General features: G+C 58.6%; 2 protein-coding genes and 1 long non-coding RNA gene across 5 annotated transcripts; 1 reads left to right on the forward strand and 2 right to left on the reverse strand.

Moving 5' to 3' along the window:
• Window positions 1-11686: 11686 nt before the first annotated feature.
• COL1A1 (collagen type I alpha 1 chain) lies at window positions 11687-28685 on the forward strand. Its single transcript, XM_008153706.3, has 51 exons — window positions 11687-11782; window positions 13307-13501; window positions 13640-13674; window positions 13776-13811; window positions 13901-14002; window positions 14770-14841; window positions 15096-15140; window positions 15291-15344; window positions 15503-15556; window positions 16067-16120; window positions 16238-16291; window positions 16624-16677; window positions 16765-16809; window positions 16920-16973; window positions 17095-17139; window positions 17315-17368; window positions 17628-17726; window positions 17812-17856; window positions 17954-18052; window positions 18174-18227; window positions 18358-18465; window positions 18544-18597; window positions 18925-19023; window positions 19226-19279; window positions 19369-19467; window positions 20048-20101; window positions 20233-20286; window positions 20394-20447; window positions 20558-20611; window positions 20976-21020; window positions 21116-21214; window positions 21464-21571; window positions 21953-22060; window positions 22242-22295; window positions 22516-22569; window positions 22794-22901; window positions 22987-23040; window positions 23155-23208; window positions 23359-23520; window positions 23606-23713; window positions 23874-23981; window positions 24094-24147; window positions 24254-24361; window positions 24780-24833; window positions 24946-25053; window positions 25368-25421; window positions 25748-25855; window positions 25947-26229; window positions 26348-26538; window positions 26852-27094; window positions 27225-28685. The coding sequence occupies exons 1-51, from the start codon at window positions 11692-11694 to the stop codon at window positions 27369-27371; spliced, it is 4383 nt and encodes a 1460-aa protein (XP_008151928.2). The 5' UTR covers window positions 11687-11691; the 3' UTR covers window positions 27372-28685.
• LOC129147355 (uncharacterized) lies at window positions 18092-20282 on the reverse strand. The gene is made up of 4 exons (XR_008554736.1): window positions 20200-20282; window positions 19740-19822; window positions 19342-19447; window positions 18092-18180 (listed from the first exon to the last, which is right to left on the reverse strand). It is a non-coding gene; the product is annotated as an uncharacterized LOC129147355 (long non-coding RNA).
• A 6733-nt stretch (window positions 28686-35418) lies between the features above and the next one.
• SGCA (sarcoglycan alpha) lies at window positions 35419-47117 on the reverse strand. 3 transcript variants are annotated; one of them, XM_054709186.1, is made up of 10 exons: window positions 47060-47117; window positions 46154-46273; window positions 45895-46049; window positions 45670-45742; window positions 45176-45374; window positions 43618-43780; window positions 42563-42771; window positions 42340-42366; window positions 35877-36069; window positions 35419-35605 (listed from the first exon to the last, which is right to left on the reverse strand). In XM_054709186.1, exons 1-9 carry the CDS (start codon window positions 47094-47096, stop codon window positions 35889-35891), a joined length of 1164 nt encoding a protein of 387 aa, XP_054565161.1. In that variant the 5' UTR covers window positions 47097-47117; the 3' UTR covers window positions 35419-35605; window positions 35877-35888. The 3 variants fall into 3 exon arrangements, with proteins under 3 accessions (XP_054565161.1, XP_054565160.1, XP_054565162.1); XM_054709185.1 differs by having other exon boundaries at window positions 42563-42774; XM_054709187.1 differs by lacking the exon at window positions 45895-46049 and having other exon boundaries at window positions 42563-42774; window positions 46158-46273.
• Between the last annotated feature and the right edge of the window lie 13831 nt (window positions 47118-60948).

The following is a 60948-nucleotide window of genomic DNA, read 5'->3' on the forward strand; positions in this document are numbered from 1 at the left end:
CGGTGCTGGGTAGGGGCAGGTGGAGGAGGCAGGGAGGACCTGTGCCTTGTTCACCTCTATGTACCGAGGGCCCGGCACAGTGCTGGGCACAGCAGGGTGTTCGGTAGTGGTTGCCGACGGAGTGACTGAGCAGTACCCCGTCAGATTAGAGAAAGGGCTACAGCATAGTAGTGAGAGCCAGGGTTCAAATCTCAGCTCTGCTACTTCCTAGCTGTGTGACCTTGAGCAAGTTACTTAACCTCTCTGAGCCCCCGTTTCCTCACCTGTAAAATGAGGAGAAGGATATTTACAGAACCTACAACATAGGATTGTTGTACACATTCGGTGTGCTAATGCGTCTGTGGCCCTTAGGTCAGAGCCTGGCACACAGAAAACACCAAGAAACAGCCTGCGTCATGCAGGTGCATGCTGGGTAAAATTTCCCTGTACCTGTTACATTCCTGTGTGCTCAGTGGGGATGGGGCGTGTGAGGGCTGCTTCTGGGCTGGATGACAATGAGGGTGGCAGGTAGTGTCGCGCAGTAAGAAGAACGCTGGCTCTGTGGCCAGGCCAGGCAGGCCCGGGATCTGGTCACAGCTTCACCACTTCCTGGCTGAGGGGATCCCCAGCACAGGGCTTCCCCTCACCTGCAGAATGGGTATAAGACCTTCCTGGGGGGATTGTCCGTGAGGAGGAGCGAAGTGCCATTTGCTACAGGACGGAGGCCTGCATCTTCCCAGGTACACGTGGTCTGTTGTACGTGGCTATGCATGGCTAGTGGTTGCGTGGATTTGTAATTAGGGAGCACACGGGCAATGAGAAGAAGCCCGATCTGGCTGCCGGGTTCTCTCAGCTCTGGGAAGGGGTTCTTAGACGATGTCTTGGCCCTTCTGAGTCCCGGGTCCCCCCTCTGTAAAATAGAGGGATTGAGACTGATCTCCCGCCCTAGCTGGTTTGGCTCAGTGGATAGAGCGTCAGCCTGTGGACTGAAGGGTCCCAGGTTCGATTCTGACGAGGTCCCGCCTCGATCCCCAGTAGGGGGCGTGCAGAAGGCAGCCAATCAGTGATTCTCTTTCATCATTGATGTTTCTATCTCTCTCTCCTCCTATCCCTTCCTCTCTAAAATCAATAAAAATATATTAAAAAAAACAACAACAACGACGGATCTCCCGGAGCTGTTGTGGGGACTAGAGGAGAGGAGATGGCTGTGCGGTGCTGTCAGCTCACCAAAGTTCCTCTGCAGATGGAGGGAGGCGGCGCTTCCGCAGGGCCTCCCAGCTGCAGTGGTGATGCCGGTGGTCCGTTTCCTGCCACGTGACACTGCGCACCTTCCCATCTGTGCACACAGATGGAGTGGCACGTTTGTGTAACGGTTGCGTCTTCAGACTAGGCGGGAGGGCATCCCTCGGCATCCAACCGGGGCGAGAGTAGCGGTTAAGCCTGTGGGGCTGCCTGGGTTTGAATCCCAGCTCAGCCACTTCCTAGCTGTGTGACTCCAAGCAACTGACTTAACCTCTCTGGGCCTCTCTTTCCTCTTCTGAAATCGGAGACAATAACAGCACGCACCTCAGAGGGCTTTGTGTGGAGTGCTACAACACAGCCTGGCACAGATGTTTGTGGTTATTCCTGAGTCAGGCTGGGTCTGAGGGGTGAGCGCCGCTGCCCAGTTCCCACGCCTCTTCTGGCCAACAGATAGCTCATCCCCTGGAACAGGCCTCTCTGAGCTCCGACCAGAGTCCCTTAGGTGGAAGTTCCTAGAAGCGTGCAGCCTGGGGCAACGCCGCCAGGGCAAGCTGCTAACATCATCATACAGAGCAGGCGGCCCGGCATGTCCATGGCACAGAGATGTTTGAACGTGAATGTTCATGAAGCTCAGGAAAGAGAAGTGAGGGGGGTCGCCTGCAGGTCCCCAGCTGGGTGGAGAAGAGCAAGCCTTTCTCTGCCCTCTTCCTCCCCCGCCCCCATCCCTCCCACCCAGAACCTCCGCAAGAGCCAAGTGACCTGAGAGGGGGGTGGGCGGGGTCCTCACAGGGTCAGATGGATGGTACTCTGAAGTTCACCTCCCACATCCCACTCTTCCTTCTTGCCTTTGCCCTGCCGGTGACCTCAGGAGGAGGAGATTAAAGAAGAGGTGAAGGGGAGGAGGTGAGATAGGAATGAGAAAAGAAATGGGGGGGGGGTACGTAGGGGGGTGTCAGAAAGAGAGAAATAGGAAATGTGGCGGCTGCTGCACCCAAAGCAAGCAAGGGGCCACGTGCACGCGCAAGTGAATGTGTGAAAGCGTGTGCACGTGCGTGTGTGCAGGGGTGTGCGCGAGGCAGTATGTGAGTCGGTGGGTATGAGTGTGTGTGTATAAGTGCCTGGATGTCTGTCTGTCTGACTGGGGAGACACAGAATTACAGACCAGCCCCATTAGGAAGGACTTCTTCTGCCCAGACCCCATGTTGCAGGTGAGGAAACAGGCTCTGTAATAGCATGTGAAATGGCCAAAGTCACACAGGCAAGTCGGGGGCTAGATCCTTGGTCTCTAGACAACGAATCCAGGGCTGAGGAGCAGGAACTTGGAGGAGAAGGGGACAAGGGGGCACATTGGGGAGGAGGGCACTGGGGACTTTCCCCAACTCCTGCCCTTCCCCTCAGCCTCCCCTCCATCCTCAGCTGTTTCTTCTGGCTGGAGGAGGAGGAAGAGGAGGAGGAGGAGGAGGAGGAGGAGGAGGAGGAGGAGGGAGAGGAGGAGGAGGAGGGAGAGGAGGGGGAGGAACAGGGCTGCCCAGGAGGAGAGACAGAGAGGAGGAGGGGATGGAGGCAGCCTCACAGCGGGCAGGAGCCTGTGGGAAAGGTCCAGGCCCCCGGCCTCCCCCTTTCCTGCAAACGTGGACTCCCCACCCAGTCAGGACGTGTCATCCTTGGAGTCTGCGGCGAGGCGGTAGCAGTGGCCTCTCTCCAGCTTTCCTGCCAGACCTGGCTTTGAATGTAGGGAGGGCCCTTCAGAAAGAGGCCTGGGCCGGTTCCCAGCCTGGCCACGCCGCTGAGCCCTAAAACAGAGGGAGGAGGAGCCTGAGTCCACCCAAGTTCTGGCTCCTCGGCCTCCCGCCCCCACCTGCCCCTCCTCAGTTTCCCCATCTAGGACAGGAAAAGGGACTGGAAACTCTATCTGTGGCGTCTGGGGGAGTCCTCTAAGTCCCCTCCTCACTGCCCTGGGGGAGCAGGGCCTCCCTGGTCTCGCACATGGCTTCCCTCCCCCTCCTCCAGAGCCCCTGCCTGGGAGGGGCACCCTTGCCCTTCGTTTGGGGGAGGAGGGGAAAGAGGGTCCACAGCCTCTGGAGGGAAGCAGCAGCCAGAGCAGACATTCCCGATGACTCACAGGCCTGGAACGCCTTGCGAGGAGAGGAGAGGCGCGGGGACAGCCCCCTGTTCAGCTGGGGCAGCCGGAGAGAGGACCCAGGGCCTGGGGGGCAGGGAGGCAAGGGGAAGGCGGAAGGTCAAGAGGCAGAGCTGAGGAGAGGCTCTGGCCTGGGAGCAGGATGGAAGGGAAGGTCATAGAGATGCCCAGGGGAAGGGGCATGATGTGCTCCCCCTTCTGTCCCAACGCAGCCGGGGCACGAAGCCCAGATCAGACAGAGGACCCCACACCCCCAGGGAGCTCCCCTCCCTGAGAACTGTTTGAGAAGAGGAAGATGTCCTATCCCAGTGGTCGGCAAACTGCGGCTGGCGAGCCACATGCGGCTCTTTGGCCCCCTGAGTGTGGCTCTTCCACAAAATACCACGGCCTGGGCGAGTCTATGTTGAAGAAGTGGCGTTAGAAGAAGTTTAAGTTTAAAAAACTTGGCTCTCCAAAGAAATTTCAATCGTTGTGCTGTTGGTATTTGGCTCTGTTGACTAATGAGTTTGCTGACCACTGTCCTGTCCGGACCCCTCCGGGCCTGAGAATAACAGGGGGGTGGCTGACATGGCCTCCCAAGAGCCCCCCTTGGTTTTGCCCATGTTCCTCTCATGATCCCACTCCATTCCCTTTATTGGGCTCCCCCTTAGGAGGGGAAACGCGCCTAGAGTGGGCCCAGGGAACACAGCTGCTCCCCCAGGTCTGCCTGGCCTGGCAGGGCTCTGGGCTCAGGGCACCCAAGTGCTGTCTGCTCTTCCTCCCCAAGCAGTGGATGCAGCTAAAGCCCAGTCTACGTGGCAGGCAGAGGGGGGCCTGCAAGGGAGGGGAGCTGGGAATGAGGTCAGCGGGTTGGATGGGCCAGGCCATGGCTGTGAAGGCATCTGGACTGCAGCAGTCTAGAAGGTAGGGGCCTCCGGGTGGCCACTCCCAGCCCCAACCCGCCATCCACCCGCCCACCATGGCCTCTTTCCCGGCTCCTGCTCCTCCCTCCCTGCAGCCCACACTCCGCCCAGGCCAGATGGTTCACATCAAGCCTCTACCATGTGGCAGTTCTACTCTGCCCACCAGGCTCCCTTCCCCCTCTGGCCACATGGCTCAGCTGAGAGTTGAGAGCGGCTCTCACCATATCCCCACAGGCCTGGACTGGTATTCTCTGGGATCCCTGTGTCAGGTCGAGCCCCCACCTCCAGTTGCTCTCCTAACCTCTCTAGCTCCTCAGCCCCTACCACTCAAGATCTTGAAATGAGGCAAGGATTTTACCTCTGACTCTTCCATCTCAAATGTGTAGCTCTAAGTAGGATACCTCCCTTCTCTGAGCCTTCGTTTTCTCCTCTGTGCAAGTTGGGGAGGGCAGGGAAGAATGAACTCAGTGTTTCCTCCCAGGACATCTATTGTTCTCCGATATTCCCACCTTAAGACTGAAGGCTCCAAAATCTAGTAGAAGTTGAAACCCAACTTTGGAGGGGTCATCTGGTCTACCTCTTTGCCTGCTCCCATGCCATGTTTTCTTGTTGATCCGAGATCCACGAATCCCACCCACTCTCCTTGCATCTTCCCTTTCCCTTAAAGGCCACAGCCTTCTAACTTGAGCTCTTCTGCTGTCACCAAGGTGTAGGTTCTCTGGACAAGTCCTTGGCAAAGGTTCACAGCCATACCCTGCTCAAGAGCAGTTACTGGCTCTCTATGGCCACTGAATTGGTTATAAATTCCTCTCCTAGAATTCCAAGCCTCTAAGTTGTCCCAGCCTACCTGTCCAGCCTTATCTTCCATGTTTCCTCTGCCCATGGCCTTCTGTCTTTCCCTCCCCCTTCACCTCAAGAATGTGTGTGTGTGTGTGTGTGTGTGTGTGTGTGTGTTCCCAGGCTTGGCATGCCTTCCCTCCCACCTTCCCATTCCAACCCTACATTCAAACCCTGACACTGGTCCTCCTGGGCCCAACTCAAAAGCAACCTCCCCCATAAAATCTACCTCACCTCTCATTGCCATTCTCATCCCTCTTTGTACCTCCCTGAGGCTTCCATTTACTGAAAATGACACAGGCCAGCAAGGTGGCCTTACTGCTGCTACCCCATTTCACAGATTGGAAGAATGAGGTTCAGGGAGATGAAGCAACTTACTCAAAGTCACACAGCCAGTGCTGCCTGGAGTGAGAGACATTTTTGTGTTTCTTTTATTTCCCTCCCTGACTCTCCACTCTCTGAGGGCAGAGCACTCTTCAGCACAGGCTGACCCCAGGAAGTCTGTGGTAACCATCCACTCAATAGAGTTGACTAGAGTGTCTGCAATAGACACGGAACTCAGGGTCTTCTTCCCCAAACAGGGTCCTTGCTGAGCCTCTTCTCTTCCAGAGCACCACACCTCCTGTCTCTCAGGTCAGAAGACCAGGAGCCATCTGTGCTCCCCACCACCACACTCCAAGTCCAATCCAACCCCGGCGCCTGTCAATTCTGCCTCCCATAGAATCCACCCTCTTCTCTGTTTCCATTCCCTTCAACCTGGTCCAGGCTCTCATCAGCTCTCACCTGGGCGCCCGCAGCAGCCACCTTCCACCACAGCCTTCCTTCAGTATCTACTCCACTGAGTGACCACGATGATCTTTTCAAATGCAGACATGATCGAGACCCTCTCTGCTTCAGACACCTTATGGGGCCCAAAGGCCTCAGGACAAAGACGAACACCCCTAGTGGGCTTCTTGGGCCTGCCTGGCCTTTGCTTCCTGTGCTCCAGCCACACCGGTCTTCTCTGGATTTCGTAGACATCTAGAACTTGTCATGCTCCCTCCTGCCCCAGAGCCTTTGCATATGTGGTACCATCACGCCCACCTCAATCCCCTACCCTGCCATCGACCCCTTACCTAAGTTATCTCTATTCATGTCAACCTATTAGGGAATGCCTTACTGGGTCCCCAGGTCTAAGGTAGACTCCCTGGAATGCCTGCCACTCAGAGCTTTGCGTTCCTTTCCTGTATAAACTTTAGAGTTGCAATTACACATCCAGATACGTCATTTCATTTATGTCTGTCTCTACCACACATAAGCTCCATGAAGGCAGACACTGAATGCAAAGTACCCAGCAAATAATTGTTTCATGAATAATTCTGGATCCTTTCTGCATCCAGATCAGACTATGTCCAAAGGGGTGCTCTGCCCAAGGCTGGCGCAAACCAGCAGGGTGGGATCCCCCGCTCCAGCCCAGCAAGTCCAGAATTCCAGGTTTGCTGGAGGAAGGACTGGTAGCAGGTGGAGAAGTGGGAGACACCAGACATCTGTGGCTGAGGCTTATCTGTGGGGACAATGGGAGTGGGAGTGAACGAAGGAAATCAGGATCTGGACAGGTGCCTCTGCCTCATGCAGGCTGCCCCATTCACTTACATATATTTTTTAAAAATCTAAGCCTCAAAGGAACCTCTCCATCCATATCCGGAACACTTCAACCAGACATTGGGTTGTGACGCAAGCCTCTGACCCGCCCCTCCCAGCTGCGCTCCCTGCTCTCCGCTGTAGCTTGGGCATCAGGAGACAGGGCCCAATGGAGCACCAGAGATGCCGGAAGAGTGTGTGGGTGGAGGAGTGGGACAACCGGCCAGAGGCAGAGGAGAGCGGGAAAAGGAACGAAAAGAACTAAGAAAAGGAAGAAAAATACCCGAAGAGGGAAAAGGTTAAGGGTGGAGGAGATAAAAGAATAGAAAAAAAGGGAAAGCATTGGGGAATGCGATAGAACAAGCACAGTGTTTATTGAACCAAACCAGAAAGGGGTAAATAGCACTTCAATGAGCTCACTCTCTCAAACCTGTGCTGAGAACCTGCTCTGCCTCCAGACACAGTGAGGGGCCAGAGATGCGTAGATGAGGACCCTGACAGGTCCCTGCCCTGCAGCTCACGTTCCAGCAGGGAAGATGGGCGTTGGCCCCTCGCTTGTGATCAGCACAGAGTGGAAGAGAGGACTTGGGCCCCCCCAAGCCTGACAACGTCCCCATCCAGCCCGTTATTCTCAGCTGGGACCGGCTGGGACCTGGTGGGGTGGCTGGAGTTGGGCCTAGGGAGCAGAGTGAGGAGGATGGGCCTAGTGTCCTATGGCCCATGCCCCAGCCCTTTCCTCCCAGCTCATCCCAGTGCGTTTCCTGGTTCTCCTGCCCCCAAACGTTCCCCTCTCAAGCTGCGGGGGGGGGGGGTGGGGGGAACCATAATTGGGGCAGGATGTGCCACAACTAGAAAGGAAGCCTCCTCTCCAAGATCCTGGGCCCAGGGCTTGCTCTACAAGAGAATGAGGTGGAGGCTGGGCCTGGGTGCAGGTATTTGAGGCTCGGGTCACCTGGGAAGAAAAGAAAAGAGGAAGAGCAAGAAAAGGCAACTGGAGTTCATGGAAAAGCTCCAGAGAGTGGAAGGATTTAAAAGAAGCCGAGTCCCACTGAGAGAAAGTGGAGGGAGGCAGAGGACAGAAAGGCAGACAGGAGTGGGAGTGAGAGAGTGAAAGAAAGAAAAAGGGAAGGAGGAAGGGACGGAGAATGAGGTATCTACGCTCCTCCCCTTCACAGCCAAACTCCTCCTCCGGGTTGTCCACTCTGACCCCATTTCCAGGTCTCCCACTCACTCCTCAGCCCACTGCTGTCTGGCTTCCTCGCCCATCAGTCCACCCAAAACAGCTCACATTTAGCTGCCATGTTGCTACATCCAGTGAATGTTTTCCTCATCATAGGAATTCTCTCTGCAGCATATAACTGTTTCTCCTTCTAGAACCATCTTCCCTCTGCCTACGTGACACCCACCACCCCTCTCCTCCTTGCTCTCCTACTTTTCCTATTCTTGTTCAGTTTCCTGGGTGGGTTCCTCCTCCCCTTCCCAACCCTAACACTCAACACGGCCAGACTTAACCCATCATCACCTTCCCTCTGAACCTGGAAAGGATGAGAGTCAGAGGGAAATCTCAGGAGGCCAACGGACTCGGGTGGAGCGGAGGCATAGGAAAGCCGAGCTGTGCCTGGAAGCTAAGGAACTTAGCAGAGGACCAAAGGGCCTGATGGTGCAATGCTGAGGAAGGGAAGGAGGAGAGGAGCCCACCCACCTGGGGTCTGTCCCCAGGCTGCCCCCTGACTCTCTCTCAACAGGACAGGTGCAGAGCTCCATGATGAGGCTGTATGAAGACCAAGGTCTTCACTGTAGTCTCACTCTTAGACCCTCCCCTCCTCTCTCCCCATCCCCTCCCACTCCTAGGGACCCTTTCTCTATCACCAGTGGCGGGGGGGGGGGGGGGGCCGGGAGCATTCTGGAGGGATGCTCAAACAGGGAGGGAGGGCAACAGATCCTCGGGAACCAGAGCAGCTGCAAAGGGCTGCCCACCTGCTCACCAGGTGCACCAACACCTGGGCTGCCTCTTCTCCCTGCCCCACACCACGGAGTCCAAGCTGGGGGCTTGGAGGGCTCCAGAGGGATGGGGAATTGGGGAGCACAGGCCTGCCCCCACCTTGTAGAGAGAGGGCACTTGGGGAAATTTGGAGAGGGAGTGAATTCAGAGCTCAGCATTTTCCTCTTTCTGTTTTTCTTCTTGAGGAATTTTTTTTCCCCCTAAGTGCTGATGACTTTACCATTTCTTGGACGTGGGGGAAGCAGACGTTGGCTTTTGCTCCCCCCACTCCAAATGCCGGACAAAGTCTTACATTCCACAAGAAGCCAGAGCTTCAGAGTTTCCTAAAGATGAGGTGGCGTCTCCTCCCCTCTCCAGCCCCAGTTCCCTCCCCCTTCCCTCTCCCCAGTCTCAAGCCCTCAGTCCTGGCCAAGGAGGCCCAGCCAGGCTGGGAGGAGACCCCAAGCACATTCTTCCTCTCGCTGTCATGCTGCAGAAATTAAAGACACATCTTCGGGCTGGGCACCCGCCAAGCGTTTCAAGTCAGAAAGTGGCAGAGAAGGCCCTGGGCCTCAGCTCTGTGCCACGTGTAAAGGATGCTCAGAAACCCTCTGCCCGGAGCCCCTGGGATGGGAGTCTGACATTGGACCGTGGGGCGGTGGCTGTCACATGCACCCACACCCCCAGGGGCCCCTGAACACTCTTCAGAACTCCAGACCCACGAGGTAGCAACTTCCAAGCCTCATCTCTGAGGCTTCATCTTTTTTTAAAGCCTGGACAGGGAGCACGTGGGGAGGGGGCTGTAGGCACCAGTCCTTCCGGCTGAGAAAACTCAGCAAGCAGGGAGGTGGCCAGGTAACACCAGCTCTCACCCCAAGCCTGTGACACCCTGCCCCAGATGACCAGTCTAAAGGGTTGACCTTTCTGAGGAATGAGACCTTCACGCTCGGTTGGGGGGCACCCCTTGTCCACCTCCCACACTGGAGGTTAAAGGAACTGCCATCTCAGCACCTCGGCCCCCTGGTCCTGCCCTGTAGTCGCTGGCACTAGGCGGGGGCAGATCCTGGGCCACAAGCGGGTGCCACATGGTGGGGATAATTGATGAAGGCCCAGCCCTCCATCGCTGTCTCCAGCCGGCCTCGCTGGAAACTCTATATTTTCCCTTTAATTATAGCCCCTGCAGTCCCTCCACAGCCCCACCCGCACCGCTCATCCTGGCTGCCCACGGCCTACGTGGCTCCCTCCCCTTCTCTTCCCTTGGTCTTTTTTTCCCCTTTGCCTTCGTTGCACAAAACCAGCTGGGGGAGGGCGTGGAAAGGGGCGGGGGGGGGGGGGAAGCAAAGGAATCTTGGATGGTTTGGGGGAGGAGGGACTCCCCGCTTCCACGTTTGCAGCTCTGGAGCGATGGGGGCGGGGAGCTCTGCGGAAAGGATTGGAATTGATGGACATTGCACAGGGACCCCCATTGCCTTCTATTGGGCCCACAGATTTTGGCAGGACCAGGACCTGGATAGGGCTGGGGTTGGGATGGAACACTGTTGGGAGGTTGGGACATGGAGAAGAAAGGACACTGTCTTCCAGAGGTCTCTTCCCCAAATATAGCCTGTTGTTCTTGGGGTCCCCACATCCTCTCGGGGTGCCCAGATGATTCTCTCCTGGTGCGAGAGGCAGAGAGCAATGCCCTAGGGTTTCAGGAAAGAAGTTGAACATGGGAAACCGCCTCTAAAATAAGGTTACTCACCCTCCCCTGCGATTTCATCCCAAACCCCCAAATACAAGTCTCCCCCAGACTCCCAAATTCTCCCATATGCCCCCAGTCCTCAGTCCACGTACAACCAGAGACAGGACTCTGTGCAGCTCCCACAAGGAGCGCCCTGTGTCCAGTGAAGTGGCCTCCCCCCTGCGTTCTCTCCTGCTTCCTGGCCACAGCAGACCCCAACCCAGGACGCTTCTCTAAGCCACCAGTGGTCACAGCCTTCCCCAGTGTAAACTCACCCCCTGGGGTAGAAGGGTCCTAGCAATTGCCCACCCAAACCGTGTTGCCCTATCACTCCACACCAAAGCTTCCTTCTGGAGAGACCACGAAGTCCCATCTCTCACCCAGGGCCTGGGTCTCCCCGCCCCATCTCTCTCAGCCATGCCTGGGGTCTGGGAGCGCGCTTGAGCCTAGGAGCTGCAGGCATGGTAGAAGAATCGACATCCCTGAAAAACCCCTCTCGCCAGCATCCCCCCAAGTATCTGATGCTTCATGTCTATGAAGGCATCTCTAACTTGGTCCCCAAATATTCCTAAGCTCCATCCCCAAGGCACACCAGAAGACACCCCTAAACAGGCACATCTTTTTAATTCTCTGGTTCTCCTGTTTTAGAGGGGTCCCAGCTGGCCTCTTCATACCCATCCCTTCGCTCTGGCCAAGGCTGTCCGGAGGGTGCGTGAGGCATGGCCAGGAGGACCCTCTCCCAATCCCCCCCAAATCCCTCCACCTTTGGAAGGCTCCCCACCCTGCTCTCCAATTCCAGTTCTCCCAGATTGGGGGTCCCAGGAAGGAAGCCGAAGGGGCTCCCCGGCCCACTCTTTAGCCTACACTATATTGAGGACTCAGCCGCACCCCAGCAGTAGCATCTCTGGCCCAGGCTGGCCTGGGGGGCTGGGGAGGCAGAGCTGCGAAGGGGGGAGATGTGCGGTGGACTCCCCTTCTCTTCCCTCCTCCTCCTCCTCCTCCTCCTCTCCGTTCCAACTCCCAAATTGGGGGCCGGGCCAGGCAGCTGTGATTGGCTGGGGGACGGGCGGCCGGCTCCCCCTCTCCTAGGGGCCGGGTTCCTCCCCACTCGCCATCGGGATGGTATAAAAGGGGCCCTGGCCACTGGTCGGAGCAGACGGGAGTTTCTCCTCCGGGTCGGAGCAGGAGGCACGCGGACTGTGAGGCCACGCATGAGCGGACGCTAACCCCCACCCCAGCCGCAAAGAGTCTACATGTCTAGGGTCTAGACATGTTCAGCTTTGTGGACCTCCGGCTCCTGCTCCTCTTAGCGGCCACCGCCCTCCTGACGCACGGCCAAGAGGAGGGCCAAGAAGAAGACAGTAAGTCCCAAGCTTGGGAGGGTTCGGGGCTACTTGGTGTCGCAGTCTGCGCCCGGTCCCGGGAGTCCGCCACTTAAACGGAGACTCGGGGTGCTCCGGGGACTCGGTGATGGGAGGGAGATGCTGGGGGCGCTTCTTTGGCACCCTGGGAGGGGAGGGAACGCACCCTGGGCGGGGAGGGCGGAGATGAACGCCCTCGGGAGCGGGAGTGGAGGATGGAGCGCTGCTTGCGTTGGTGCAGGCGGGGGTCCTGAGCGCGCACGGTGGAGTCCAACCGGGGAAAAGGGGGTCTGGGCGCGGGACGCGGGGAAAGTACGTCGAAGATGGGATGGGGGCGCCGAGCTAGGCTTTTGGAGCCCAAGATGTAAAAACCATCAGGGAGGCTGTGGGATGATTCATAAGGAAAGATTGTTTGCCCTCTGCAGGCTAGACAGTGCTGCTGGGGCAGCGGGGGTGCTGGGCCGAGGGGGGAGGGGGCGCAGGGAGTGGGCGGGTTGGCGGATGAGAAACTTTGGAGAGCACCGGGCAGGGCGGGGGTCCTTGCGCCCTCTGCTGATCAATATTGAGAACCGTTCCCCCCTGTCCCGCGCTTCGCCCCCCCGCGCAGGAGCTGGAGCGGGAAGTGGGGGTTGTTGCGGAGTGCGAACCCCACCTCTAGACCTAGAAAATAAACTGGACGTGGAGTGGCCCCTGACTCCAAAAGAAGTGTCCAACCCAGGGAAATTGGTTAGCGTTGCCCGCCACCTAGTGGCTGTCTGGGTAGACGCCGGTGCGGTGGCCTGGTTAACGGCCTTGCTACTTGCGGACTTTTTGGTTCTTTGGCTACGGAGTGACCCAGAGGCGCTGGCTGGCTCTGGGAAACGGGGGTTGTCCCAGGGAGAAGGGTTTTGATACGTCTGGGCGCTGGAGGTTAGGGCGTATCCAACTTTGGGGGGTATATTTCAAGTCTCTGGGCGGGACCCCACGCAAACCAGCCCCGCCCCCATCCTCGTAGCCCCTCCCACGCCTTCCCACCTGCCTGGGGAATCGGGAGGAATGGGGGCTGGACCCCCCGTCTCTCCTCCCACCCCCTCCTCCTCCGGTCGCCATCCAGACCACTCCCCACAAGCCTCCCCTCTGGATGTGGCCCCTCCGGTTCCCTCTCTCCTCCCCCTCCCCTCGCCGCCCCCCACCCCAAAGGCTTTTTATTTCACTTGGCCTCGGCGCCAATGGGCTGAGGTTGGAGCTGGAAAGCAGCCCCCGCCTAAAGCTTTGTTTAAATTCCTGAGAACTGGAAAGAGTTACAGCCGCGCTGGCGAGGCGCCGCGGCGCTGTCACTGGCGCTGATGAGGAGCAGATGAGCTTATGCGCTTTTAAGGATTTGGGGAGAGGAGGAGGGGGAGGAGGAGGAGGAGGCGGGACACGGAAAATCTAAATATGTCTCTAAGACGGAGGGGACGGCGGCGAGGGCCGGGATCCCCGGAGCTCTGCGGCGGGGGCTCGGGCGCCGCTGACAGCCCCGCGTCCCCCCTCTCGCCGCCGCAGTCCCACCAGTCACCTGCGTACAGAACGGCATCCGGTACCACGACCGGGAAGTATGGAAACCCGAGGTCTGTCAGATCTGCGTCTGCGACAATGGCAACGTGTTGTGCGATGACGTGATCTGCGAGGACACCAAGAACTGCCCCGGCGCCGTAGCCCCCCCGGGCGAGTGCTGCCCGGTCTGCCCCGACGGCGAGGGTACGGCTCCTCCGGGCCTGGGGATGGGGCTGGGGCTGGGGAGGACGGGGGAGCGGCCCCGGCCCGAGCCTGGGAGGGCTTTGCGGCCGGTGCCCCCGAGCAAACCCTGCCTCTAACCCGAGTCTCTTCTCCCCCTAGTGTCGCCTACGGATCTAGAAACCGCAGGAGTCGAGGTAATCCTCTGCCCTCGGCTGGTGCCACCCCTCCCCTGGCTCCCCTCGGCCCTCCCTCCTCTAACCCAGGTCCTTTTGTTTCCTCTCTCCCAACCCCAAAGGGACCCAAAGGAGACACCGGCCCCCGAGGCCCCAGGGTAAGAAGCGGGGCGCTCTGGGCTGCGGAGGGCGGCAGGTGGGCGTGGCTCCTGGCCTGTGCTCACCCGCCTGCCCTCTCCCGCTCCAGGGACCCGCAGGCCCCCCTGGCCGAGATGGCATCCCCGGACAGCCTGGTCTTCCCGGACCCCCCGGACCCCCTGGACCTCCTGGACCCCCTGGCCTCGGAGGAGTAAGTAGCGGGTGCTCCTCTCCTCCCTCCCCACCCCCGGTTTTTGGTTTGGTTTGGTTTGGGCAGATGGCATTCTTTACATTTTTAAATAATTTCGAACTTAAAAGAAAAGCTTCCAGAACAGTGCCAAGACCTCTCATATACCCTTCTCAGCATGTCCCGTTTGCGTTATCAGTCTCTGTCTCTATATCCATATAATTATGGCTCTTTTTCTTTCTGGACCGTTGGCTTGGGAGTAAGTTGCTGGTAGTATGTCCCTAAGACCATTCTCTTAAAGGCCCACTGCACAATGATTACATTTTGGAAATTTAACATTGTCACAATATATACCTAATACACGGTCCCTATTCAAATTTCACCAATGTCCTATTCTATAGCATTTTTTTTTTTCCAATTCCAGGATCCAATCCAGGATCATGAATTGCATTTTATTGCTATGTCTCTTTAGTTTTCCTTTCATCTGGAACATTCCTCAGGCTTTTTTTATTTTTATTTTTTGTCTTTCATGACACTGAGGTTCTTTGAAGAGCCCATTTGTGTGGTAAACTGTCCCTCAGTTTGGGTTGGTCGGCTGTGTCTTCATGACCAGATTCCACGGATGCATTTTTGGCAGGACTATCTCACACGTGATGTTGTCCTGCTTCGTGCGTCCCATGGGGAGGCACATGATGGCCGTTAGTCCCATTATTGGTGCCGTCTCCTGCCTTTCACCTCATTGTCCCGACCCCACTTTCTCATACACTCTCTTGTGTTTTTTTCCCCCCTAGAACTTTGCTCCCCAAATGTCTTACGGCTATGACGAGAAATCTGGTGGAGGAGTTTCCGTGCCCGGTCCCATGGTGAGCCACCAGGGGGCGTAGAGATGACAGAAGAAGAGCCGATGGGGATCCACACAAGATGGGCCAGTGATGGCATAGGGGGGTGGCAGAGATAACCTATGAGGTCAAGATGGCCACTGGGACCTCAGAGTCCAGAGAGGATGCAAGGCAACTGGGTGGTCCCAAGAGGAACCCATGGGAGACAGCAAGACTACACCCTTGTGGCACTTTCCCACAGCGACGTCATTAGGGCCTCCTTTTCTTCTTCTTTATAGGGTCCTTCTGGTCCTCGTGGTCTCCCTGGCCCCCCTGGCTCACCTGTGAGTATCCAGGGTATCTTCATACACCATCTTGAGCTTTGGGCTTCTAGCGGGAGGATTGGGATGAAGGATTGGGATCTCTTGGTGAGATGGGAAAAGGCTGGCTGGGACCTGCCCTTCTAACCCCACCCCTCTCTCCTTGTCCTCCAGGGTCCCCAAGGTTTCCAAGGCCCCCCTGGTGAGCCTGGCGAGCCTGGAGCTTCAGTAAGTGCCCCCTCCCCAACGTGAACTCTGTGTACAAATACACCTCCCTCTGCAAATACATGGATTCTCCACTCCCATCTGGAGTCTTCCTCACCTCCTTTCCCTTCCTTCTTCCTTATCCTGGTAATTCTAATCCCCTCTCCTCCTATCTCATCTAGGGTCCCATGGGTCCCCGTGGTCCTCCTGGCCCCCCTGGCAAGAACGGAGATGATGTAAGTGGCCACCATGAGAAGACACCATCTGACCCTTACTGCCTCTCTGAGCTAGGACCCTGTACCCCCCCCCCCACCCAGTGCCCCACCGCCTTTGGGGGTAATACCCAGAGAAAAGGGGGGAAATTCGCCCGGATGCACAGGACTGCCCTTCAACAGTGATCTTCACCCTTTGTGGGATGTTTCTCCATTCTCTCCACTGTAAGCAAATCCCACCCCTGCCCCCTCAGGGCAAGTGACTTTCTTAAGCTTAATTGCTCTGGGCACCTCAGGTCTGCTTTCCATGTGATGAGATTAAAACGCTGGTGACAGAAATAAACAGAAATTCCTTTGGAGGGAAATAAAATTCACCAGACAAGCGTTTCATGGTAGATTTAAATTGCACTCTACTTTCAAAGATAAGGCTCTGCGCCCCTAAGCCTGACCTTCAACAACCCCAAGAAGAGTCAGACCCTCCACACGTTTCCAGCCCAGGGACGTGGGCATGAAGGCCTTTTCTCTCCCTCTCAGGGTGAAGCTGGAAAGCCTGGTCGTCCTGGCGAGCGTGGGCCTCCTGGACCTCAGGTGAGCAAGACAGAGTGGCCAGCCCCCGGCTCTTCTGTATTTGGGCTTCATCTGGGCTCTGTGTCCAGGGTGATGGTGTCTTCTAACGGCCCTGCCTTTCTTTTCTTTTCCTGCCAGGGTGCTCGGGGATTGCCCGGAACAGCTGGTCTCCCTGGAATGAAGGGACACAGAGTGAGTCCCCTATGAGTCATCTAAGCTCCCAAAGTCCCAGCATCCCACCATTCCAACCCCTTCCCCCAGGGCCCCTGGTGTGTGTCGTGATGGGAGGCAGCTACAGAAGTCCCAAGGGACAGAGAGTAGACATCCAAAAGAACTTACACCCATTGGGAAAGACATTCTGATAAGGGGATTGGATGAGGTCTTGGGCCAGTTGGGTTGAGTCTAGCTCAGAGACAGGGTGATGTCTGTGCCGAGCTCCTGAGGCTCCTTCTCAGGTCTGGGTGGGTGTCACGGTGACCCGCCCCCTCCACAGAGTCTTACCCGCCCCCTCCTCTCTATCTTAGGGTTTCAGTGGTTTGGATGGTGCCAAGGGAGATGCTGGTCCTGCTGGTCCCAAGGTAAGAGGCTGTCTGAGTGTCCTGGTCCTCCACCTCCCGCCCAGTCCCACCCTGAGCAAATGCCTAATTCTGTTCTCTGCTCCATAGGGTGAGCCTGGTAGCCCTGGTGAAAATGGAGTTCCTGGTCAGATGGTGAGTGTGTCCAGTTCTGAGAGGGAGCGGGGTGCATGGGGCACAATGGGAGCTTGAGGGAAATGGGTGTGCCTTCCATCTCACTTGGTTTTTCTTGGTTTTGTTGCCAGGGCCCCCGTGGTCTGCCTGGTGAGAGAGGTCGCCCTGGAGCCCCTGGCCCTGCTGTAAGTACTCCTGGTCCCTTGGGGAGGGGGGGTCCCTGGGCTCTGGAAGGAGTCCCCCAGGAGCTATAAGGACCGGCTAATGCTCAGTGGATGTAACCGAGGCTTCCTCCCTCTCCTACAGGGTGCTCGTGGAAATGATGGTGCTACTGGTGCTGCTGGACCCCCTGTAAGTGTGGCCCCTAGACCTCAATGCCTGGGAGTGGGCAGGGTCTCAGTGTGAGCTCTTGGGGATAGCACTGGAGATGGGCCATGCTGGTCTGGACCCCAAGACCTCTTCTGCCCCAGGGCGTGACTTGCAGCTGCCACTTTCCTTCTTGCTAACATCTCCTTTCCACTCACAGGGTCCCACTGGTCCTGCTGGTCCTCCTGGATTCCCTGGTGCTGTTGGTGCTAAGGTGAGACCCCTGCCCTCCCCTGAGCATAGCTCCCATGGGCCAAGGTGTCTCCTTGCTCCCCAAACCAGAGGGACCCAGCGTGGCAAGAGAGAAGTCCATTCCCCAACACCTTTGTCCTGGGGTCCCTTTCTCTGATCTTGGAGTCCTGACTCTTGGTCTCCTGTCCCTACCCTTAACCCCCCACCCCCCGCCCCCCCCCCTTCCAAAGGTGAGGTTGGGCTGCAGGGTGGCTCCTGACATGTCCTTTCTTCCCATCCAGGGTGAAGCTGGTCCCCAAGGGTCCCGAGGCTCTGAAGGTCCCCAGGGTGTGCGTGGTGAACCCGGCCCCCCTGGCCCTGCTGGTGCTGCTGGCCCTGCTGTAAGTATTGCTTCCTCAGTGCCCCGGGCCCCTCCCCAACGCAGAGTCCTTGACTGTCACTCACCCGCCTCTTTCTGTGCCACAGGGAAACCCTGGTGCTGATGGACAGCCTGGTGCTAAAGGTGCCAACGTAAGTGTCCTGCAGGTTTCAGAGCTGCCCCTGGTGCCCACCCCCCACCTGCCCTGCGCCCTTCACTGGTAGACTCAACTTGTTCTGCCCCCTACAGGGCGCTCCTGGTATTGCTGGTGCTCCTGGCTTCCCTGGTGCCCGAGGCCCCTCTGGACCCCAGGGCCCCAGCGGTGCCCCTGGCCCCAAGGGTAACAGCGTAAGTACTACCCTCTTCCTTCTGCTCCATTCTGCACTGGCTCCGGTGTGACCCTTGTCTGGGGGTCAAGGCCAACTGAGCACCCCAGCTTATGGCTCATCCTCTTCTCTTTCCCACACAGGGTGAACCTGGTGCTCCCGGGAACAAAGGCGACACCGGCGCCAAGGGAGAGCCCGTAAGTCCCCCTGCAGCTCAGCCCGTCCGCCTGGGAGGAGACCCGGGGAGGCCCAGCCTCAGCCAGCTGGGGAGCGGGCACCCGGAGGGCCCCTCACCACAGGCTGTCCCCTCCTCTCTGCTGTCTCCAGGGCCCCACTGGTATTCAAGGACCCCCTGGCCCTGCTGGAGAGGAAGGAAAGCGAGGAGCCCGAGGTGAACCCGGACCTGCCGGCCTGCCCGGACCCCCTGGCGAGCGTGTAAGAGCCCCCTTCTCTGTCCCCAGGGCCGGCCCGGCGCCCCATGTCTGAGCTCACTGACCTCCTCTCCTCCTGCAGGGCGGACCTGGTAGCCGTGGCTTCCCTGGTGCAGATGGCGTTGCTGGTCCCAAGGTAACCTCTCTTCGTGGCCGGAGGCTGACCTTTACTCCCTTTTTCAGATGTAGTCTCCCCCCCCCCAACACACACACACACAAACACACGCACACATGCACGCGCACATACACACACACACACACACACACGCACACACACACGCTGCCCAGCCCTTGTGCCCCATGCTGTGGCTACAGGCTTCTCTCTCCACACTCGGCCTCACCTTGGCCTGCCCGCCTCCAGCAATGCCCCTCAGAGCCCCCACCTCCCTGGGAGGAAGATGCTGGCCCCTGGGAAGGAGGCCTAGGCCTGAGACCCTAACTGTCCCTGTGACCCCCCAACCAGGGCCCCGCTGGTGAACGTGGCTCTCCCGGCCCTGCTGGCCCCAAAGGCTCTCCTGGTGAAGCTGGTCGCCCCGGTGAAGCTGGTCTGCCTGGTGCCAAGGTGAGACCCCTGCCCTCTGCCCAGCTCGGCCCGGACCCTGCCTGTGCCGTGTTGGCTCTGGGAGGAGGTGCTCTGGAGCAGGACCACGGACCTGCCACCTGGAGAGCCCCCCTCCCCAGCCTCCACTGTCCTCCCCCCACCCCCACCCCGCTCCTCCGCCACCCCTCCCCCGCAGCCCTCACACCTCTCTGCTCCCCCTTAGGGTCTGACTGGCAGCCCTGGCAGCCCTGGTCCTGATGGCAAAACTGGCCCCACTGTAAGTATCACTCCCCCGTGGACCCCCTTCCACCCTTATGACCCCCCACCCCCTGTTCTCACCTCGGCTCTTGTGACTTCCACTCCCAGGGTCCCGCTGGTCAAGATGGCCGCCCCGGACCTCCAGGCCCCCCTGGCGCCCGTGGTCAGGCTGGTGTGATGGGATTCCCTGGACCGAAAGGTGCTGCTGTGAGTATTCAGGGAGGAGCACCTCAGAGCCAGGGACAGGCACACAGGGAGGCGAGGGTCCCGGTTTCTGGGCCCAGCTCTGCCGCTGATGTGCTGTGTGGCCTCAGGCCGCTCACTGCCCCTCTCTGGACCTCAGTCTCCCTATTCACAAAATGAAAGGCCTCTCCTGACACCACTACCACGGCTCTATCCCCAGAAATAAATATTGTTGGTATTTGCCCCCCCTCCAATACACACATGGGGAGGGGGTAGTCCCTTTATATAATAGTTACCCCCAAATCTTGGGGGTTCTTTGAGGTTTGAAAGGAGATATCAGAGGAGATGAAAACCGTTGGCAGCTCAGGTCACCACAGGCCTATGATGGGGAGAAGGAAGGGGAGAGGGAGGAGAGATAAGCGGGAAGGGGCATGTGTCTGAGGGAGAGGCTAAGGGACCAGGAAGGCATTTCCCCAGGGCCGGAGCTGGTGGATAAAAAAAGTCCAAAAAGTCCCTTTAAAAATTCCACTCCAAGGGAACAGGAGGGACCTGGGGAGCCCTGCTCTCCCACTGCAGCCCCTCAACCCCGACTCTTTCCCCCCAGGGAGAACCCGGCAAAGCTGGAGAGCGAGGTGTTCCCGGACCCCCCGGCGCTGTGGTGCGTATCTTACCCTGCCTCCTCGCTGCCCATCGCTAGGGCCCCAGGACCCCCAGCCCCAGGCCCGCCACCTGCCCCTCTTCCTCCAGCCACCTCACCACCCTGAGTTCTTCTTTGCTCTCCCCCCACAGGGTCCTGCTGGCAAAGACGGAGAAGCTGGAGCTCAGGGAGCCCCCGGCCCTGCTGTAAGTGTCCCTGCAGGGAGGCCTGGGCGGGGCGCAGGGGAGCAGCAGAGGGGAGACCCCCTGCCGCTCCTCTCCTGGGCCTTTCTGACCACCTTCTCCCCTGACAGGGCCCTGCTGGTGAGAGAGGTGAACAAGGCCCTGCTGGCTCCCCCGGATTCCAGGTGAGGCCTCACAGCAGCCAGGGGGTTGGGAGCGGGCTGGCAGTTCCCCTTTGTTCTCTTCTGAATTCGAATCCCCTTCTCTCCCCCCCTCCCCCACTTCCCACCTCCAGGGTCTCCCTGGCCCCGCTGGTCCTCCTGGTGAAGCAGGCAAACCCGGTGAACAGGTACGAGGTGGCAGCGGCCAGCCAGGCAGGGATGCAGGGAGGACAGAGGGAGGGGCCGGCCTCCTAGCTCACTAGACACCATCAGCTGGAGGGATAATGGTTAGACACCAGGCAGGACTTCCCACCATGACGGGAGCAGCACAGAGGGAAGCAGGGATGCTGGGACACTCTGTGACTTGCCTTCGACCCAAAGTTGGGGGCGTAGAGAGTAGAGGGGTGATCCCGGTTCAGTGCCACAAAGGCGCTGGTCTCTCATCACAGAGCCCGGGCCACCCCCCCCCCCCCGCCCCGGCAGGGGGGCAGGTGCTTTCTAGGGCTGAGGCCCGTGGCCTTTGCTCACTGTCCCTCCCTCCCTCCCCCTCAGGGTGCTCCTGGAGACCTCGGTGCCCCTGGCCCCTCTGGAGCAAGAGTAAGTAGAGCCTCGGCCACTCCCATCCAGATGCCCCCTGCTGGCTGGCTGTCTCTGGAGCCGCCATCATGGTCCCGCCCTTCCTTTCCTCCTAGGGCGAGAGAGGTTTCCCCGGAGAGCGTGGTGTGCAAGGTCCCCCCGGCCCTGCTGGTCCCCGCGGATCCAACGGTGCCCCTGGCAATGATGGTGCTAAGGTAAGGACAGCACAGGGCCCGGGTCTCACCCCTCCTGCGGCAGGGACACCTAGATGGGAGGGAGGGGTGGGGGAACCCTGCTGGGTGGGGTCCAGGTGCAGCCTGAAGTGCTGGCTGTCAGCCTTTACTCTGAGCTGGTGCCTGTCTCTGGCCTCGAAACCAAGCCTGGGAGATATTAAGAGGGGCTCAAGGCTCTGACGTCATCCTGGAAGCCCAGGCCTCACTCCAGTCCTCTTGGTTGCCACTTAGGGTGATGCTGGTGCCCCTGGAGCCCCCGGTAGCCAGGGTGCCCCTGGCCTTCAGGGAATGCCTGGTGAACGAGGCGCCGCTGGTCTTCCAGGCCCCAAGGGTGACAGAGTAAGTCCCACCCTGGCGGCTCCCCTTCTCCGTCTACCCTGGGTCCCTCGGCCTCTCTCTCCCCGCCCTGCCATCTGCCCCTCTGGCCTTTCTGCTGATGAATCCTCTGTCTGTGGTCCAGGCCCTTCTCTCCCCATGCGTTACCTTGGCAACGAGAGGTGGGGCTTTCTCCTGGATGGGGGGATCCCTTGTTCATTCCTCTACACAAGGCAGGGCCTCCTCCCCTCCGCAAGCACCTTTTCCTCGGAAAAGTTTTGGGTCCTGGGCACAGGGGCAGGACAGAGCTGAGGCGGGGGGGGGGGGGGTCCCAGACACCAGCAAGACACACCAGGCCGCCTCCTTGCTCCACGCCGCAAGTCTCAGGCTGTCCCATGTTTTTAGGGCGATGCTGGTCCCAAAGGTGCTGATGGTGCTCCTGGCAAAGATGGCGTCCGAGGTCTGACTGGTCCCATCGGTCCTCCTGGCCCTGCTGGTGCCCCTGGTGACAAGGTGAGGTGGCTGCCTCCTTACCGTCTTCCCTAAGGCCGCTTTCCCAGCAAGCCTTGGGCATGGCTCTGAGCGGACAGCCCGAAGGCGGGGAAGCTGAAGGACGGGGAGGCTCTGCTGGGGTCGTCTGCCAGGAGTACGCAGGGAGGACCCTGACCCTGAGCCTCCTGTCCCTCCCTCTCAGGGTGAAACTGGTCCTAGCGGCCCTGCTGGTCCCACTGGAGCCCGTGGTGCCCCCGTAAGTACAGAACGAATGCCTCGTCCGTCCGTCCGTGGCCCTTCTCTCCCTCCGCACTGCCCCCAGCCCTTCCTATCCCCCCTCCACCTTTGCCGTCATCCCTGGCCCCTGGAGAATGCTCCTGAGGGCCCCTCCTCCTCGCCTGTCCTTCCAGCGCACCCTCCCCCCGCCCCCCCCCCCACGCCAGGGCATCTCTCCAGTTTGCCTCCTTTTCTTCTAGGGAGACCGTGGTGAGCCTGGTCCCCCTGGCCCTGCTGGCTTTGCCGGCCCCCCTGTGAGTATCAAGACCCCCTTCATTTGTTGTCACCAACTGGGACCGGGGACCTGGGGGCACTGGCTGAAGGGAGAAGCATCGTCCTGAGTCGGGAGGAGGAAGGGGCTGGGGTGTCTCCCATTCAAGCACCTTCCTGCCTGGAGTTGCCGCCCCCGCCCAGCAACTGACGTGTTACACGGACGCATCCCTCCCTTCTCCTCACCAACTCCCTCCCCCTCCTCCAGGGTGCTGATGGCCAACCTGGTGCTAAAGGCGAACCCGGTGATGCTGGTGCTAAAGGCGATGCTGGTCCCGCCGGCCCTGCTGGCCCCGCCGGCCCCCCTGGCCCCATTGTGAGTATCGCGCCCTCGGCCCCGAGCTGCCAGCAGGCCTGGACCCGGGCTGGCCCAGCCCTGACGCCTCCCTGCTCTCCTCCAGGGTAACGTTGGTGCTCCTGGACCCAAAGGCGCCCGCGGCAGCGCTGGTCCCCCTGTGAGTAGCTCATTCCGTGTGTCTGCCGGGCTCCCGGGCTCCGGTTGGAGGTAGGGGCGGCTGGGCCAGGTGAGGTGCTCTCCTCCTCCTGACTTCCTTGTCCTCTCCGGCTAGGGTGCTACTGGTTTCCCTGGTGCTGCTGGCCGCGTGGGTCCCCCCGGCCCCTCTGTGAGTATCCCCGGTGGAGTCTCCGTTGCTGGGAGGGGCGGGGGCGGGGGGGCTGGGGCACAGGCTGGCAGGAGCGTCCTGGGCCTGATGAGGCCTCCGTGATGCTCCGGAACCCGGTGGAGTCTGACAGCCCCCCTTCTCCTCGTCCAGGGAAATGCTGGACCCCCTGGCCCTCCTGGCCCTGCTGGCAAAGAAGGCGGCAAAGGCCCCCGTGGTGAGACCGGCCCCGCTGGGCGTCCCGGTGAAGTTGGTCCCCCTGGCCCCCCTGGCCCTGCTGGCGAGAAAGGATCCCCTGGCTCCGACGGACCTGCTGTAAGTGCGAGCTCCGGAGAGGCCGGGGGTGGGAGAGTGGTCCCTGGCCACGGCAGGGCCCCTCACCGCTGTCTGCCTCCCGCAGGGCTCCCCCGGAACCCCTGGACCTCAAGGCATTGCTGGACAGCGTGGTGTGGTCGGCCTGCCCGGTCAGCGAGGAGAACGAGGCTTCCCCGGTCTTCCTGGCCCCTCTGTGAGTGCCCCCTCACCTTGGGGGACCCCGAGAGGAACTGTCATAGGACTCGGAGGGTGCAGAATGGGAGGGGGAGCCAGCAAAGACGAATGTGCTAGCTGACCAGGGGGCTCTCAGGACCCCCGCCCCATCTCTGGCCTGACTCTTCCTTCTCCCTAAGGGTGAACCTGGCAAACAAGGTCCTTCTGGCTCCAGTGGCGAACGTGGCCCCCCTGGCCCCATGGGCCCCCCTGGATTGGCTGGACCCCCTGGCGAGTCTGGACGTGAGGTAAGCAGTCGCCAGCCCTGTGCGATGCCAGTGCCCTCCGCAGGGCCCCTGGGGCCTTGGCCTGAGCCTCCCTCCCCATGGCCGATGCCGACCTCCCTCCCTCTCCCTGCAGGGATCTCCTGGTGCTGAGGGCTCCCCCGGACGAGATGGATCTCCTGGCCCCAAGGTGAGACGGCTGCGCCCCCCGGGCCACAGCTGCGTCTGCTGCTCCCCCGGCCCCACCGGGCCCCTTCCTCTGGGGCTGACCGGCCTCTGCTCCCCTCCCCTCCCAGGGTGACCGTGGTGAGACCGGCCCTGCTGGACCCCCGGGTGCTCCTGGCGCTCCTGGTGCCCCTGGCCCAGTCGGCCCTGCTGGCAAGAGCGGCGACCGTGGTGAGACTGTAAGTAGCTGGGCTCCCTCCGGCTGCTTCGGGTCAGGCCGGGGACTCCCCGGGTTGCTAGGGTCCTGCAGGCGGACCTCTGACCTCAGCCAGGCGGGGGGAGGACTGGAGATCTTGCAAGGTGGCCAGGCCCCTTGGCTCCCCTGAAAACTGAGCCCCAGCTCAGCCTCGAGGCCCCTCTCCCCACAGTGCCCGTCTCCCCCGAGGGATGGAGTTGTCCCCAGTTAATTGCCCAGCTTACACGGAGCCTGAACTCCATACAGTTTCATCTGGAGCTTGGGAGAGCGGGGCCTAGTGGGGAGGGATGTGAGGAAAGAGGGATCTGGCCAAGGAGTGGTTTCAGCAGCAGCTCGTGCTGGGCCAGCCCTCAGCCGGGGCCTCCCTGGCGGGGATCTAACGCTCTCTCTGCTCTCCCCAGGGTCCTGCTGGTCCTGCTGGCCCCATCGGCCCCGCCGGTGCCCGTGGCCCCACTGTAAGTCCTGCCCCGGCCCTCGTGTCCTCAGAACCCTGTCCAGGTGTGGACAGCACCCCACTCGGTGCTAACGGACCTCCCTCCTGACATCCTGTCTCCCCCACTCTTCTAGGGACCCCAAGGCCCCCGTGGTGACAAGGGTGAGACCGGCGAGCAGGGCGACAGAGGCATCAAGGGTCACCGTGGTTTCTCCGGCCTCCAGGGTCCCCCTGGCCCCCCTGTGAGTACCTCCCCCGGCCCCAGCTGCCATCGAGGCTTCTCTTACCCTCTCCCCAGGCCTCGCTGTGTGATGGGGGAGGGGGCGCACTTTGGCTCAGTTTCCCCCTCTGGGTAGTCACTCACTTCTCCCTAGTGATGACGGGGATCCGAAGATTTATGGGCGTTTCCAAGGCGCTCCTGAGAGGGCGAAGGGTGTATAAAGGAGGCCTGTGGGAGGGGTCTCAGCCCGTAGACTCCCTGAATGATGGGGGTGGGGCAGGTTGCTGGCCGCACTTGACCCACCACGGGCCTGAATCGCCTTTCTGTCTCCTCCAGGGCTCTCCTGGTGAGCAAGGTCCCTCTGGAGCTTCTGGTCCCGCTGGTCCCCGTGTAAGTCTCGCCTTCTATCTCCTCTTCTTGGGCCCCGAGTCCAGGTTCACGTCAGGGCCCTTTGCCTGGGACACAGGTGTTCCTCACCTCTCGGGAGAAGGGTCCAGAGACAGGGGTTGGGGGAAGGGAAGGAAGTCCTAGCCTAGACCGTCTTCCCCAGCCTTCGGCATCCCCCTCCCGCTCCCTCCTCCCCCGGTTTCCTGGCCCGGCGGTGGTGGGAATGAGCAATGATGAGCACCAGGCGGGGAGGGTGGCGGGCTGCTCCCCAGCGTGGGGTGGTCTTGTGCTTCCTGGCAGACTGTCTTTAACCATCGCCCCCTCTGCAGGGTCCCCCCGGCTCTCCCGGTGCCGCTGGCAAAGATGGTCTCAACGGTCTCGCCGGCCCCATCGGACCCCCTGGTCCCCGCGGTCGCACTGGTGATGCTGGTCCTGTTGTACGTATCTCCCCATCCCGTCTGCTCGTGGCCCTCCAGCCCCGAGGCGCTCACGCCCCGGAGAACCCCACTCTCTTCCCTTTCCTTGCAGGGTCCCCCCGGCCCTCCCGGCCCTCCTGGTCCCCCTGGTCCTCCCAGCGGCGGGTTCGACTTCAGCTTCATGCCCCAGCCACCTCAAGAGAAGGCACACGATGGTGGCCGCTACTACCGGGCCGATGATGCCAACGTGGTCCGTGACCGTGACCTCGAGGTGGACACCACCCTCAAGAGCCTGAGCCAGCAGATCGAGAACATCCGGAGCCCCGAAGGCAGCCGCAAGAACCCCGCCCGCACCTGCCGCGACCTCAAGATGTGCCACTCCGACTGGAAGAGCGGTGAGGACCTGCCCGCCCCGCGCCCGGCCTCCTCCTCCTGCCCCGAGGGGCTCCGAGGCCCAGGCGCGCCCCGCCTCCCAGGCCCCCCCTGACTCCGCCTCGCCCCGCCCCATCGCAGGAGAATACTGGATTGACCCCAACCAAGGCTGCAACCTGGACGCCATCAAGGTCTTCTGCAACATGGAGACCGGCGAGACCTGCGTGTACCCCACGCAGCCCACCGTGGCCCAGAAGAACTGGTACGTCAGCAAGAACCCCAAGGAGAAGAAGCACGTCTGGTTCGGCGAGAGCATGACCGGCGGATTCCAGGTGCGTGAGCCGAACCCTGGAGCCACTCTCACCAGATGGGCGGCGGGGGGGCGCAGGAGGGGCGTGAGGGAAGGTCTGGGTGCTCTGGGCCTCTGCTGGGTGTGACGGACAGAGCCAGGGGGAGAAGCCGGCTCTCCGAGGACTCCAGGGACGGGGCCAGGACTAGAGGCTCTTGTGATCTCCCCCGTAAGGCTGGCTCAGACAGAGGGTGCCCGGGGGGAGATCACGATGCTCTCCGAGGACTCCAGGGACGGGGCCAGGACTAGAGGCTCCAGGACGGCCGCTCACTCTTCGCCCTCCCTGCCTCTTGCAGTTCGAGTACGGCGGCCAGGACTCCGACCCCGCCGACGTGGCCATCCAGCTGACCTTCCTGCGCCTGATGTCCACCGAGGCCTCCCAGAACCTCACCTACCACTGCAAGAACAGCGTGGCCTACCTGGACCAGCAGACAGGCAACCTCAAGAAGTCCCTGCTCCTCCAGGGCTCCAACGAGATCGAGCTCCGGTCCGAGGGCAACAGCCGCTTCACCTACACTGTCACCTACGACGGCTGCACGGTGAGTGCCCGGGTCCCCGGGCAGGGCCCCTCTCTGGGCCACGGCTTCCCAGGCAGGCCCTCGTTCTCCTCCCCCTCACTCTCACTCCCGCCCGGTGACGCCCCTCTCCCGTTGTCTCCCCTCCGCCCAGAGTCACACCGGAGCCTGGGGCAAGACAGTGATCGAATACAAAACCACCAAGACCTCCCGCCTGCCCATCATCGATGTGGCCCCCTTGGACATTGGCGCCCCAGACCAGGAATTCGGCATGAACGTTGGCCCTGTCTGCTTCCTGTAAACTCCCTCCACTCTAACCTGGCTCCCTCCCACCCAACCCATTGGCCCCTGACCTTGGAAACAGACAAACAACCCAAACTGAACCCCCCCAAAAAAAAGTCAAAAATGGGAACCAATTTCACATGGACTTTGGAAAATTTTTTTTTCCTTTGCATTCATCTCTCCAACTTAGTTTTTATCTTTGACCAACTGAACATGACCAAAAAACCAAAACCACATTCAACCTTACCAAAACCAAAAATAAAAAAAAAAGAATAAATAAATAACTTTTTAAAAAAGGAAGCTTGGTCCACTTGCTTGAAGACCCATGTGGGGATAAGTCCTTTTCTGCCCGTTGGGCTTATGATACCCCAACGCTGCCCTTTCTGCTCCTTTCTCCAAGCCTTCTTGGGGCCTCCCCTCTACTGCTCCCCAAATCTAAGTCTCCCCAAAAGACATAGGAAACCATGCATTGTCTGCCCAGCAACCAAAGGCAATGCTGAAACACCCGAGTGGCCCTCCCTCACCCCGCACCCCCAAGCCCTGGGGGAACCCGGGGTTCTCAGAACTGCCAAAGAAGCTTCGCCATCTGGCGTCCCCTGGCCTCGGCCACGTTCCCCTCTTCGTTTTTGAGGAGGGCATGCCGGGGGGGCCCCAGGCCCTGCATCGCCTGGTGTGGAGGAAAGTCAGGAGGGGCCGCCGCAGCGGGCTGATGAGAGAGACTGCTCCGCTCCTTGTGTGACTGTGTTGCTGAAAGACTACCTCTCTCTGTGTCACCGGGGCAACCGTGTGGGGGCGGGACGGGGGCAGGATGGAAGGGGCTCCCCATTTTATACCAAAGGTGCTACATCTCTGTGATGGGGTGGGGTGGCGAGGGGGTCACTGGTGCTATAGAAGTGGAGACGCCCCCACCCCTACCACCAGGCCAGCCAATGTTCCTTTTTGTTCCAAGTCCTTTGAATTCTTTGGTGTTTTTTTCTCATGGATGGAGATGCATGTGAATTTTCTTAAGGTGCTATTTACCACGGGGAGAGAGTGTGCCACTCACTCCTCACCCTCTCTCCCCACCCCCCTCGCCTGCTGGGGCCTCTCTCTCCAGACCTCTCTTCTCTGAAACCCCCTCCTCCTCAGCTCCTCCCCTCCTCACACCTCTCCTAGTCTGTCCTTCATCCTCTCTCCTGGGTTTCAGAGCACAAATTTCCCAAAGCACAAAGCAGTTTTCCCCCTGGGGTGGGAGGAAGCAAGAGACTCTGTACCTATTTTGTATGTGTATAATAATTTGAGATGTTTTTAATTATTTTGATTGCTGGAATAAAGCATGTGGAAATGACCCAAACATATGTGCAGTGGCCTCCTAATTTCCTTCCTTGGGGTCGGGGGTGGGGAGGGAGATTTGAGGTGGGGGGTGGGCTCTCCCTTCCTTTTCTTGCCCATTTCGTCCCCACCTCCCCACTCCCCACCCCCCACCCCCGCCGCCTTCCCCGTCCCCATCTAGCACCCTCCTTGGTCCGTCTTCTTCCCTCTTACCGTTCATATACCTTAACCATCTTCTTCCCTTTCTCATGTAAGCTTCCTTACACGTCTCCCCAAAACCCTCTTCCCCCTTATAGTACATGCAGGCAACCCACATGTGCAGCAACACACACATACACACACACACACACACACACACACGACTCCCTCCAGAGCCTCACGCCCACTTTCCCATCAAAGCCATCCATTCTGCTGCCCTCTCCACTGCTGTGGGCACCCTGCAGGGTTGGGGGGCACTGGGTGATGGAGGTGGGACTGGTGAGGGTACCTAGAAGCCCTCAGGAAGGCCTCTCCCTGGGCCAACATGGAGGGGCATGTGGCCCCCTCCCGCCTTGCCCTCTCTGAGCTCCTCCAAAGGGCAACAAGCAGCACAGCACATGAGGGGGTGCCTGAGCCTGCGCAGAGGCTGTGAGGAGGCCTGGGAGGAGCGGGGAGCCTGGCCAGGGACTGGGAGAACTGCAGTCGAGGCACTTGCAGGATGCCACCCGGAAGGTGACAGGCCCTAACCGTGCTGAGCATGGACTGGATCCCTCTTGGCCTTCAAAGTCCCCAAGACATGAGACCCCCTGGGTGTGGGGTGGCCTGGACAGGTCATTTTGCCCAGCCCCTGCCTATTCCTTATCCTTTTAAAACCCTTGCCTCTTACTCCTGCTTCTTCCTCCCCTCCCTTTTCCCTTCCCCTCTGCTGCCCACACCCCTGCCTGCCTGAGACCCTGAGGCCCCCAGCGGGGAGGGAGACAGCAGCGTGCAGTCCATGGGTGTGGGCATGGCTAGTGTTTGGACAGGTTCAAGCCTCGGATTAATGAGAGGGCACAGTCCTCTCCTGGCCACGTGCAAGTCCCAGCACAATTATAGCCAACAGCTGTAGTTGTAAGCTTGAACCTGTGGTCCGAGCACGTGGCCCCACGTGCCTGAGTGATCGAGTTCAGGTGCATGTAGTTGAGTAGGATTGAAACCCACGAGAATGCTGTAAACATCTTGATCATGCCCTTACTTTGCCTCGTGGCATCTGCTATGAAACGAAGACACGGCTTGTGGGGTGCGGCGCTGTGCCTCACCGAGACCCAGCTTTCCTTCTCTTGTCCGTCTCTTCTAAGCCTTTCAGCCGCCCCCACTCAGGTTCACCCGTGGCGTTGCAGGCGCGGCACAAGTGGGAATGCAGGATCCAGAGTCAGACGTCTGGAGCAGACCAGGCGCCCAGAGGCCTGGAGACACTCACAGTTGTCCCCACCTCCCAGCCAAGGTCTCAGGGCCTAAACTTCAGAGGCAGGAAAGGCCCATGTTCCTCCCACAGGCCTCTGGGAAAATGGAAAAGCTTCGATCCTCAGACCAGACCGGGGCTCTCATCAAGTAGCCATGGCCATTCATTGTGGCCTCGAATAATTCATCAGCAGCACCTCTAACACAATCAGGACAGTGCAGAAAGGGAATTAGCCTGGAGAGGGTAAGAAACTGCGGATGACAAGGAAGGCTTATTCACATGCAGGTTAGCTAGTGCTGTGGTGATGGATCGATCAAGTGGTGGCCTGCTGGCACCTGCCTAGGTAACCCCCATCTACCTGGACCTCCGGCCCCTGGGGCCCTGGGCAGTCGCACCCCTTCCCCACCTGCCCCCTGGGGGATCCAGGAGCATCCTGAGCCTGGCATCCAAGGCTCTACCTGGCCGTTCTGCACCCGTGCATTCTCCCTGTCCCCTCTCCTGCCCACACCTGCACACCGGCCAGAAAGGGTGATCGAAATTCCTGCACAGGCACCCCACTTCCCACCGCCAGGCCTTTCTTTACGCGACTTCCTTTATCTCTGCTTTTGCTCCCCCCTCCCCTCCCGGCCATGCTCAAATGTCTCATGTCCCCTGGTCCTCCTGCCCGACAGACCCAGGCCGAGTGTGCCCCCTCTGACACTCCAGAGCCCTCCCTGTCTACAAACTCGTCTTCGCCTCAGTGCCAGGCAGTGCTGCCCTGTCTTCACCCTCCCTCTCTCCCGGCCAGGAGCAGCTGACGGAGGCCAGAGGCCAGGCGCTCAGGTGCGGGGCTGGCCCAGAGGCTGTGCGCGGATATGGAAAGACTAAAGAGAGAGGAGGAGAGAGACCCCGGCCTTCTAGATGAGAACGTGGGGCTGTGTGCCTTCCGGAACCCGAGAGAGCAAGTGTGAGGGGAGGAGCAAGCCAGCCAGCCCACGAGTGGGAGCAGGCAGCGGGGAAGGCTCAGGCCGTGCTCTCTGCAGCGGTGGGCGGCACCCCATCAGTGTTGTCCACGCCGTAGCCGTAGCCACGCGTGGCTTTGGAGCACCAGACATGTGGATAGTGCAACTGAGCAACTCAATTTTAAATTGTCATTCATTTTAGTCATGCATTTTAGCAGCTACCCGTGGCCAGTGGCTACAGTATGAGGCAAGGAGTGAATACGCCTCTCACCACATATATACAAATCCACCCAGGGGTGCTGGAGTGTGCGTGCGTGCATGTGTGTGCATGTGTACCAATGAGGGCACCGGAGGGGACACGGGATGTCAGGGCCGTGGGGGAGGCGGTGCCCCGCTGTGCAGCTCCGTGTCTGCACCACGTGGTGTGAGGCCAGAATGTGGTTTCAGTGCGTGTGCAGCGCAGGAGAGGAGGGGGACAAAGGGGCCATTGTACCACGTCCCAACGCGAGCCCTCCTTCCCGCTGACATCACGGCTGCCCTAAATACAGCCGCGCGGACCCGGCTCCCCCAGACCCTGCTGCCCCCCGCGTGGTGGCACAGGGCCCCGTTCCCAGGGCTGCTCTGAGGGACTCGCCTTTTGCTTCTCTGTGAGGAGAGGGGCCACGATCCTGTGGATGACTTTTCAGTCAGATCCAGATGGAAAATTCTGGAAAAGAAGGCGGCTTTGTTTGGATGTTTTATTTTTTCCTGCTCTCGGAATCCTGGGTCCCTTTGGTGAGGTGAGCCCATCTGCTGGCAGGATTTTCTACGACCGAAATGCGGTGGGTTTTCCCCTCCCTCCTCCCCAGCTCCTTACCCCGCAGCTTCCCAGGCACCTCTCAGGCCTTCCTGGACGGAGCTGGGTGAGGTTTAGAAAAGGGGAGCCAGGAGGGGTCCCTAGCTGGAGTGTGGGAGCCTCAGGTGAGGGGCGTGTGGAGAGTGTGGGACGGGAGAGAGTGGGGCTGCTCTCAAAGCTGAGACCCCCCCCCCCACCCCACCAAGGAGGAGGCTGCGTGGCGGCCGTGAGTGTGGGAGGCGGTGGGAGTGAGAGGGTCCAACCAGCCACACTGTGTGGGTGAGAATGTCTCCCTCTCTGGGTGGCCACCCACCTGGGAGCAACTGCGTCTTTGTTCACAGGGGCCTTGCACGTGTGTGGGTGTGTGGGGAATGGGTGAGGGGTCTGTAAATGCGGGGACAGCTTCCCCCACACACACGGTGGCAGGAGACCCTGTATGCGCTGAGAAGGCATGGGTCTAGCATTGGGGACGTGTGTGAGTAGGTATGACAGGGCCTGGGAGGGCCCGCTGTGTGATGAGGATGAAGGGGCGGGCGGAGCAGGAAGGAGTGGGGGGGGGGGGGATTAGGAGAGGCTGGGCAGGGGGAAGACCACCGTCCTGAAGTCCCGGGGCCCGTGGATCGCCAGGGCCCGTGAGCGGCTGTGTCTCTGTGTCCCCTTCCGGGCGTGTGCCCCGGAGGGAACCAAGGTAGGCTGAGCAATGCCCACGGAGCAGCGGGCAAGACCCTGGGAGAAGGCGCCTCTGTCTCGGAGGGCAATCGGACTGTCACTCACACGGAGATCTCCACGCTCTGCGGGGGACGCCCCTGGCCAGGCCCGAGGGAGGTGAGTGCGGTGCATGCGGGCTGGAGAAGGTGGGGTTTTCTCTGACAGAGGGCGGAAGAGAAAGATGGGATGGAGCGGCGAGCAAAGCACATTCCTTAGAATAAAGAGGCCGCGTCACCAAGTTTTCGGTGACTTCACGCCGTGGGGAACCCCTGCCCGCTCCCCAAGGCTTTGGAAAACTGATGCAGGCACAGAGGCCGGGTGTGAGCGGGCCTGGAGGAGGCAAGGGGAAGGGCTGGGTTCTGGGTTTGGGTCAATCTGGAGTGGAGATAAGGATGAGCCATGAAACCCACGCTGCCCAATCAAAATACAGCGAGGGCCACGTTAGTCGTTGTAATTTCCCAGCGGCCGTAATAAAACTATAAAAAGAAACAGGTGACGTTAATTGTAAGCATAGACTTTATGGAACCAATATATCCCCCCGTGTTACCATTTTCATTATACGGGCAGCCCATCTCAACGTGGACGGGACACATTTCAAATGCCCGGCGGCCTCGGGGGCCAGCAGCTGCCCCACCAGACGGGGCGGCGCGGGCAGCAGACCAGGGCCCAGAGCGGCAGGGTTTCAGCCTCCGCCCCCAACTCACGGGGAGAGCGTGAACTCTTCACAGGGCGCAGAACAGACACTGCGCCCACTTCACCTGGAGCTTAGGGGGCAGGGAGACCCCACGGACCTCTGGTTTGGGGGTGATTGCGTGAGCGCTTGGGTGTAATAAGGTCTCCATGCTTGGGAGCCCCCGATGCCGGGCACTCGCCGGGCCCTCCCAAATTCTCCCAAGGGCCCGAGGCAGCCGTGATCAATGTCTATGAGTAAACTAAGTGTTAGAGCTCCATCTGACCCCCGAACCCCAACAGCACACCAAGGGCGCTCTCGTGAAATGAAGTGTGTGCGTGTTTCGCGAATAAAGGAGAAGTGTGGGTGTGAGGGCTGGGCCGACCGTGGGCGGTGCCCCTGTCCCACGTCCGGCGGGGATCCTCCTCGCCGATCGAGAGGCAGTGAGGAAACGTCTGGAGTCAGGCCACGTGTGGGGCTGTTAGGGTGAAGGTGGAGGCCACTCCCTGGGCCACGTGGGCCGTGCCAGCTGAGGGATCGCAGGAGCCGAGGTGGAGCGAGGCGTGAGGTGGAGTCTCCTGGCGGAGATGGTGGGGACACTGTGGCTGTGTCCTCGGCGGTGGGTGGGGTGGGGTGGGGTAGGGAGGGGTAGGACTGACTGCCCAGTGGAATCCTACCCCGCAGTGAGTACAGGGGTGCCGAGTGTGCCTGTGCCCTCCCCTGTGCTGCCAGGGTGGCTGGGCGTGCGTGCGCGTGTGACCCAGCACAGCTCGATGTCCTGTGTGGTCACGCCACCCTCCCAGCTACTTGTCTGGGCCACTTCCTCCCAGGCCGGCAGCCAGGCTTCCGTGTGCTGCTTGGAGCTGAGCAGGGAGGAAGGCGCTGCCAACATCCAAGGCCGAGCAGGGAAGCAGAGGGAAGTGAGGGGCTGGCCTTGAGCTCCCCCCCGCCCCCCCCCCGCCCGCTGGCATAGGAAGAGCCCGAGGCCCGAGTGGGAGCACAGAGGGAGCCCCCTCCTCCAGGGGGAAGGATTCAAGGACGAGCGCCCCAGGCCGGCTGCTCCAATCTGAGCAGGTTCCCTGCAGCTCCTGGTTTGGCCAGATGAGGGGCCCCGGGAAAAGGAGGAAATTGCGAATGAGAAATCAGAGGCACCTGCTTGCCAGAGAACCCACGTGCTGGGCGGTGGACACCCAAAGACAGACGTCTACTGAGCACACGCAGTGCCGACACGGAGCCCCTGCCAGCGCCCCCGGTGCCTATGGGATTAACTAACGGAGGCTACGGGAGGCCCAGCGGGGAGGGGACCGGAACACGATGCTAGGAACGTTAGCGATGGCCTTGCGCACCCTCTTTGCCCAGCTCTGAGCAACCCAGACCTGCATTCCTTCAGAGCCTCTTTCCAGAGGGCCTACTGTGTGCAGGCTCTGCGCCCCCTAGGGGCACACGGCATCCTGCCCCCCGGGAATGAGGACCCCAGCAAGGCACCACACAGAACAGCTCTTCCGAGCCCTGAGGCTGGGCTGGAGAGCTCTCTGAGGAGGGTCGGCCTCTCTGAGGATCTGACGTTGCAATGAGAGGTAGCTGTGTGGACTCGGGGGACTCGGGGTTCCTGGCAGAGGGAGCCTCGGAGGCCAGGGCCTAACACGAGTGTGTTAGGAGGCAGTGCGGCTGGGGCCGGTGCGTGCAGGGAGGGTGGGTGCTGAGGTCCGAGAGGTGGACAGGTTCTGCACCCCAGCTCAGAGGTGAGAGCACAGGGCAAGACCCCCTGATTTTTCCTCTTAAAGGATGGGCTTGGCTGCTGTTGGAGACGAGCCGGGGGGCGGGGGGCGGGGAGGAGGCAGGGAGGGCAAGGGGAGGCTGTTTCTGGGGTCCAGGAGAGAGAGCCTGGTGCAGGACTGGCAAGTGGAGGCCGTGAGGAGGGGATGGATTCAGGGCAGGTTTTGAAGGTAGGGATTCTGGGGAGAGAGAGAAAGGAGTAGGACAATTTGGGGGCCCTTGCCCATCTGTTTCTGGACACTGGGACAGGTTCAGAGACTCGGCCCTCCTCGGGAATCCTTGACCAGGAGCCCCCACCATCAGACAGGGGCTGCCCACTTGGTCCTAACCCATCAGCCCCCCAAGGCAATGAGGGGCACGGGGGGGGCCGCTGAGAAGAAGGCACGGGCAGCAGTAGATGGCAGAGCTGCAGGCATTTATTCTGGGCGCCCTGACCCCAGACACCCTCACCTGCCCGCCCCCCTCCTCTCTCTGCTTGTTCCAAGCCTGGAGCCCATCGGACCGGGAGCCGGAATCAGGAGGAAGGATGTGGCCCTGGGTGGCGGCTGCTCCGTGAGTCAGGGCAGAAGGGAGGAGGAGGCCAAGGCTGGAGCTGGAGCAGCGGAGTGGGGAGAGAGTGGGGGTTGGGAGGTCCAGGCCCTGGTCCTCCTGCCTTCCCCACCCTGACACTCTGACCACGAGTGCTTGGCACTGGGGGGCCTGGACCTGGCACTGCTGAGCAACCCCTCACTGCTGCCTCAGTGGGTGGGCAGGTCTGTGTGTCCCTCCCTTGACCTCTTCCGTCCCCCTCCACCTGCCCCAACCTCGAGACAAAGGCCATCTTGTTCCCAGGAATGAGGCTGGCGCTGCCCAGCTGGACCCACCTGGGCGGGCCCTCAGTGCTGGTCCAGGATGAGGGGCACTTGGGCGCTGTCCACCTGGGGCGGCAGCCGCTCGCCTGTGCGCACGTTGAACATAGGCAGGGTGGAGAGGGGCCTGGGCACCTCTCGGCTAGCTGCCATCTGTCGCAGCTCCTCTGTGTTCCCTCGGATGGTGCGGTGGTGGACCATCTGGATGCTGGGGGCAGAGAACCAGCAGAGTCATCAACTTTGGGGTCCAGCCTGGCACTGCCTCTGAGCCACCCTACAGTCTTCCCTACCGTTATGTGGGGGGGACTCGCACACGTGATGGGTGGAGGGAGGGCAAACAGGACGTTCTGTGGTGCCAGCTCTGTGGCCTATGACTGAGGCAGGGGTTCTGGGTGTAGACAGCCTGGATTCAAAGCTCTATGTCCTCCACAAGTTGCTTAACCCTTCTGCGTCTCAGTTTCCTCAGCTGTAAAATGGGGCTAATAATACAGCTACCTCCTAGGGTTGCTGAGGGATTAAATGAGTGTTTAGAAAAGTGCCCGGCAGGTGGCAGGAGCTCCCAAGATGCTAAGACATGAGTAGACACCACAGTGGATATATATTTCCAGAGGCCAGCATTTCCTGGGCTTTATTTCCTGTTTTTATATTCTAACTAGTCCCTTGGCCTGGCCTGTGCCCTCTCGCAATCCAGGGGATGTCGGATTGCCGGTTTCAGCCCGATCCCCACAGGTCAGGCCAAGGGACCCCACCAGTGCACGAATCCATGCACTGGGCCTCTAGTATGCATATAAAATCTTTGGTTAATCTCTTCCCGCCCTTCCCCCTCCCCCCTTCCCTCAGAGATTCATCAGTCTGTCCCATGTTCCCATGCCTGTGCGTTGAGCATCTGCCTCCTGGTGGTCAGTGCAAGTCATAGCGAACGGTCGAATGGTCAACAGTGGACCGGTTGCTTAGGCTTTTATATATATAGATGGCCCTCTAGGTCCCATCCACCACTCGGCTCTCTCCCCTAATACTCGCTCCCACCACTGAACATCCAATTCTCGTCCCCTCCCCATCCCTGCCCCAGGCTGGCAGACCTATGCCCTCCACCTTTTCCTACCCCCTGGCTTTCATCCAAGCTGTTTCCCCAAGTCCCGCCAGGCCTCAACTGAGTCACCTTTTGGTTGCTCAGACCTGACCTCCTCTTCCTTCGTACCTTGACCCCCCCTCACCCGCCCCACCCCCCAGTCAGCCCCCAGCGCTGATGAGCTCCAGACTCTGAATCTGTCTCCCTATCTTTGCTTCAAACCAAGGCTCCTTGAGGCCTGTGCCAGGCCCCACCCTCCACAGGCCTGAGTGGACTGATGGCCATACCCTGGGGAAGTCCTTCCTGAGCCCTAGCTCCAGTTCCTCCTCAGAAGCCTCATTCTCATTTGACGTTCTCATGGGCTTACTTTCTGCCCTCGAGGGGCGAGCTTTAGTTCATTCTGAGAAGTGGGGCAGCACCTCGGTGAAGCATGAAGACTTGCTTTGGGCTTGGGTTCCACTGCTTACAGGCTGTGTGACCTTGTGCAAGTGACTTAACCTCTCTGTGCCGCCGTTTCCTCAACGGCAATGCGAACTGTTGTGTGAATTAAATCAGTTAATACAGGAAAAACACTTGGGACGTCTCCTGGTCAGCGCGTAGCCGGTGGTAGCTGCTGTTACGGGGAGCCTTCCATTGCTGTTACTATCCCTGGTGTCACTGTATTAGGTCAGCCCATTGGCCTCTGTGCAGGGAGGCCTGATGAGCTTGGCCTTCAGTGGAGGGATGATTCCAATTCCTTCTACACAAACCCACCCACATTGGGGGCAGGGGGGGGTGGGGGGAGGGGGACGCCAGCCTGTAGACATTTTCCCAGACTACCTGGTTGTCACGTCAGACAGACAGCCCGGACTTTTCATTACAAACAATAAGCATTGGTTTCCTTAAAGGGGTGGGGTCCCACATAAGAGGAAAGCAACCCTACCTGCCATTGGGTTACGGATCAACTGGGGGAGGACAAGTGATCCCCATTCGTGTCCAAGCCTCGATTAGTGGACACAGACTCCAGCTAGAGCCTGCAGATCAGACTCCAGGAAGGACGCTCAGCTTCCTGCTGAATGGGCCGCACTCCTGGGGGGAGGAGGGGGCCGGAGTAGGACATAGTGCTGTCTGGCCGCAGGGAGGAGGCGGAGTCACCCTCTAAGGCTAGGGGAGGGTCACAATGAGCTCTTGAGTCTGGAATTTGGCAAGCGGAATCGTCCAAAACACAATTTTCCATTCCCAGGCAAGGAGAGCCTGAGGGGGAAAGGGAGCAAGGGGTGTATGGGTGCTGAGAGCCGGCAGGTAATGCCCCCGTGGGGAGGAGGGCCTTCGATCATGGGCCCCCTCCCCACTCCCAGCCCCACATCTGGGTCTCATTACTCTGGCAACACACGCAGGTGGGAAATGTTCTGCGGATGTTTTTCCAGAGCAGGAGCCGGAGCCAGAGCGGAGGCGCCTTTCCCCACAGCCCTTCCAATCAGCACTGGGGCAGGTGAAGGGACACAGGGGCAGGCTTCACACACACAAACACACACTCACACACACACACACTTATACACTCACACACACACTTATACACTCACACACTCACACACACTCACACACTCACACACACACTTATACACACACACACTCACACATACACACACTCACACACACACTTATACACTCACATACACACACACACTCACTCACACACACTTATACACTCACACACACTCACACACACTCACACACACACACACACTCACACATACACACACTCACACACACACACTTATACACACACACACACACACACTTATACACTCACACACACACTTATACACTCACACACACACACTCACACACACACACACACTTCTACACTCACACACACACTCACACTCACACACACACACACACTTATACACTCACACACACACACACACACACACACACACTCACACACACACACACACACACACTCTCCACCACGCGGACCACAGGAGAGGGTCAAAGAGACCGCAGGGCTTTCCGCCCAGTGAATCTGACACAGTGAAGAGCGAGCAGCAGAATCACAATTTGAAGATAATCTGAAAAGTGGTAGTGACTGAACAAGGGGCGGGGGGCGGGATTTTGTAGAAATAAATCAATAGAAAGTCCAACCCCACAAGGGCTAACATCGCACAAGGTCAGATCGGTTATTGATTGAAAACTGGTGGAGGCAGCAGGGGGTCCTGACGCCATGAGAGCTACAACACGGGCCGGCCGGACGCGGCGGAAAGGGCTGCTCAGAAGAGAATGCCTCCAGTCACGCTGGCAGAGGCCACAAGAAACGGAGGAACAAAACCTCCTTGTAAAATTGACATAGAAAATCACTGATCTCCGCCCCGGCCAGTTTGGCTCGGTGGATGGAGCATCGGCCTGCGGACTGAGGGGTCCCGGGTTCGATTCCGGTCAAGGACATGTACCCTGGTTTCAGGCACATCCCCAGTAGGGGGTGTGCAGGAGGCAGCTGATGGATGTTTCTCTCTCATCGATGTTTCTAGCTCTCTGTCCCTCTCCCTTCCTCTCTGTAAAAAGTCAGTGGAATATATTTAAAAGAAGAAAAGAAAAAAAGAAAATCACTGACCTCCATGGGGAAACATCTATCAAATAAAAAGGAAAATAGAGGGGAAAAAGCCTGTTCATTGCTTTGTAAAGGGAGTTGATCAATGGGTTGAGATGGTGGGGTCAAAATGATGGGTTTAAAACTGGGGGCTCAGCCCTGGCCAGGTAGCTCAGTTGGTTAGCCCAGTGGTCGGCAAACTCATTAGTCAACAGAGCCAAATATCAACAGAACAACGATTGAAATTTCTTTTGAGAGCCAAATTTTTTAAACTTAAACTTCTTCTAACGCCACTTCTTCAAAATAGACTCGCCCAGGCCGTGGTATTTTGTGGAAGAGCCACACTCAAGGGACCAAAGAGCCGCATGTGGCTCGCGAGCCGCAGTTTGCCGACCACAGGGTTAGAGCATCGTCCCAACTTGCCAAGGTTGCGGGTTCGATCCCCAGTCAGGGTACATACAAGAATCAGCCAATGAGTGCACAAATAAGTTGAACAACAAACAGTGTTTCTCTCCCTCCCCACCCCGTCTCTCCATTCCCCATCTCTAAAGATCAATAAAAAGATTTGTTTTAAAAAAAACGGGGGGCTCAGAACACCCTGAAATCTGCTGGCACTCACACATATACATGTATACACGTGTGGGTCTACAGCCCTTCTTCCCAGAGACCTGGCAAGTCAGATGCCCACTGTCTGGCATCTCCTGTCTGCCCCGCCCCAGGAGTGAACAGTGGGGCCACTGTGACCCTCACAGGATTCTGGTGGCCTCATAATGTCCCTCTGAGGTCACTACAGAAATAACCTTACCACCCCCTGCGCCAGAGGCACAAGTCTGCTGAGACCAGCCGTGGGTGATCATCCTTGGTCCTCCTCCTGGCCACCCAGGGAAGGCTCGGGCCAGAGCCCTCGGAGGAAGCCTCTGACGGGAACAGAGCTAGGACCCCCCCACCCACCAAGGAGCCACCCCGTGGAGATTTCTAGCCGCCATCCTGGAGGTCCTCGCGCCCAGTGCCCTTCACCCACCCCAGGAAGAGATGCAGAAAGACACGACGATGCCACCCTCCACCACGCCCTTGGCTTCCAACAGTGGCCTGAGCGCGGGCCAGCAGGCCGGTGGGTCCGGAGTCCCTAGCAAGAGCGAGACTGGGCACCACGCCTGCCCCCAAGCCCACAAGAAGCCCAGCATCTCCAAGGTGATCCTGAAGGTCATGGCAGACAAGGGGACGCGCAACCGCGTGTCCCTGGCCACCCTGAAGAAGGCTCTCATCACCACGGGCTACAACATGACCCGCAACGACTGGCGTTTCAAGAAGGTGCTGAAGGGGCTGGTGGACAAGGGCATGCTCAGGCAGGTGACCAGCAAGGGCGCCTCGGGCTCCTTCCGCATGGGCAAGAAGCACGCCTCCAGCTTCAAGCTCGACGCCAAGAGGCGGGGGCGGCAGAGGCAGCGCCGACAGCTGGGGAAGCCACGGTCTGGGCAGCGCAGGTTTCTACTGACTTCCAAGCAGGGGCACAAGCAGCTCATCAAGGGGGCTCGCAGGGTGGCCAAATGCCCCCGCACTTAAGGAGGCAGGCCCAGCAAGCAAACAGAGGGGCCAGGCCCGCGACAGGCTCAGAGAGTGGGAATAAAAGGAGCCTTATTTAACGCCTGCCTCCTGGAATCTTTGGGGTTCAAGGGAGTGGGAAAGGGAGAGGTCTGGGGCCTGGAGGAGGGGTTAAGGCCCGGGGTGGGGGAAACCTGGGCAAAACAAGGCTGAGGTGGATTGGGAAGGGCGGGGGGCATTGAAAGCATCCACGAACATTAGTTAGTCCAACCACAGCAGAGCGACCGAGGCCAGAACGGGTCACAGTGATTGTGTGGCAGGACCCGCCTGAAGCCCAAGTGCCACAGCGAAGTGAGTGTGGGTGTGAGTGTGGGTGTGAATGTGGGTGTGAGTGTGGGTGTGGGTGAGAGTGTGGGCGTGTGGTGTGGGTGTGAGTGTGGGTGTGAGTGTGTGGGTGTGAGTGTGGGTGTGGGTGAGAGTGTGGGCGTGTGGTGTGGGTGTGTGAGTGTGGGCGTGAGTGTGTGGGTGTGAGTGTAGGTGTGAATGTGGGTGTGGTATGGGTGTGTGTGGGTATGGGTGTGTGTGGTGTGGGTGTGAATGTGGGTGTGAGTGTGGGTGTGGGTGTGAGTGTGGGTGTGGGTGAGTGTGGGTGTGGGTGAGTGGGGGTGTGGGTGTGAGTGTGGGTGTGGGTGTGAGTGTGGGTGAGTGTGGGTGTGAGTGTGGGTGTGGGTGTGAGTGTGAGTGTGGGTATGAATGTGGGTGTGAATGTGGGTGTGGTGTGGGTGTGAGTATGGGTGAGTGTGGGTGTGGGTGTGAGTGTGGGTGTGTGGGTGTGGGTGTGTGGGCGTGGGTGTGGGTGTGGGTGTAGGTGTGAGTGTGAGTGTGGGTGTGGGTGTGTGTGTGGATGTGGGTGAGTGTGAGTGTGGGTGTGGGTGTGTGGGTGTGGGTGTAGGTGTGAGTGTGAGTGTGTGTGTGTGTGTGTGTGTGTGGGCATGGGTGTGGGTGTGTGGGTGTGGGTGTAGGTGTGAGTGTGAGTGTGCTGAAGGTCTCTCAGCTGTTTCTCCAGGTCCCTTCCCCTGCTCCCCTCCCACATTAGACTCTTCCATGGAGACCAAACAATCAAAGGCGAGGTCAGGCGAGGTCGGGCCCAGCGTCCGGCCAGCCAGGGCTGGGCTTCAGGGGCCAAGGGTGGCCCCTCGTCTCAGAATGATCTGGTTTGTCTATGCTGCTCATGGAGGTGGAAGGGTCCCACCCAGGGCAGGGGGCTCCCACCCAGCCCCCCGCTTTCCCTTACTCACTCAGAGGTGGCCAGGTCTCTCTTCAGCCTGTGGAAAGGCAGGGAAAGGGGTTAACCGTTATCCACAACCCCCTCCCGGTGCCAGGCAGGACCTAGAAAGGGGCCCCCTCTCCTTTCCTGGCTGAGTACCTCCCTCCCTGAGGGGTCTGGGTCCCCACAGAGTGCAGGTGCCACAAGGGTCCCACGACGGAGGACCCGCCCGCTGCCCCTGCCCCCACGCTCACCGTCCCTCCCTGCGGCCGCACATGACGTAGGCCAGCAGCAGGGTGAGCAGCAGGGCCACCAGCAGGGGCACCAGGAGGGTGACCAGCGCGTCGGCCAGGAAGTCTCGGGCCGTGGCCTCGGTGGGCGGGCAGAAGAAGGGGTCACGTTCCAGGATCCCGTCGCCTGGGGTGGGCACCTCGTCTGCGGGCTCTGGCACTGACTTATCCACCTGCTCAGAGAGCCCAGCACTGACCCAGGAGCAGCTGGATGGACGCACGGACCCCCGGGGGCGCAGGGCAGTGACCCCGGGGCGCCACTATCTACTGCCCCAGCCGACCCTGGAAGGGGCAGCTCTGGTGACCCAGCAGGACAAGCACTGGACTGGGAGCCAGGAGATAAATTTTCAGAGAGGCAGGGCCGCACAATGGTTAGAGTGCAGCTCCAGGGTCCAACTGCCTGGGTTTGAATCCTGACTCAGACAAGTGCTTGGCTGGGATGACTTCCCTCGAGGGGCGTCAGCATCCCAACCTGTGAAGCTGGATGGCTAACCGGTCTCCTGGGGCGGCGTTAAGAATACGGCTGGTTGAATGTAATGTGTCCGGCACATAGCAAGGGCTCAAGAATGTTGCCGATCACCCGTCCCTGGCTGCGCTGTTGGTCAATTCACAGGCACAGAGGCGGCTAGGGACCTGGGCTACCTCCACACCCAGCGAGAACTCCCTGCTCCTCACCGCAGGCAGATTGACTCGGGGACACCTTAGACGGAAGCAGGCAGCTGTCACCCAGAGGCCCTTGGTGGGGAGCTGCATTGTGGGAGTTGAGGAACCAGAGATCTCTGGGTTATGGACTCTGTCGCCCTCTTTTGGTAGAAAGTGGAAGAGAGTGTGTGTGTGTGTGTGTGTGTGTGTGTGTGTGTGTGTGTGTGTGTGTTTGAAAGATGAAAGAGGCGGGCAGATAATCAGAGAAAAAGGTAGAATAGAGGAGACTGGGATGGGTAGGGGCAGGGAGCAGACTGTCATGGGGGCCACGCCCCATCCCCACCCCCCACCCCCCCAGAGCCAGGGTCCCTCCTCACCAGGGACACGTTGCACCAGTCAACTCGGAAGTGGGATGCCAAGGTGTCGTAGCAGGACAGAAGCGGAGGCTGGCCCTGGGCACAGCGAGCGTGGCTGTCGGGAGACGCCACCATCTTCAGGCAGGTGGAGAAGGGCGAGGCGGAGCCCACCTTGATGTACACCCTGGACCCAGACAGAAGCCACCGTCAGCACATTGGGAGGGTGTCACCGAGCACTGAGATGGGGGGTCACAAGGCCACCCTGAAAGCCGGGGTTACGGTGAGAGCACACAGAGCGGTCCCGTCTTCTGGGGGCCTTATCCCCCCCCCCACGAATGTCCTTTACAAGGATGGGCCTTTTATGGCCCCCTGGGCACAGGAAGCGGGAGTTCAGGATAACCAGGGTTTGGGTGCAGGAGGGGCAAGAGGGGGGAAGGGCGTGGCCAGAGGGAAGTGGGCAGTGGAGGGGAGCTGGGAGGTGTAGACGGGCCTGGTGAGGCGCGTCCAACGTTTCCCCGTAAACATCTTCGCTGCCCCTGCTCTCCGCATCGCTAATTGACCGTAAGGCCCTTTGACGGTGGGGCAGACTTCACGTATTTTCAGTCTGGTTTCACTTCTCCGTTGACAACGTTCTCCCAGGACTCCCATTTTTATACAAATCCTGACCCTTAAGTAGACGTGTGGGTCTGAAAATAGTGGATGACAACAGCCAGGTGTCACGCTCTACGAGAAAAGGGTCACATCTCCGTTTGCAAATCCGTTGGTGAATGTAGTCCTTCCCGCCTGTCCAAACCAACAGCTACCACGCTACACAAACAGAGGGGGCAGCGTCCAGTTCACAAGTCCTCGGGAGCATTGATGATCGATTCTTTAGTTGGAAACTGATGCCTCTCTTAATTAAGGACGAAATTTTAGTGGAACAAAAAAAAATTCCATGCGGAACAAGACTAGTCATCAAGCAAAAAAAAAAAAAAAGAAATGTATAATCATATGAACAAAGACTCCAAAAACAATGTAATTTTGTTTTTCCGCAATAAAGTCTTTTGTTATAAGTTTTCATGTTTCTTTTTTAAAAAATACATTTTATTGATTTTTTACAAAGAGGAAGGGAGAGGGGTAGAGAGTTAGAAACATCGATCAGCTGCCTCCTGCACACTCCCCACTGGGGATGTGCCCGCAACCAAGGTACGGGCCCTTGACCGGAATCGAACCTGGGACCTTCCAGTCTGCAGGCCGACGCTCTATCCACTGAGCCACACCAGTCAGGGCATTTTTCATGTTTCTTTATATCCTTTTTAATATGCCTCTCTTATTCTTCATTCTTTTATCTTTTATGGTGAAATTGCCTCGTGGATAGTTAGTTAGGCAGGAAACATGTTTGCAGCAAAAATGCTGGTGGCCAGATGCGTCTGGCGAAGATGTTTGTGGGGAAACTATGCAGAACCGTGCTGAGCGGGTGGGTGCAAAGGTGGGTAAAGCCCCGCCTGGAAATTAGGGAGACCCACGTTCTATGCCTACTACCCAGACGGGAGGCAAGGTGCCTCCTCCTTCAGGAAGCCCTCCGGGGTCACACGCCTACCCTTCCTTGCGGCCCTCGATGGGAAGGGGGACACGGCCCCCACGGTCCAAGGCGGAGGTGATGTTGAGCAGCTGGAGCTCTGCTGGCTCCCAGAGGCCCCCCAAGGCTATGAGGAAGCGGCTGGCAGGGGTCGAGGGCAGCACCTCCTCCACGTCGTGGCTGCGCACCAGGAACTCGGCCTGGTATGGCAGCAGGGGGGCTGGAAGGGCCAGGTGGGCACCTCAGGCTGCACCCCGCCCTGCGCTGATCCTTCCCAACCTCCCCACCCAAGCTCCTCCCTCGACCTCCTCAGACTCCTTCCTTCCTCCTTCACACCCCATACATCACAGGCCCCAAACCCACAGACGGACGGCCAGCAGAGCAGCCAAGGATACAACCCCCGAGGCCTCCCAGGATGCCCTGCTCCCCACTTCTCTCCAAGTCTTTCCTTCCACACACCCCCTCCCAGGGGAGATCCCCCAAGACTGGCGTTGGTGGGGCGGGGTAGGTGGTACCTTCTGGGTCTCCAATCAAGAGCACTAGTCTCTGCTGGGTGGTGTCGAAGCTGTCCCGGTTGTAGGCTATGACCTGCAGGGGACGGGGAAGAGGCCAGAGCGGTGGGGCGAGGGGAGAAAGGCCGGGCAGCTGGGGCCTGGCAGGCGACGACTGCGCGATCACCCAGTTAGAGGCCTGTCCCTGATGCACACGACATGACCCCGCCCCCGGGGCCCTGCGGGTACCTCAATGACCTGGCGGCCGCGATCTTCTGGGGTGGGGCTCCCGTAGAGGAAGCCGGGGTGGTGGGGGCTGCGCTGGGTATAGCGGAGCCACCGGGGCAGGTCTGGGTGGCCCTGGAGGTGGGCGTGGTAGGTGACCGGGACAGTGGGCGGGACAGCTGGTGGGAGGGAAGAAAGGGATTGGGCCTGTGACAGGAGCCTTCACCAGCCCTGGGCCAGGCACCCCCACACCCCCACCCCAGGTCCACGAGGCTCCTCTCACCCACGTGCTCAGGGAGGCGCGGGGGGGTCTCACGGTCCAAGGTGTGCACGAAGAGGCGGCCCACGGCCGGGCGCAGGGTGGTCTGCGGGGCCTCCGCGCGCCCCAGCCCTGCCAGGAGACCTGCGGGGACCCACAGCCCCCAAACTGGCCTGAGCCTCAGTCGGGGACACGGGATCTGCTCCCCTTCCCCACCACGCCCCTGGCGCCCCTCGGGGACAGGAGAAGCATGTGAGAGCAGAGGGCCCCTCCACTGGCTCCCAGGAGGGGACCGAGCCCCGGCGGTGCCGCATGAGGAGACCGGAGCTGAGGCTGGGGAACCATGGAGCTCCCCACGCCCCCTCGGAGGCCCTGGTGGGGTCACAGAGGGCAGAGGCTGGTGTCTGGCTGGGAGGGGTGGGGCGTGTGTGGTAAGAGCACTTAGAAGAGAATCCCATGCTGACTGTCCAGGGGCCTGGAGGGGGGGGGGGAGGGAAGGAGCCTTTGCAGGAGGAGGGTGGGCATTCTGGGGCCCTCACCCACCTTCCCTAATAGCAGGGGATCAGGGCCCCTGCTAGCGGCTACTAGGAGCTGAGCAAAGGGGATCCCGCAGGCCCCACACCCGCCCAGGGCCAAATTTAGCCTGAGCCTGAAGAAGCCGGCCAGTCAGCCCATTAAAGGGCCCGCGACTCTCGGGGCCTGCCCTCTCAGGCCCACCGCAGCCGGCCCAGGACACCCACCGCGCAGGGCCAGCAGAGCCTGCGTCCCAGGGCCCAGCTCCTAGCCCCAGGACCCTGGATTCCCCCACCAGCAACAACATGAACACCCCAAGTCCTCCTGGCCCCCGCCTCCCACGCGAGCCCTCCCCGAGGAACTGCCTCTGCGTCCTCCCCTCATGCCGGCCTCTCCCTGAAGAAGGCCCCAACTTGCCGGCAAGGAAAGGGATCCAGAGCAGCGCTGCGGCCATGACTGCCCCGGCCCGGCCGCCTGTGAGTGACAGAGACAGGAGCGGGAGGAGGGGCGGGGAGGGAAGGGAGGTGTCCCAGAGCAGCCGGAGCCCTCCCCGTCCCCACACCCCACGCAGAGCAGGCCCTGTCTCTAGGATGGACACGCTCCTCACATGGCAGGGTTCCCTCAACCACCCGCTCCCGGTGGCCAGAGCATGTTTTCTACCCCCAACCTGACAACCACAGTGCCCCCCAAAACCGTAATGCTCCCACTGCCCTGGGCTCCAGCTGCTGCTGGCCTTCGGCCTTTCCTGTTCCTGACCATCCTGCCTAGAATCCCCCTCCCCCCCTCCCCCCCGCCCCCAGCACACACACACACACACACCCATACACACATATACACCCATACACACACCCATACACACACATACACCTATACACACACACCCACACACACACATACACACACACCCATACACACACACACACCCATACACACCACACACACCACACACACACACACACACACCCATACACACACACACACATACCCATACACACACCCATACACACACATACCCATACACACACCCATACACACACACCCATACACACACACACACACATACACCCATATACACACACACCCATACACACATACACCCATATACACACACACACACACACACACACACACACATACACCCATATACACACACACCCATACTCACACCCCCACACACACCCATACACACACACACACACACACACACACATGCAGGACCCTGCCCAGCCTCACTCTGCTGCCTTCTAATCGGATACCCTCCTCCGCAGCCTGCACACCTTTGCCCAAGCTGTGCCCTCTGCCGGGAGTTCCCTTCCTGCCCTCGGCCATCAGGCAAACTGCCACTCACCCCTCACGACTCAGCACAGACATCCCCTCCCCCCTGAGCCTCTCTCCCTCCCCTAGGCCCAGCAGAGGGCCCTTCGCCCCCGTGACAGCCCAGCCGCACGGCGGCGTTTGGGGTGAACTCGGCTCTCACCTCTGCATCCCTGCACCTGGTCCAGGTCCTGGCAACCGGCAGGTGTAAGGGACAAGGTGACAGCTTCCTCCACAGCACACGCGGGTGCCTGCTCCCCAGCTCTCATCCCCAGACCAAGCACCTCCATCGTGGACCCAGGTCAGAAAAGAGAGAGGGGCCTGGGCCAGGCCCCGCCAGGAAGAGACAGGGGAGGGGACTCAGGCTGAGGCCCGCAGGCCTGGGCATGGAGCCCCCTGGACCCCTTCCTGCAGACGTGGCCTTGCACGAGCCCCTTGCCCTCTCCAGGCTCTGGGTCCACGACGACAAACTGGCAGGAGCAGCGCTCGCCTCTCGGTGTCCTTGTGAGGGACCCACGAAATCATGAAGTCAGCACACGTTCAAGGAGCAGCTGCGGGGAGCGGGCCCCGAGGGTGCGGACGTGACGGGCTCCGGGCCGCGTGGGGCTTGCGTGCCGGCGGGTAACGACAGCTCACCCCTGCCAGTCGCATGCTGAAGGCTTGACATCCATTTACGCAGAGTAACTCATTCCATCTGCCCGCAGCTCCATGAGGTGTTAGTGTTGTCCCCGTTTGCAGGTGAGCAAACTGAGGCGCAAGGAGCGTAGAGCTTCCCCAAGGCCACACTACTCCCCACTGATACCCGGAAAGCACGCAGCCCAGTTCTGAACCAATCCAGGGCACCCCTTCCCTCTGCACCTGCCACAGGACCTGGTGCAGGGGTGAAGGGGGTATCCTCCGTCCGGGGGCTTCCCACTCGGAGCAGGCAGAGGGGCATGCTCCCCGGGTGCCCTGAGAAGGGGGCGGGGCCACGGGTGCCAGGGTTTCAAAGTTCTTGGTGTCTGTAAACAAGGGGTTGAGAAAAAGGGCGTTGCCGCTTCACCCCGGCAAATGCCCCGGACAAGGATATCTGGGACCTGCGCTGAGGGGGCAGGTGTTGGCCTGTAGATGAGGGTGCCTGGTGAGCAGGTGACTAGTCCTTGTCCCTCCCTCTCTCTTCCCACCTGACTGTCCCACCCGTCCCTGGAGAGCCAGCAAATTCCAGAGTCAGCGTCCACTCAGGCTGGCAGGCAGGATGGCGTTTGTCCCAGAGACACCTTGGCACCTCTCGGCCTCCTCAGAGATGGAGGGCAAGAGGGGGAGAGGTTCTGCTGGCAAAGCGAGAGGCAGAGGGCTCGGGGGGGGGGGGGGCGGGCAGAGGCGCCAGTGCCTGGCCAGCTGCCCAGGCCTCAGCCCCTCAACAGCACATGTGACTCCCTCCCTCTCCCTGCTGCCTCCCCTGCTATTTTTGGAGCCACCCACTCATACCCTCAGCTCTCTTAAGGGGGCAGTGCCCGAACCCAGTGCCATCAGGCCCAGAGAAGCCGGCCTCCCTTACTGATCCTTCTTCCCCTCCCCCAAACCAGGGGAGCCAGGGACTGTGCCAGGGACCAGCTGGAAGTCCCCAGAAAGTCTCCTCTGGCCCACCCGGGGACCTCCCCGTCTCAGAGCCGTCTGGATTGCAACCTGCTGTTGTAACACGCAGCACCTTCTATTCCTTGGGGGCTGCAGGTAGGGAGAAGGGTCAAATATTTCTTTAAACATATTTTAGGAAATTTTAAATAAAAGGAATATACAGGCTAACTTCATGAGCCCCCACATATCCGTCACCCAGCTTCAACAATCGTCGATTCATGGCCAATCTGGTTTCACCTATACCCCTCCCGATTTCCCCCTCCTATTGAACTGCCTCTGTTAACATATCAGTACGTAACTTTGGAAGAGAATAATTTTTTTTAACATAATCACATGATTAGACCTTAAAGTTAATAATTCCTTAATATCAGATCTGTAGAGTGCAAATGTGCAATTTCTTATAAATGCCTTCTTCTTCTTTGTTTTTGCAATGTAATTGTTTGAATCGGGTTTCAAATAAGGTGCACAGGCCTCTTTTCAATCTCTTTAAATCTCTAGGTTCCTGTTCCAACTCTCTCTCCCTCTCTCTCTCTCTCTCTCTCTCTCTCTCTCTCTCTCTCTCTCCTTGAGGGGACCAGGCGATTTGCTGTGTGAATTTCCACCGGTTGGGTTTTGCTGATTGCATCTCTACGGTGTTCCTTCCCATGTCCCTCTGGCCTCTGAGCTTCTTGTAAATTGTATTTCCTGTGCGTTGTTATTTCTCATCAACTGTAATAGGGTCAAGAGTCCCGATCAGGTGCAGGTTCCGTTCTCCTTGGCAGGACTGCTTCATAGGGGGCAGGGGTGTTTCTTCCACCCGGGGCACAGCAGCCATTGCTCTCCGGCCTCACCCATCTGCTCATTTGTTATTTGCTATTATCTGTAGGAATCCCTTTCCACGACCCGCGTGGTCCAGGGTTCCGGTTCAGGGTTCGAGTTCTGGAGAAGGGCCGCACACAAATGAAAGGAGACTTGAAGAAATTCAATTTGGCGAAATGGGGGGCCAGGCGGTAGTCCACCTCTAGTGGGAGAACTGACTGCTCTGGCTCTGCCATCCCTTTTACTGAGGCTTTGGGGAAAACATCTTAGTCAAGACAAACAGAAATATACATGTAGCCCTTAGGCAGGAAATAACAAAAACTTAATGGCACAAACCAAGGTGGAAGCTGCTTCAGCTAACAATATCTCAACTAAAGGGTGAGTGGTTAGAGCAATTAAGGTTGTTGACCAGCCTTCCTGGCTTCCTGTCAACATCTCTCTTTTTAGTGAAACTGATTTGTTTCCGGCAATTATCATTATACTTTTTTACAAAATGGTGATATTCAAAATCACTCTTTTCCTTTATCAGCTGGAATAATTCTAAACAGAAACACTGTCCCCTCACTGACTGTTTGGTATTGAGTGATAGGCAGCTCTTACAGGAAAGACAGGCTAGGTCCTCGACTCTCTTCCTGTATTTGCCCATTTCCAAATAACGAATTGGCTCTCTAGTGCCCTCTAAACTGTGACCAGTTAGCTTTTTTAAATTAGTAGTGTAATTATGAATTTATGGCTCTAAATGCATTCGACCGCTTCAAGCTGTTGCGACTACTGTCCCATCTTGAGTTCCTGATTTGGTCCGCACCAGTTGGAGCATCCATCTGGGGTACTGGAGGCTCAGGTCTCGCCTCTCGGCCTCTCTCAGCCTTGGCCCCACACGGCCAGCCCTGCCCTCAGCTAGCTGGGCCTCTGTCCCTGCTGCTTTGCCACCTGCACCTGTCGGATCGTGGCCCTTCGGGGTCTCAGTTCAGTCCCTCTGGTCCTTTGTACCAGTCTCTCCCCATCTCAGTGAATGTTTGCTGAGTGAATGAATGAATGATTGAATGGATGAATAGTCTCCCCAACTCGGTCTCATCTCACTGCCGTCTCTACGAACCTGTCTCTTTATCTCTGAGGGCCATATTTTCTTCGTCTCCATCTAAAACGGAGGATGAGCCTTCCTGGCCAGGCAGCCAGGAGCAAAGGTCAAGGAGGCAGAGGGTCCAAGTAGTGGGTTCTAGGACCCCAACCTCACCCAGCAGATTTCCTGGACCTGGGCTCCACGCCCTCCCACCGTTCCCAGACTAGGTGGGCTGTTTCCTGCCTCCCTGCATTCCTACATGCAGTTCCCTCCACCTCCAATGCCCTTCCTCATCCTTCAAATCCCAGCTCGGCTTTAACTCCACTGGAGAACCTTCCCTGAGTCACTTGGGGCTCCCCCTGCATCCTGCACCCACCCCAGTCACAGCCGAATGATGCTCTCACAGGGCGGCCAGGTCTTGGGGATGCTAGCTTTGTCTTTGCACCCCAGCCCCTGACACAGACAGGTGCTCAGCAACTCCAGAAGGAAGGGAAGGAGGAAGGGAGGGAGGGAGGCAGGGAAGGGACCAAAGAAACACCTCTCATGGGATTGGAGAGGATCTGGACCGTGAGCACCTGGCACAGGGCTGGGCACGGAGCAAAGCCCACTCCCTTCCTGCCGCCTGGGCTCCAGCACCTTCTGCCTCATCTGGTTTGGAGCCGGCTCAGGGGTCGTCTCCATACCCGCAGGCCTGTGTCTGTTGCCCATTTGGATGCAAGGTACCCTCTTATTTCTGAGCGGAGCGTCTGGCAGGATGTCCCTGCCGCATGTGGAGGAAAGAGCAGAGGGCTCAGATCCTAGAGGCTGCGGACAAGTCCTGGCCACCGCGTCCCAGCTTGTGCCCTGAAGGGACCTCTGGTAATACAGCCACAGTGACAAATGCACAGAGGGCCCCGGAGCCTCCTGGGTTCCTGAAAATGGGGACCACACACATCCGCTGCAGAGACCGTCATGATTCCCAATCCAGCTCTGCTCCATCCCGGCTGAGGGAAGCGCCGAGGCCTGGTTCTGACCTGTGGAATGGGAAGGATGTGCGGGGCTGGCTCCCGGGGGACACCGGCTGGGTAGCAGATGACTCTTACCTTCTGCAGTAACAGGAATGGACCAGCAGATGGCGACAGCTTCTGCCGCCTCCCAAGGCAGGCAGCTGGGCAGAGCGGGAACCACACCTGGTTACCCTTCAGAAGGGGTAAGTGGGAGGCTGAAGGGTGCCTTTGGGGCCAGGTGGGCACCCAGCTGCCCCGGGAGGCCTTTCCACCTGCCACTCTGCAGATGGGTCCCCTCTGGTGGCCGCACTGCGCAGGCTGAACCCTCCAGAGCTGGACATCAGCACAGACTCAGTGCTCACAACATTTCTGAGGTGGGGGACCAATGGGGGCGGGGGAGAGGTGTCCACGTGGTGTCTACACCCCTCTGTCTAAGGGGTCAACCCACTGGCCCTTCCCAGACTGGTTTGAGGACCCTGGGGCTGCCGACAGGACCTGGGGGACCAGTCAGACAGGCTGGGGCCCGGGCTCAGCAGGCCCCTGGAGCTGCAGGGGAGAGCTGAGGGTGCTGTGCGCTGAAAGGGGACTCCAGGGGATGAGAGATGCTGCCACGGAGGTGGGGTGGCATCAGGGACTTAGACCAGGTGGCACCGGCCAGACTGAATGCAGGAAGTCAGCCGGTTTGCAGACCCCGAATCAATTTCTTTTCGAGGTAAAACAAAATCTGCCAGGGGAGGCGGGCGGTGGGAGCCAGACACAGGAAAAATAACGGTACTTTGTAATCTAAGCCACACACGGCGGGGAGGCTGGGCGTTCTCCACACAAGGCCCTCGCCCCAATGCGGTGGGACTCCACCGAGGTTACCTGCTGGGAGGGACCGTGGGACAAAGAGAGTAGCCACCCAGAGGCACTGGTGCAATGACAGGACCCCTGTCTGCTGGGGAGGGGGGAGGGAGGGGGGTTGGAGGGAAGGGTGAAACCCATCAGAGCAAATGGCCACCGGGTGAAGGGCCACTTACCCAGAGGTCACAGGACAAGGAGACAGAGGCTGTGGGAAGCCCAGGTTTCCATTTTCAGCTCTGCCCTTTTACTGCTGTGTGCCCTTGAGGAAGTGGCTCGCCCTCTCTGTGCTGCAGTAACCTCACCTGTACAATGGGCCACAGCTGCCCCTCACAGGAGTGTGGGGTGATTGTCTGTGTGCCCCACTTGCCCTGAGGGCTTTCTGCTCCCTAATCAGCACCCCCACCTCACTACCCTTCCCTCCCCCTGTCTTCCAGGGACGGCACAGGCCCCTCTGGACCTCTGGCAGGGACTCTGGACCGGCCAGTGCTCTCCTGTCTCCTTTTCAATCCCAGCTGCCGCAGTCCCAGCAGGAACGGGAGGGCACGCACAAAGGATGTTCAGGAAGGACTTTGGCGAAGGGACTGTTGTGAGAGCAAGGGCAGACAGCCAACCAGGGAGGTAGCACCCCAGAAACAGAGACCATTCAAAGTCTCAAGGGGGCGGGGGCATGAAAAAGGGGCGGGGCCACACCAGAGTAGGCCCATGAAGAAGGGGGAGTGGCCACGTGATCAAGCAGAAGTGGGCACTTGAACAAGGCAGGTGGGGGGGGGCACATGAACACACGTGAGAAGTCACGTGAGGACTGGGTTGTGGTGCCCATATTATGGATGCCAACGCTGAGGCTCAGAGAGGGGGATCAGAGGTCCCTACCCTCAGCCCAGCTCACAGGCAGCTTCCCCAGCTGCCAAGGGAGCGGGGCACGTGGTCACGCCAGAGGAGGCACGTAAATAAGGGGGCGGGCCACGTGATCAGCCAGAAGTGGGCATGTGAGCAGGGGTGCGGGGCCGCAAGATCAGTCGGAGAAGTCATGGGAGGACGCCAGAGGGGCCACGTGAAGACTGAAGGGATGCGGCCAGGAGCCCAGAGCTGAAGAGGCAGGAAGGACCCTCCCTGGAGCCCTTCGAGGGACCACAGCCCCCGACACCCTGGTTTCACATTCTGGCCCCAGAGCGGGGAGATCACACGTTCCTGCTTGTCTCGGGCAGTCTGGAGTCCTGGGAGCAGCAGCCTCAGGAAATAGACCCCTCCTTGCCCTTCCTTTTGGGGCTTTGACTGGGTTCTGGGAACAGCTGAGCCCTGTGCCCCGGCACAGGAGACCCCCTAGACCTCTCGCTGTGGGGCTCACAGGGAGATTCATCCCTGTGTCTGTGCCTCGGCCCAGTCTCCCGCTCCCCGGGGGCTCCTCGGCGGTGACAGCGCAGTGGGCACACCAGGGCAGGCTGCTTGGTGGGAAGGGCAGGCATCGTGGCTCAGGGACTCCTCCCCTTGCCCAGCCCCCAGCCCCCAGCCCCCAGTCCCCAGCCCCCAGCCCCCAGCCCCCAGCCTCCAGCTGCGGGATGATGCAGGGTACTCCCAGCCCCGCCCTTACCTCCCGGGCCTTTCCCCTAATGAGTCCGGCCTGGGGCTCCTCTTCCTGGAGCACCTGGGTTGACAGGAGCCAGCAATTGGGCTGTGGTGCCCATATTCTAGACACCAACACTGAGGCTCAGAGAGGGGAGCAGAGTCCGAACCTCAGCCCACCTCCCCCTCAACTCAGCGCAGCTCACAAGTGGCTCCACCAGCTGCCAAGGGAGCAAGGCCACGTGGTCATGCCAGAGGAGGCACGTAAACTAGGAGGAGGGGCCAAGCGATTGGCCTCAGGTGGGCAGGTGAGCAGGGGGTGGGGCCAGGTGAGGAGTCCTAGAGGTCCAGGGAGGACCCGAGAGGGGCCTCGTGAAGATGGAAGGGATGCAGCCAGGAGCCCCCAGAAGCTGAAGAGGCAGGAAGGACACCCCCCCCCAAAGCCCTTGGAGGGAGCACAGCCCCAGACACCCCGATTTCAGATTCTGGCCCCAGAACTGGGAGAGCATGTGTTCCTGTTTCTTTTTTTTTTTTTTTTTAAATATATTTTATTGATTTTTTTACAGAGAGGAAGAGAGAGGGATAGAGAGCTAGAAACATCGATGAGAGAGAAACATCGATCAGCTGCCTCCTGCACACCCCCTACCGGGGATGTGCCCGCAACCAAGGTACATGCCCTTGACCAGAATCGAACCCAGGACCCTTGAGTCCTCAGGCCGACGCTCTATCCACTGAGCCAAACCGGTTTCGGCCGTTCCTGTTTCTTTAAGCCAGTCTGTATTCATCGGAACAGCCGCCTCAGGAAATATACTCCTCCTTGCCCTTTTTTCGGGGCTTGACCAGGTTCCGGGGACTGCAGGGGCTCACAGGGGATTCGGCCCTGTGTCTGTGCCTCGGCCCTGTCTCCTGCCCCTCCTACCCCGGGGCTCCTCGGCAGTGACAGTGCAGTGGGCACAACGGGGCAGGCTGCTTGGTGGGAAGGGCAGGCTTTGTGGCTCAGGGACTCCTCACTGCCTTGCCGAGCCCCCAGCTGCAGGATGATGCAGGGTACTCCCCATCCCTGCCCTTACCTCCCAGGCCTTTCCCCTAATGAGTCCAGCCTGGGCCTCCTCTTCCTGGATCACCTGGGTTGTGGTGCCCATATTCTAGATGCCAAAACTGAGGCTCAGAGAGGGGGAGCAGAGGTCCCTACCCTCAGCCCACCTCCCCCTCAACTCAGTGCAACCCAGGGGTGGCTTGCCCAGCTTCAGCTTGGTTGCCATGGTGTCGGAAAAGGAGGAGGAGGAGGAAGAGGAGGAGTAGGAGGAGGAGTTCTGAGATGCAATCCAAAAATACACACCAGCTGGCTCCTCCTTCCTCACTCCCTCTCTCCAGCTTCAAAGCCTCCTTTTGTGCAGGTAAGAGGGGGCCTCTCCCTGGCCAGGCAGCCAGGAGCAAAGGTCAAGGAGGCAGAGGGTCCAGGTAGTGGGTTCTGGGACCCCAACCTCACCCAGCAGATTTCCTGGACCTGGGCTCCACGCCCTCCCACAGTTCCCAGACCAGGAGGGCTGTTTCCTGCCCCCCTGCCTTAGCACATGCAGTTCCCTCCACTTTGAATGCCCTTCCTCATCCTTCAAATCCCAGCTTGGTTTTAACTCCACTGGAGAACCTTCCCTGACTCACTTAGGGCTCCCCCTGCATCCTGCACCCACCCCAGTCACAGCCCTTTTTTGGATGATGCTCTCACAGACGGTGAGGTCTTAGGGATGCTAGCTTTGCCTTTTTACCCCAGCCCCTGTCAAGGTCAGGTGCTCAGTAAATCCGGAAAGAAGAGAAGGCCCTAAACAGTTTGGCTCAGTGGATAGAGCGTCGGTCTGTGGACTGAAAGGTCCCAGGTTCGATTCCGGTCAAGGGCATGTACCTTGGTTGCGGGCACATCCCCAGTAGGAGGTGTGCAAGCGGCAGCTGATCGATGTTTCTCTCTCATCGATGTTTCTAACTCTCTATCCCTCTCTCTTCCTCTCTGTAAAAAATCAATTAAATATATTTAAAAAAACAAAAAAGAAGGGAAGGAGGACGGGAGGGAAGAAACACCTCTCATGGGATTGGAGAGAATCTGGACCGTGAGCACCTGGCACAGGGCTGGGCACGGAGCAAAGCCCACTCCCTTCATGTTATTTGGCCTCCAGCACCTTCTGCCTCATCTGGTTTGGAGCCGGCTCAGGGGTCATCTCCATACCCGCAGGCCTGTGTCTGTGGCAGACGTGCTCTTGACTTCATAAGGAGCTAGTGTGTTTGGGAGAAAGGCCTCCATTCTCAAAATCTCATACTGTGCAAACTTGCAAGGGCCTGAGGGCTGACCTTGAGCAGGGGTTTTCAAAGGGTTTTCACACTGAATACTTCCTGCAAACAAAGCCTTACCTGAGGGCCATTATATAAAACAGATGGAAACTAAGCTGCTTGGGGCAAAGTGGTGGGTGTTGAAGGCGCCTGGGAGAGGAGACCAGAGTCCCCTTCGCCCTGTAGCTCTGGGTCCCCGGGAGATGGGGGTTGGGGGTTGGGGTTGGGGTTGGTCCTGGCAGTGGGATGGGGCCGCCAGGAGAGAGGGAGCCCTGGGGAGAGCCCAGTGGCTGATAGTTACTAACTGGTACAGAAGGGCTTCAATATTTTCAGAACTGCGTGTTCATGCCCGTGTGACTGGGCCAGCGAACTCATCTTTCACAGCAAGAAGTCAGTCTATACAAACAAATATGAAAATATGTCCTCGGAAAAAACTCATAATGACTTCAACCTTTAATGTCCTCACAGTTTCTTTCTTTCTTTTTCTTTTTTTTTAAATCTTGAAGGGATATTTTAGGGGAAGTATCTTTTGTCTAGAGGAAATATTTATATGAATTCAGCAATTCCATCAACCTCTTTTTCTTTTGTGGAATTCAAGTAAAATTAAATTTAAAACTGTACCCTAAAAATAAAAAAATGAAACGGGGGGGGGGGGGTTGATATGTTGTCATTAGGGACAAAGGAAAGGGATTCTCATCACCGTGATCTGATCGTCGCAGCTGCTTTCGAGACTCCACCCACATCTTTCTCTCCCAGCCTCCACGCCGGCCCCCGGCGCAACAACAAAGGGTGCGACCTGTCACATCACCAGGAGAGGGCGCGTTTGCCAGCGCCAGTCCGCGCCTGCGCCTGCGCACTGTGGGGACGGAGCGGGTGCGGGGGTGGGGGTGGGAGTAAAGAAGCCGCCCCGCCCCCGGTTGGGGATGAGCGTCAGAAAGACGTGCTGAGCGCGGCGAGGAGAGGAAGCCACCGGGGAGGGGACCCGCGCCTCCAGCTGTATCTTGTCCTCCCCTTCCGGGCGCAGAGGATGTCCTTTGCAACGGGAAGGAGAACCCGCACGGAGACCGGGTGCTAGACACAAGGCCCTCTTCCCCACCGTCCCCGGCCTCTGTACCAGCCCTCCGGTTTCAGCTACATTTCCTATTTCCCCATTCACCCGCAGCCCACGATACTGGGAGGCACCAACCTGGGGACCTAAGTGGACCCAGAGGCCTCCCTTCTTACTAGTGGACTTCAGTCCTCAAAGCCATCAGTCCTGAGTCTGAGACTGTCACAGACCATCCCTGGCCAAACCTTTGAGTTCACAGAGAAGAGGGGTTGGGGGAGGGAATGGCGGGGGTCCCACAGCACAGTATTCTGTGCAGCTCGGTCTGTGAAAGTGAGGCCTACAGCTCTTTCCACTGAGACGCTCCCTCTCCGCAAAGAGGGGGTAGGTAATAAAGGTGGATGAGATCATGGAAGCACAAGTGCTTTGTAAACTGTAAGGGGTCTTTTGTTTATTTACTAGAGGCAGGTGCACGAATTCATGCACAGGTGGGGTCTGGCCCACCCACACCAATCCAGCAGGCTCGCCAGGGGGTGGGAGTGTGGGAGGTTGGCCTGCGGGCCCTACCCCCTGGTCAAACTCCTGGTCCAGGGGATAATTTGCATATTAACCTTTTATTATATAGGATAGCTGATGGTGCAAGGCAAGAGCTGCTCAAGGCCAGCCTACTGGCTCAGCCTGAGTGCTGGGAGAAGTCAGATTTATTTTATTTTATTTTAAAGTATATTTTATTTATTTTTTACAGAGAGGAAGGGAGAGGGATAGAGAGTTAGAAACATCGATGAGAGAGAAACATCGATCAGCTGCCTCTTGCACACCCCCCACTGGGGATGTGCCCACAACCAAGGTACATGCCCTTGACCGGAATCAAACCTGGGACCCTTCAGTCCGCAGGCCGACGCCCTATCCACTGAGCCAATCTGGTCAGGGCGGGAGAAGTCAGATTTAGAAGCCACCACTCGGTAATAGAAGGGTTAGGAAAATAAAAGAAACAAAATCTCTGACTTTTTTTTTTTTTTTTTGCAGATGGTATGATAATTTACATAGAAAGTCCACGAGATAATACAGATATGTTATTGAGGTATTAAGAGAAATCAACAAGGTTGCTGGACAAAGAGTAACATCCCAATACAAATAACATACAAGTTCAACAGCAATTCTATAATGAGCAATAATTTATTTGAAATTATAATATCTTTTTAAAAAGAAATCATCCACGGTAAAATTAAAATTGTACAGAACCCAGAAAAAAAACTTAGAAAAGACATTCAAAGATATTTGTGAAGATAAACTATAGGCCACAAAAACTATCAGCTCGAAAAGGAATAAATTGATAGACGTCATGAAGACAATTTCCCCATATTAATCTTTCGAGTTAATACAACTCTACTAAATATTCCAAGAGGATTTTTCAGAAAGCAATGTAAACTGATTCTAAAATTCATATGGAAGAACAAAGGACCAGGAAGAGACTAGACAACTGTGAAAAATAATAAGTCCCTAACAGATACCAAGACTCATTTGAAAGCGATCGTAATTAAAACAATGTGGTATTGGTGCAGGGCTAGACAAAGAGATCGATAGAATAGAGTGCCCAGAAACAGTTCCAAGTGTATGTGGGAATTTGATTTACGATGGCAGTGGCATTGCAATTCAGTGAAAGAGAATAAACTATTCGGAAAAAAAGTGTTGTGACATTTGGCTTTTCATATGAAAAATCACACCATGCATAAAGATTAATTCCAGATGGATTAAAGACCTAAAAGTGAAAAGTAAGACTTTAAAATAATTAGAAGAAAATGTAGGAGATCTCACGGTAAGAAAAGATTTCTTAGACAAGAAACACAAAAGATTGATCAATTTAACTACAAAAAAAAAAGCTTTCTGCTATGAAAATGACATTATAAACAAACTTAAAAGACAGTAACAGCCCTGGCTGGTTTGGCTCAGTGGATAGAGCATTGGCCTGTGGACTGAAGGGTCCTGGGTTCGATTCCGGTCGGGGGCACATGCCTGGGTTGCAGACTCAGTCCCCACTAGGGGGCGTGCAGGAGACAGCCGATCCATGATTCTCTCTCATGGTTGATGTTTCTGTCTCCCTCCCTCTCCCTGCCTCTCTGAAATCAATAAAAATATTTAAAAAAAAAAAAAAAAAGACAGCAACAGCCTAGGTGGCAACGTTCGCAGCACATAAAACAGGTAAAGGTTAGTATCCAGGATAGAAAGACTTCCTACCCATCAATAAAGGAAGCACAGACCTTTTGAGTGCACCCCAATGGCATTCTTTCCTCTTCCTAATAAACCCTAGCTGATTCAGGAATTGGGGGTCTAGGCTTTGCGGAAAGCTGTACCTGTCCCAGCCCCATCAGGTGGAGAGTGATTGTTCTAAATAACATGATAAAAAAAATAACATGAGAGCCTGCCCGGCAGGGCTCAGTGGTTGAGCATCTACCTAGGAACCAGGAGGTTACTGGTTCAATCCTGGTCAGGGCACATGCCCAGGTTGTGGACTTGATCCCCAGTAGGGGGCATGCAGGAGGCAGCTGATCAATGATTCTCTCTCATTATTGATGTTTCTATCTCTCTCCCTCTCCCTTCATCTCTGAAGTCTACAAATATATATATATTTAAAAATAACATGAGAATTCCGTTTCTCTGATCAATTGGTTTAGGTGTGGACACGTATGCAACTCTGTCCACCAAGACTGGAAGGCGGATCTCCTGCGGGGCCTCTGGGAAAGAGACACTGAGGAAGCATTCACTTTCT

This window comes from Eptesicus fuscus, chromosome 20 (genome assembly GCF_027574615.1).
Source record: "Eptesicus fuscus isolate TK198812 chromosome 20, DD_ASM_mEF_20220401, whole genome shotgun sequence".
NCBI classification, from domain to species: domain Eukaryota; kingdom Metazoa; phylum Chordata; class Mammalia; order Chiroptera; family Vespertilionidae; genus Eptesicus; species Eptesicus fuscus.

Coding starts and splice junctions, on each gene's coding strand:
- SGCA (XM_054709185.1), bottom strand. CDS start 47,096: ATGGCCGCAGCGCTGCTCTGGATCCCTTTCCTTGCCG. Junction 45,375..45,669: donor CTTGATTGGAGACCCAGAAG/GTACCACCTACC, acceptor TGGCCCTTCCAG/CCCCCCTGCTGCCATACCAG. Junction 43,781..45,175: donor ATCGAGGGCCGCAAGGAAGG/GTAGGCGTGTGA, acceptor GTCTGGGTCCAG/GGTGTACATCAAGGTGGGCT.
- COL1A1 (XM_008153706.3), top strand. CDS start 11,692: ATGTTCAGCTTTGTGGACCTCCGGCTCCTGCTCCTCTTAGCGGCCACC. Junction 20,287..20,393: donor AGGGAGCCCCCGGCCCTGCT/GTAAGTGTCCCT, acceptor CTCCCCTGACAG/GGCCCTGCTGGTGAGAGAGG. Junction 24,148..24,253: donor ATGGATCTCCTGGCCCCAAG/GTGAGACGGCTG, acceptor CTCCCCTCCCAG/GGTGACCGTGGTGAGACCGG.